Raw genomic sequence first — 72,089 nt, 5'->3', positions numbered from 1 at the left:
GCTGCTCTCGCTGTCTCGGCAGTAATAAAAAAAAGTTGTTCTTGCACCAATTTCACCTCTTCTTAATCCTAAATTTTAAAACCCCAAATATTTTTTTTTTGCTTTTTTGGTGGATTTTGTTCGAGTTGATTGTACAACGGGACAGAATTAAAATACGATATAGTTGTAATTAAATTTGTAGAATCTTGATACATAATTGCAATAAATTTCTAGAAAAAAAGGGTTAATTTTATAATATCCTATAATTTGTGAAAATGTGATTTTTTTCTAATTTTTCTTTCTTTCAATTAGTAAATTTTTCTATGTATGATGATGTATAAATATACATCAATTTTCCTTTAAAAATAAATCTATATTGCAAATAAATTAATATTTTAATATTTTTTTAAAAATAATTTAACCCTTTTATTAAAAGATATGGGTATTGGATATCCGAATCATCCTATCAAAAATTTTCAAATAAAATTTTGGATAGGATACGGATATCAATTCACTCAATTTTCAAATACGGTTATTCGATTCGAAATCCAATTTTAAATAGGATATTCGATCCATGCTCACCCCTACAACTTAGGTCTCTAAATGAAGTCGATAGCTTGGCTACCACCTGAAAAAACTAGAGAAGGAGGCAATTGATAATGTAAGTTTATCTTAGTTTGATTATTTTATTAATTAAGTTTATACATGCATGTTTTTTTATTTATTTTTAATAATTGGTATTATTCACAATATTTGTATTTTTTTGTTATTTGTAGTTTATAGAAGAAAGCACTTAAGGGGGGAAGCGTTGAACTAGAAGGATGTTGATCGAACTGTAAATTTAGGTTTAAAGGAAATAACTCTAATAGTGAATTTTTTTCTCTATGATATCCATTTTCTTGAACCAGTTCCAACCAAGATCCAAGAAATGTAAGTGTTTCATTGTAAAATTTCAGTGGTGCATAATTTGAAGTCTTGTTAATTTCTACAACGCAAATATGAGGTTACAAATTTGTAGTCTTATATAATACGGAGTTTGTTTGAATAAAATTAAAGTTGTGAATGTTTCATTCAACAAAATAAATCAATATATAAAGTTAATAATAAGAAATTTTTTTCTTTATTTCATTCGTTACTTTTGTTTTAAGATACTTTTTCTTACTTTTTATTGAGCATTGGATTAGTAGAACACGTTAATTAGTTTAAGATCTATTTAATTAATTGTTTTGAAAGATATTTATTAATTATTTAAAGGTTTACAAAAGTAATTGAAATTTTAATGATTTTACAAAAATAAGATGAATTACAATTTGATTTTACGAAAATAAGATGAATTGCAAAAACTGATGAAAAAGATGAAGAATGTATAATTGCCGGCCCACAATTTTCATCTCATCGAGCACATAAGTATTGTTTTATTTTGAACTATAAAGGTAATTGTTTTTTAGTGAAACACCATGTATTACCAATATTCAAAAGAAAAAAGTACATCAAAATTTTAACAAAAACCTAAAGCTAGCAATAGGTAGTAAAATAATTGGATATGTTCATCAATCTGACACTAGTGGAAAAAATCTCATTCATAACAGGCTATTTGTAACGGCCAAAGCTTTACCCGTTAAGATATTCGTAACGGGCAAAATAGTGTCCGTTACGAATACTTATTTATTCGTAACGGGCAAAATAGTGTCCGTTACGAATACGTATGTATTCGTAACGGACAAATTAGTGCCCGTTACGAATACTTATTTATTCGTAACGGACACTATTTTGCCCGTTACGAATACTATATTACATGTAACAGGCGTATTTTGCCCGATACAAATGCCCAAACTTGGCCCAACGATGAGAGGAGCCCATTACTTGGCTTTTTATTAGGGTTTCACCTAATGGTCGCATTCCCCTCTTTCTCTGTCATTTCACACTCACTCACTCTATCTCTCTCTCCTCTCTTTCAATCTTCTCATCTCCTTCAATCTTCCCCGTACCTCTTTCTCTCTCATACTCAGTCCCTCTCTTCTCTCCTCTCCTCCATCAATCTTCCCCTTCCATTCATGACTAAATAGAACGAGGAGAGACAATAAATGGTTAAATTGGGGGTTTCACCTCTTTCTATCTAAACCCTCGTTCTATTTTCCCCTTCATCGGAGATCTCAAATGACCTCATACTCATCTCACTCGTACTGCTTGTATTCTGCAGGTTTGTGTGGTTTCTTTATTTTTTTTTTGTTTTTGTGACGTTTTTTAGGGTTTAGATGCTCGATTTTGAGGAGATCTGTCCGAATTGTTTTCTATCTAAAAATTTAATTCTTTTTATTTTTGTGTTGTTTTTGGAATTTGATGATATATTGTGGAAATGTTTTGTCTCGAAGTTGAATTTTGTTGTAATTTGAATGATTAGGGATTGATTTTATTTGATAATGGTTGTGATTTGCATCGGATTTTGGTAGCGAATGTGCGATTATTTTGTCATGTTTTGAGTGATTTGTTTGTATAATGTAAGGTTTTTGAGTTGGTGGATCATGAAAGTGGAATTGAGATTTTGTTGAACAGAGCATAAGTGGTCATTTTTGTTGTGCTGAATCTGAGCTTTCTGAATTGCTTTTGCATAGATCTGTCCGAATTGCTTTTGATCTTAAAATTTAATTTAATTTGATTTGTATTTGTTATTTTTATTGTCTTCATTTTTTTTCTGAATGAATTGTCTTCATACCATTGGGAGAATTAACTGAAACAAAAAAAAGGTGGATACATAAACACAAAGTTGAATAAAACAAATAAGACTGGACATGAATTGATTCCTTTCTGAAACAGAAAATCAGAGTAATTTCCTTTTTTTTTATTTTATTATTATATATATAATATATATATATATATATATATATATATATATTTATTTATGACAATTTCCTTGAATTTTAATGATATGGAATGTCATAAGGTATGTGAAATACATATTACACTTATTCGAACCAGTATGAATCTATTGGCACTTCCTTATGTTTTGAGTGTTACTTATGCTTGCTACTTCCTTATGTTATGTGATTTTGATGATGTTTAGATAATACTAGTATTTTTATATTAGACCCTAAAGGTTGATGCTTCAATTCAATTGTGTATGTTTCGGAGAAGATGATGAAGCAGAGACTATCCCTCTCTGAATTTGAACAATGTTAAGCGCGAGGAAGAAAAGGATAGATGACGAAGAAAAGGATACCAAGTTGCAACTCTGATGATGGAAGATGTAAATTTTTTTTTTTGATGGCAAGATGTAAATTATTTAATACAGTACAAATTTAAAGGGAAATTACAGTAATCTTGTTTTATTATTATAACAATCAGGATTTGTTTTTGCTCTTTTTATTTTGTTTTGTTTGATTGTATAATTTATGTGTATTTAAAATGAATAAAATATGGTTTTAATAAATAAAAAAACAAAAAAAAATAAAAAAAAATAAAATTTTCTAGTTCATTGATAAAATGGTCCAGCATGTGCTGGAATTTTTTTTTTTAATTTGGATCACACACTAATCGTAACGGGCAAATATAATGCTCGTTATTCGTAACGGACAAAATAAGTGTCCGTTACAAATAACCCGTTATTCGTAACGGACAAAATAAGTGCCCGGTACAAATAACCCGTTATTCGTAACGGGCGTTTTACATGTCCGTTACAGATAACTCGTTATTCGTAACGGGCACTTATTTTGTCCGTTATGAATAACGGGTTATTTGTAACGGACACTGCTCGTTACAAATAACATAGCCTATTCGTAACGGGAGCATACGTAACGCCCACTGCCCGTTACGGATGGGCTATTTTTGCCCGTTACAGATAGCTCTTTTTCCACTAGTGTGACACCAAAAGGTATTTTTAGGTATTCTAACAAGCGATAGATGAAAAATACTGACATAAAACGTTACAAATGAAGATTGAAAACTATTTGGGTATTTTTTTATTAAAAAAAAGGGTTGATTAGTTGATCTATCTGTAAAAGAAATTAAAGTTTGATTGATTTAACGTGTAATAGGACATAGACATGTCATGACAAAAAAACACTAAGAAAAATCTGTAGAAAAATAATCAAATCGAATAGTAGATCTATCACTAGAATAATTAAATTAGAGTTTGATTGATAAAACATGTAATAGCAAATAAATCGTGACGCAAAGCATTACAAAAATTTTGATAGAAAAACATAGGATTGATTCATTGATCTATTTCCAAAAGAAAGTAAATTTTTGATTAATTTAACATGTGATATAAAAAAATAACATATATATTAAAAATGAAGTTGAAAACTCCCATTGGCACCACTCTAGAATTGACTTTTACTATTGGTACAATATTATCTTCTTGTATTCCCTAGCTTCTTAAGGTTTTGAGGGCAATTTAGTCACGGTTGGGAAAAAGACTAATTTACAAGTGTACCAATGGGAAGACAAAAAGTTAATACTATACCAATTAGAAAAGTCAAATCTAGAGTGATACTAATGGAAATTTTCCAAAAATAATTGAATTAATACAATGAGTTACCACGGGAAGTGAGTACTTAAATACTGGCATAAATCAAATCAGAGTAATTATTAAGTAAAGTAAGAAAAATGCATGAAATAGAAAAAACCTCAAACTCTTCGTGCCCTTCAAATGAACATCACTAATTTACCAACTACCTTAAAAAAAATCAAAGTTGTTTGGTTGTTACACATAAAATAAAAATGGTGGATTTGAACATTCATGTAAATTAAGGAATAAGAGATTTGTTTCATTGACCATAAAAAGTGAAAATGTTAGAAGTGCAAATTACCACAAAATATGAGAATTAAATTACCAAGCCTCACCCCCCCTGGTAACTCACAAATCCTATGATTTGTAAATGTATTCAAAACAAACAAACATCTTTAGTCATTCCCTAGAAAATTTGATGCATGGATTTAATTCAAATGACATACAAATTCCTATAGTAATTTAATTTTTATGTCAACAAAAAACACCAAGAGAGATACAATATAAATCAATAGTAAACAAAACGAATATTTGAACAATGCACGGAGATATAACATCAACCATATACACATATAATTACACAAAATTTAATCATCATTTGATTCAAACATATATAAAGAATGAGCCAAAAAATGTTAATGATCCAAAAAATGTTATGCCAAAATTTAAAATTTCATAACGATTCACCAAAATGCGAATATTGAAGGTTTTCAAATTCCAAAGAGTAAATACAATTGGCGGCGAGTTTTCGTTAGGGTTCGCCATATGCTTTAAAATTGTAGGGATGTTGTATAAAATCGAGAAGGATGTAAAATGAGGATAAAAAATATAGAATAAACAATTGGACTACTAGGACATTTCGGTAAAATGATAGATACAATAAATTGATTGAGTAATTATCATGATAAAATTATAAAATAATAAATGAAATTTAATACCATTTTGGTAATTTACTTTTGTAAAAATAATACCACTTTGGTGAAATAAACATCTAATGGTACAATATAAATCTACAATCTAACAACCACTAGCGAACTTAGGTGATATTATATAATGTTATTTATCTATTAGCTTAGAAAAAATAAATCTTACTTTTACAAGACTACGTGAGTTAATAGATGGAATCAATTGACCTTATTATCATTATGACTCCGCCTATTCTAACAACAATAGTGTAATTTTCTATTTATTAAAATAATATTTAAATAAGGTTTGACAAAAATAATTCCGAAATTTATAATTAATTAGAATTATATTAGAAGTCAAATTAGTTTATAAAAATAAATCAAAAATGTAATTTTCTTAGTCATTTTAATGGAAAACTCTTACGTACAAAAGGTTAAAGATGTGACATATATGCGACTTAATATAATATATGATAATGGTGGTGTATTCAACTTTACCAACGTGGTATTATTTTTCCTTTATTTACAAGTCAATCTTTTAATTATTTCTGAATAATACAAATTTTGAGGGTTATTATCCGCTTTAAACAAGTTTTTTTTAAAAAATAACATTAAACAAGTTATTTTAAGCACAACTTAATTTGCCGGTTAATTTTTTTATTTATCTTATAAAATTGTTTAACAATTTTAAAGAAATAATACAATGCCATGTGTTTCATACAACCTGTTTATCAAGTTACTAGCCGATTTTAAGTTGTTTAAAGCGAATACTTCTCAAAGTTTGTATTATTAAAAAATAATTAAAAGATTAAATTTTTTGGCGGACTGCTTAGAGTTTGTATTATTTTTGAATATTTTTCCTTTATTTTATATTATCATTTTCTTAAGGTAATTAAAAAATTAAATTTATTGTATTTACTGAATTATTCAACTACTCCAAACTTATCTTCTATATATATCACCTTCTCCTATATATATGAAAATTCTATCCACCTTTTAATTCCTCTTGTTCTGATATATAACATATTTACATATGTAAAACTTATAGAAAACCCTGATGAAAATGGTCACCAATTGTATTTACTCTTTCTAAATTTGAAAACTTTTAGTATTCGCATCATGGTGAACCGTTATGAAATTTTAAATTTACTTTTCAATTACCTATATGCATAACATTCTTGACTAATTCTTTATATATGTTTGAATCGAATAATGGTTTAATTTGGTGTCATTATTTGTGTATATGGTTTATTGGGTTACTTTTTAACCCACTCTTATAAAAGTGTGCAACATTATTCAATTATAATAAGAAGATAAACAATTAAATTACTTATGTTGGAGAAACAATCTGTGACTTGAATTGACAAATATAAGGTACCTAAATTTAATTAAATGAGTCAATTAATGTGTGGATGCTAAATGTGCATTATATAAACGTACTATACATGATAGATGTGTAATATATGACAAAATGTGTACATATACCAACGGAAAAAGTCAAATCTAGAGGGATACAAATTAAAATTTCCTAAAATGAAGTGTCTTGATCCATCAACCTATCACTTCAAGTGATAATTAAATACTGACATACATAAAATCAAATTAAATATCAAGGACAAATCGTGCATGAAATAGATAAAACCCAAACTTTTCGAGCCCTTCAAAAACATCACCAATTCACTAACTACCTTTTAACAAATCAAATCTGTTTGATTGCACACACACAAAAAATAAAATAAAATATTATAAACAAGGGATTTGTTTGGTTGACCATTAAAAGTGAAAAAGTTAGAAGACCAAATTCATGGGAATTTTTAATTCCCTCAAAACATAGGAATTAAATAACTTAACCCCCCTTGGTAATTTACAATTCTCATGATCTGTATATGTCTTCATAACAACCAAACAAATTTAGCCATTTCCTAGATAATTTGATGCGGAAATTCAATTCCAATGAAATACAAATGTCAATTGGAATTTAATTTATATGTCAATCAAACAACACCAAGATAAGATACAAATTAAAACCAATAATATTAAAAAAAAAAAATTTGAACAAAGCATGTAGATATAAAATATTATATGTGCAAATAGTTGATTGTATATTTACATGCTTTGTTCAAATATTTTTTTTTCTACTATTGATTTTAAATTATATCTCATTGATTTGTTCTAAGCTAATTGGTGAATTGGTGATGTTTATCTGAAGGGAAAAAAGAGTTTACGAAGTTGTCTGTTTCATGCATGTTTCTTCCTTGATAATTACTCTAATTTGATTTATGTCAGTATTTAGGTACTCAATTCTAGTGATAGCTCAATGGATTAAGGTAATTTTTTGAAAAATTTCCATTCTTATCATACTATAGTTGACTTTTCCCGGCCCATTGGTATAATATTAAATTTTTGTCTTCTCAATGGTAAACCTGTAGTTTAGGAGCAAGGCCTGGTTAATCACCTAGATAAATTAATTTCATTTATCAAAGTGGCAATTTAGTAATTATTTTGCATTGAAAATTGGGTTGGGTATTAAAACGAATTTAATTTTATTTATGTCATGTGTCTCTAATGCTCCATTTATTTTAACGTTGTTAACCACCATGGCACCATGGACTAAACTTTCAATGCTAACCTTACTCCATTCATCTTGTCTATCTCAAGCTCTCTCCTCTGCTCCCCTCCCATGGTCACGCCGATGAAGCAACCACCTTAAACGCCAACCGGTCGGCCAAAGAAACGACACTCTAGTAGCAAATTGTGTAATTTTGGGGCAATAAAAACACTTAGGGAAAGACATTTGCAACCAAAAGCGGTGACATGTCGTGACTGGTAATTTTAGAAGTGGTGGTAGTTTTTATATTTTGAGTTTAAGGGGTACGGTGCTGACTGTTGAGGTTGTTTAGTTAGAGTGGGGCAAAAGATTTTTTCTCAAGGGGTAATTAAGTAATCTCAACTAATTAATGAAGGACAAATATGTAATTTTCTTTGTACTTGAGTTAACTTCATGAAACTCTAGTTAACATTGAACAATGCCACTTGAGAAACATATTTTGTAATTACAAAAAATGCCACTTGAGATTTATATTTTGACCAAAAACATTAACACTTTTGTTTTTTGTAATTACAAAAAATGCCACTTGAGAAACATATTTTGTTTCTCATTTTGATAAACTTGAATTTTCTACTTATAGAAGACTGTGAAAAGAAAAGTGTAGCAACTTAAAAAAAAAAAACAGATGAAGTAGTACTAATAGAAAAAAGTGAATTCTAGAGTTGTACCAATTAATGGAAAATTTCCTTTTTTTTTTTTTAATAAACTTCATTTATAATATTTATGTCACATATAATATTTTAGATATCACATGTTAAATTAATCAATTTGGTTTCCTTTGGAAACAGATCAATGAAATGAATCAATCCTATTGTAAGGAGGGTGATCCCATTGTAGGGGGTTCTTCCTTAGATGCCCATGGCTATTTAAAAACCTAGGACTTTACACTTGTTAGGGTGTATTAGGACTTGAATTCCTGACTGTTTGAGAGACCTTGAATTAGAAATGATACTCTCATCACGCTTTGTTGTAAGAAACAAGTAGGAGTCGCCAATGAGTTTTAGGAAAACTCATAAATCTCGTTCATGCCTTTGTGGAGTTCATGGAATAATTATCACGAATCATAAGATTACCCATGCCCAAATTGGTCTACATAAACCTGAAATGAGTTCGGGAGCAAGGGTACTAAAATAACGTTCCTTTTAGGGAGGATTTGCTATTTTAGCCCTACTACGACCTCTACTAGCTCTTCCTTTTTTGCAATTTCATTAACAAACAATATATGCAACGCGATATCTAAAACTAAGTTAGTTATTTTTATTTACACACGTTAATTCACGTAGAAATTACATTGCAACGTCGTTATTCTTTATTTAATCAATTTCGTGAAAAGAACAAGAAAATAAACAATATTCGCCTTGGCTTAAGTGATCAACCAATAATTAAATATCCAATTATAATCTTTATTTTACGCAAGATACTATGTGAAAATAATTAATTAGTCCTTTTAAGGTGATCAAACAACACTAATTAATTAATTAAGGTTCCTTTAAACAAGAAAATAAATATGATTTATATAAGTGCTTGGGAATTTACCACTTCTCTTTGTTAGATCTCCGTTTAGAACACTTATGGACACCTTTTTGTTAGGGAACCTCCACCGTAGTAATAAAAGATCAAGGGGTGAGTGTTTAGGACAAGAGGGTTTAGGTAGCACAAGTTCACAAGTATTCCGCCAGAGTTTTAGGTTATTTTATGTGTGTTTAAGCCTCGGATTAAGCCTCTATTTATAAGGAATGGGTAAGATTAGGGTTTTGAACATTCTGTCACAGCAGGTGTCGCGCGCAACAGGATTAGTTGCGCGCGACAACCCAGCGCAAGTGATTTGGTTGCGCTGCTATGGGCAGCGCAACTAAGTGTCTTGTGCGCGGCATTATGGTAAGATTCGATTCTATATTTTCATAAAATTCTGAATCTTCCGTGAACGCATCGCTAGAGGTTGCGCAGAGTGTCGCGCGCAACTAAATTTGTTGCGCGCGCCTGCCCAGCGCGATTGATTAAGATGCGCGGGGATTTTCCTGCGGCAGCATTAAAATTTAACCTAGGCGCTCCTAAGTCCGTCATTATTGGGTTTTAAGCACGGGCTTAAGCCTAATATTGATCAAATTTAATTAATTGGACCTCGTTTAGCTTTTTTTTTTAGTTTGGGCTAGTTTTTGTGTTTTGTGGCTTAACTAATTATCCATAAGCATTCTCCACTTCAATCTAACACGAACATGGTTTTATTTATCGTCATTGCACTTCCTGTTGGGACAGGAGGCCAAAAGTAGATGTCTACACCTATGTTTTCCTATCATAGTTTTTATAACATTTTTCATCTTGATTTATCTTCTATCACATGTACTATTAATCAAACTTCAGTTTTTTTTTTTATAGTAATTGATCAAAAAATCGATCTAATTATTTATTTGCCAGCTCTTTTAAGGGGCGTTTCGCAAAGTGGTATGGGTTTGGAATCAGGAATAGGGTACAGGTAGTATCGGGTTGGAACTTGATATTTAATACCATGTGTTTGGTTCAATTCTGGAACGGAATCTCTCACTATTCCCTCTTTCTATTTGATACCTAAGGGAATGGAAACCCACCTCCCCTCCCCCCTTCCCAATTCTTTCTAAATCCCATATACCTCATGGGTTTGAGGTATGAGTTTAACTTAATACTTTTGACAACCAAACATATGGTATGGATTTTAGTCATTCTAAACTCATACCTCATACCTAAATTCCGTGAACCAAACTCCCTCATAGTGTTTTATGTCATGACATATCTATCTCCAATTGCACACTAAACCAATCAAACTTTGATTCTTGTAGAGATAGATTAACGAATCAACCCAATTATTATTATTATTATTATTATTATTATTATTATTATTATTATTATTATTATTATCTCAAAAACAAAAAGTCATACAACCAACAATAAATTAGTGGGAAGTCGAGATACAATTTGGGCTCCCACTCCTCTAGCTATAGCAAAGCCTACCCTAGTGAAGATATGAGTTGCAGCACGAGCCCCAATGTTTTGCGTCGTCGAGAACCTCTGAATCCGATTAAGCAACGCAATAGCCTCCTTCTCTAGTTCCCTAAGCGAAGAAAAGGAGAAGGGAATGAAACTATAACAAATCGCTCGACAACGAGCGTCATACTTAACCCGCTTTCGATGAGCCGCGTCAACTACAACCCGTCCAGGAAAAAAGTCAGATAGCCCTGTCTGTGTCAAAGGAGAAGACCCAGTGAAGTCGACACATACATCACGACCACGATCCCATGAATAAAGTAACACAACGGCAGGTCTGAGGGCCCCGTCATTTCCTCCAAACAACCCTATGTCAACCTCCTTTCTTGATGTAATCCCGAATCTGTAGCAAATATCAATTATTATTATTATTATTATTATTATTATTATTATTATTATTATTATTATTATTATTATTATTATTATTATTATTATTTAAAAACCCAATTATTTTCCTATTAACTTCATTTGTAAAGTTTTATTTCATGATTTTATGCTATCGCTTATTAGACCAACCAAAAAATTAATTTTGGTGTTAGAACGGTGAATCTACCCAATAATTTTACAACCTATCTCTAAATTTAATTTTTTTTTAACTTTTTTTTTTGGTATACCTTTTTCTTTTGGATTTTGGTTATACATGTTGTTTACTAAAAAATCGGTTACCTTTATAGTTCAAAATAAAACAATACTTATGTGGTCAATGTGTTGAAAATGGTGGACCAACACTTAATAATACTTTCTTCATCATTTGATCAGTTGTTACAATTTATCTTATTTTCATAACAACATATGGTAATTAAAATTAAATAAAATTTTAATTACTCTTGTATATCTTTCAAAACAATTAAATAAACCTTTACTAGTTCATGTGTGTTGTTATTACCAAGGTGACATTATTTTTCATTTTTTTAATATTATAATATTCTCATGATAATTTCCCAATCAAATTTATTGTATTTATCATTTTACTGAAATACCCTAATAGTCCAAACTTTTCTTCTATATACATATCATTTTCTACCCATACATCTTTTCTACCAACCCTTTTCATTCCTCTTGTTATTATACAACATTTCTACTTTTTAAAAATTTATGACGAACCCTAATGAAAACTTACCGCTAATTGTATCTACTCTTTATGAATTAGAAAACCTTAAATTTTTGCACCTTTGATGAACAGTTATGAAATTTTAACTTTCATTTTCAATTGCCTATATAATTAATATTTTTGGTTCGCTCTTTATACACGTTTGAATATGATTTAATTTGTTGTCATTATTTGTTTATATGGTTTATTGGATCACTTATTTACTCAATCTTACAAAAGTGTTCTACAGTATTAAATTGTTAATAAAAAGAGAGGAATTAAATAACTTATCTTGGAGAAACAATTTGTCAATTCAATTGACAAATATAAGGTACTCAACCTAATTAAATGAGTCATTAATGTGTGGATACTACATGTATGGTATATGTACACGTACTATATGTATGTACGTGGAATATATGTACAATAATAGTATAATAAATATATATTTAAACTTAATTAAAATTTAATATTAATTTTCATCAAAATAAATTAATATTAATTGATTTGAACCCACTTGAAAACATTGCTAGGTTCTCCACTAGTTGTTTGATACACTAGTAAGATTTATTCAGTACCATTAGATGTTTTTTTATTTATTTATTTATTTTTTTGAAATAATGTAGACTGGGCTTATGTTAATTCAAATCAATATTTGCCAAATTAATTATACTTTAGGGAAAGGAAAATGAAATATATTCATTATGACTACTAATGTCCCACCTAGCTACTAAGTGAGCCACTGTATAACAAAACCGTTTGACATGATAAAACTACAAAAATTAAAACACATGCTATCTTGTTGAATGTCGTCGTACACATGGTGAATTGAGGGTAGACCTTGCTTGCTCTTACTGCTCACACTATTGATCACACTTGTTACATTACATTCTATAGTAACAAAATCATAATAACCTATGTGTCGAGCCAAGAGAAGCCCAAATATGACAGTCATAACTTTAGTAACCACATGGGAAGTGCGATAAACTATTCTCTTAGCAGCTGCTAACAATTGTCCCATGTCATCACGCCACAAAAAAAAAAAAAAAAAAAAAAAAAAAAAAAAACTCCCAAACCAACACTGGTGTCATGTGTGTATCACAATTGGATTTTACAATGCCATAAGGAGGGAAAGCCCGAAACTCAATATTGTTGCACAACCTAGTGGAATAAGACCTTCTTTGAATGCGTACAATAATCTTTCACTAGTTTCAAAAACTCAGTTGTCAACATTACATAATTAGGCCTCTCCCTATCAATGACCACCTTATTTCTATATCTCCAAGTAGCCACATAAGAGCATCTAAACTTCTCAATTCATAATGGTCAGAAATTATACATCTGTAGAAACCCATTTGTGTCTCCCCAAAACCAAACCCAGTGATGAATACCTTTCACGTCGAATCATAATCGAATGAAGTGAAAGTGTGGAAACTTTAGTGTTGCGGTTAGTTTTATTCTCTCTGTTTTTGAAAACCTATTTTAAGAAAACAGTCAATCAAGTTTGGTTTGGTCCATGGAAAGGTCCAATAATGGTGTAGTTGGGTGAGCTTCGAAAAGAGCTTTCCGACGATATATTATAAGCCCAATTCCTATGAATAATGAGGAAGTTATGGCCAAATTACTAAACTGGGCCCGGTTTGATATTTATATACGGCCCAATGATCTAGAGGAGGGTCTAATATTGATTTATCATTCCTAATGCGATTAGAATTAATTATAATCTTCTAGGTTCTTCTAGAAGGTTCTTTACATTCCTAATTTAATCAGCATTGATAAATTAACTTTAGTTGACTTTTAAGAGTTTTAATCAAAATAAAAGAAGTGTTTTTAAGGAAAATACGATTTTGCCATCTCGTACGGTTAAATTTTATCAAAATAAGAAAATGCGTGGAAATTTATTTCCAGCGTTTGGCGACAGGCGCGTGTTTGGCTTTGCGATCGTGTTTTATTATTTTCGAAACTCTGATTCGTTTTTTATCATATCCGGTTGATTTTCTCTATAAATAGCCTCCTAAAACCTTCGTTCTCTATCATCAAATCTCATCAATTATCTTTATCACCCTCTTTCATCAAGAATTTCTTGATTACTCTCTCTCTCTCTCTCTCTCTTTTCTAAACTAGCTTTTCTCAAACAAGATTCCACATTCACAAGATCTAGAAACACCTAGCCAAGTTCGAAGTTGCCTTCGCCCAATACGTGAAAGGTTTTAATTTCTGAGGGTTTGGTCCCAAATCTCTCTTTCAATTATTTAATTTAATTGTTTTGTTTAATATTGTCCTTGATGTTACTAACGCATGTATTTTGTTATTAGAAAGAAGTACGAGGCATCCAAGTAAGTTCTTTAATTGATTGATATTATGATATAGAAATCATGTCTAGATTGTTATTTTGATCCCTAGCGTCATGTTAGGGTGTTTTAATCTTCCTAGTATCATGTTTAGGCTAATAACTATAATTTCTAATATCAAATATGACAATTGTGATTCTTGCGATGCTTCCTTTTCTCTTTCCTAAAATTTATGTTAGTATCATGTTAGAGTTAAGGCTTTGATTTTTATTGCTTAGTGACATGCTAGGGTTTGTTAATAATCTTGTTAGTATTATGCCTAGGATCTTGCTATTATTATGCTTTAACATGATTATTTTAATTATGATTATTATTTTTATAATTGTTATAATTATGGTTATGATTATGATTATGTTGCTTGATTATATTTATTGGTATTGCTTGATATCACCTTTTATGAAAGTTTAAAGAGAATTTATACTTGTAATCACGCTTAATAAGATAATTAATAATCTTGTTTAGGGTTAATTTGATTATAATACAAGTGATCGCCAATAATAGTATTATTTGTGCATTAATATTCAACCAACATAGATAAACAGGTTTAGGGTAAACCTATTGATTGCATGTTAGTCAGAAAGCGCATATGAATACCATCAGAATAAAGTAGAGGCCTATTATTAGGACAGGTTCGATCTCTTTTAGGTTGGATTTGTACCTTTATCCCCGAACACCAGTCATGGTTCCAGACCTATTGGAGTTGACAATCTCTTGGATCGTTTAGGGATGTAACCTTCACCCTTTGAATGGTTTACAAGTTCCTAAAACTTGTTGGCGACTCTTTTGCTCTAGCTTCCTTCCCTTTGGACGCCACCATACTTTAGTGTATGATCACAGTGGGGTTCAAGTTTGGGGTAATGCTTGAAATATTCCCTACAGTTTTTGGCGACTCAAGTGGGGAGAATTTCTATTTTAATTCCTAAAATTTATTTTGGCAATGATTTAGAATGAGTGGATGAGACTCGAAAAGTTCTAAGTATGTTCGTAATTTTGATTAACAATATTGTCATATGCATAAAAAAGATCTCATTGGAAAGACCATCCGTAATGAGTTTAAACATAGGATTTTTACACATAGGAAATTTGAGGAATATCTTTCACAACTAGGATCGAAATAATGCTGCGCGAAACTAGAAAATTTTATCGAGCACAGAAAGCTGCTGAGGCATGTAGGAACTAGCGTAAGAAAACAGAGTCTCGATCGAAGGCAGTCTCGTAGCTTATCCCAATGGGGGTGAAGTCTTTCCTTAGTTGCTTCTTAGATCCTTGGTTATCCATGGCTAAAACTTCACTGAGATCAAAGGTACTAACATTGTTACTGGAGTGGGCGTTTTCGGGAGAAGAAGGATTATCATTCTTGTTTCCTTTCCAGCCACTATGGTTACTATTGTTAGTAGTTTTTTGCTTTGCGAGGTCATCTTTGATCTCGATGCCTATGTCATAGACAGCCTTGAAAGTATTCAAGTTGTGTTGATATTTTAAGTGCTTTGAATACTTTTCTTGTAAATTCTTGATGAACATCCTCATCATAGATTATTTTTCAGAGGACACCTCAATCATTTTAGCGGAATTTTCTCTCCACTTATTGAAGAAAGAGGTAAATCCTTCATTCTCTTTTTGTCTTAGCATCTCAAGTTGTCTATAATCGGTTTCGACTTGAATATTGCATTTATACCTATCAATGAAAGCGTTTACTATCGATTCCTAGGTAGAGGTTTTCTCTTTGTCAAGTTAGAAGAACCATTGTTGGCAAACGGTTTCAAGAGACAAGGAAAACAAGGAATGAAAGACTTTCTTATTAATCCCCTTAATGTTCATTATAGTTTCAAAGGCTCTTAAGTGAAGACAAGGATTATCTGTTGCCTTGAATTTAGGGATGTCAGTGGCATTGAACTTCTGCGGAAGAAGCTCCTTGTCCACCAAGACCCCTTGTGAACTAATGCCCTGAAAATTGTAATCACTAGATAGCTTTCTCAAGCTTTCTTGCATAAGGTCCATTTGTTGTTGCTTCACAAGGTCATTAATTTGAAGGGTTAAAGTCTTCAACACTTCAGTTACGTTAGTTAATTGATTCCTAAGCTCTTTGACTTCTCCCTGAGTTGCCATTGTCTTTTTAGCTTTCCGTTTCCGACTCACTTGTTTATCAAAAAGTTGAACTTGAACAAAAGTGTTTTCTTTGATTAATCGCCCTTCTCTCCTTGACCGAGTACTGTGGAAAGGGAAATTAGGGATATTCATTGTTAATTATTTTACTCAATCTCTATTCAATCATGCCAGGATGGAAGAAGGTATGAAGAATGAATATCGTGATATGGAGAAAATATGTAGAGAATGGAAAGATGATGTAGATGGAGAAATATAAAAAAATTAGGAATAGAATGTACCCCCAACTCAAATGACGGAAAAAACTGACTCATGCATGAACCTAAGACATGGTCATGGTGACATATATAAAGTGTGTGTTAATAATAGTGAGTGTCTGGGACATGTTAAGAATCGTGTCATGACCATGTGGCTAGACTATGTGACTAGACTCAAGCAAAGAATAAGTTAAGACTTCATGCATATACATTAAACTGGACAGACTGTGATATTTTAGTCATAACTTTTGATCTGTGACTCTGATTGGGATGAAACCAACGCCAAATTAAAGATAAAACTCGGGCTATAGATCCATAGGCTGTACGACTCGTATTTGTTCCTAGAACTTCGGCTATGACCAAAACAAGTTGAAGTTTGTGCAGTATACGGGAATAACAATCCGGGTTGTCTTAAAGGAACTATGACTCGATTTTAGGTATATTTTTTAGCTCAAATTAATAAATCAATTATTTAAGAAAAGTCCTTTAGTCATTAATCAGTTTATTTAGACTTAATCACAAGTCAAACAAATGGTTAGGAAAAACACATAGAGTATGCACAAGCAAAGAAAGCACAAGTAGTCAAGTAGTCACAATATGATGCAATGAGTTTGCAACCTAACCATGGCTCTAGTTCTCTAAAGTTCGGGACATGGGTTAGTCTAAGAGGGTCCATGGTTACTTGTTCGGATGCACCGCGCGGAAGCCTTACCTTTTGAAGGGTTGGCGCGAGTGGATGGGACAACGCGAGTTAAAAACTCGCTTCCATGGTTTGGTGAATTCAACATTCTCGGATGTACCCTTTTTTGCACAGAGCGTTCAATCAGGTAGATGGAGCAGGAATTCCTAGAGGGTTATGTCCATATGTAGAACACATATGGATTTCAGAATAGTGAGAAAAACTCAATCAGGAAGTAGGATCGAGCAAACAGTGCTAAAAACTGGTCAAAATTAGAACGCATATTTCTGGCTCGGTATTGGAAGAACTTGGCGTGCCAAGGGACTCATTACTCCCATTGGACCTATTCAAGATCTCGCACCTGAAAAGAGATTGCCTAGTTGGAATCCAGATGCACATTGCAAATATCATCGAGGTAGGGGTCTGTAGGGAATATTTCAAGCATTAATCCCCTAGATTGAACCCCACTATGATCATACACTAAAGTACGGTGGCGTCCAAAAGGGAAGAAGATAGAGCAAAAGAGTCGCCAACAAGTTTTAGGAACTTGTAAACCGTTCACAAGGTGAAGGTTACACCCCTTAACGATCCAAGAGATCGTCAACTCCATAAGGTCTTGAACCAAATAAGGGTTCGGGGATGAAGGTACAAATCCAACCTCAAAGAAATTGAACCTGCCCTAATAATAGGCCTCTACTTTATTCTGATCGTATTCATGTGTGCTTCTTGACTAACATACAATCAATAGGATTAACCCTAAACATGTTTATCTATGTTGGTTGAATTTAATGCACAAATAAACCTATTATTGGCGATCACTTGAATTATAACCATATTAAACCTAACAAGATTATTAATTATCTTATTAAGCGTGATTACAAGTACAAATTCCCTTTAAACATGCATAAAAAGCGTGATCAAGCAATAACAATAAAAAATCAAGCAACATAAAAATAATTATAACAACTACAATCATAAATCATAAAAAAAATAACCATAATCATAATCATAAATCATAAAAATAATCATAATCATAATCATAAATCATATTAAAGCATAATAATAGCAAGATCCTAGGCATGATACTAACAAGATTAATAACAAACCCTAGCATGTCACTAAGCAATAAAGATCAAATCTTTAACCCTTACATGATACTAACAATCATAAAGATTAGGAAGAACATAGGAAGCATCATACTTTTAATCATACTTGATATTAAATTTACCCTAGACATGATACTAGGAATCATAATAACAATCTAAGCATGATTTCTATATCATAACATCAATAAAAACTATTAAAGTACTTAATTTGATGCCTCGTACCTCTTTCTATTAACAAAATATACACGTTAATAACTTCAAGGAAAATGATAATCAAAACAATTAAATTAAATAATGGAAATAGAGATTTGGGACCAAACCCTCAGAAATTAAACCTTTCACGTCTAGGGAGAAGGCAACTTCGAATATGGCTAGGTGTTTCTAGGTCTAATGAATGCGGAATTTTGTATTTGAGAAAAGCTAGTTTAGAAAAAGAGAGAGAGAGAGTAATCAAGAGAATCTTGATGAGAGTTAGTGAAAATAGAGAGAACTGGTTATCGAAAACGGAGTTTTTACGACGTTATTTATAAAGAAAATCAACTAAAAAGATAAAATATCAAAACAGAGTTCGGCGCACATGAAACAAGGTTGGCGCCAACGCTGGCTATTGGCGCCAGACGCTGACCCTGGAAATTCACGCGTTTTCCTAAAATCAGATAAAAATTGTCGTACAGGAGGATAAAATCGTATCTCCCTCAAAAATGCTCTTTGATTTTAATTAAAACTCTGAAAAGTCAACAAAAGTCAATTTATCAATGCTAATTGAATTAAGAATGAAAAGAACCTTCTAGAAGAATCTAGAAGACTAAAACCATTCCTAATTGCATTAGGAATGATAAATCTATATTAGGCCCCCCCTAGATCATTGGGCCGCATATAAGGCTCAAACCGGGCCCAGTTTAGTAAATTGGCCATAACTTCCTCAATATTCATCGGAATTGGGCTTATAGTATATCGTTTGAAAGCTCTTGTCAAGCCCCATCCAACTACACTATTATTGGACCCATATCATGGACCAACAAAACTGGATTGGCTGTTTTCTTAAAATAAGTTTTCAAAAATAGAGAGAATAGAAAAGAAATTAAAACTATCCGCAACACTGAACTTTCCACACTTTCACTTCATTCGATTATGATTCGACGTGAAAGGTACTCATCATTGGGTTTGGTTTTGGGGAGACACAAATGGATGTCTAAAGGGTCATACTACTGAGATTTGTTGGACGCTAAAGGAGGCTATCCAACATTTGATCAATAATAACAAGCTTCCCATGCCTCCAGCTAGCAAGAAGAGCAAGTGATGATAAAGCAAACGACACAAGACATAGGCGAACTTCAACGACAAGATTTCGTGACCTCCTTATATTTTCATTTATCCTTTCCCCAATAAGTCTAGCATAGGCACTTTCTATTTTCCTTAGATTTACTTTGTAAGACTTTTCTTTTTTCCCTTTTAATAAAAATGAGCATTTATTTCCTTACATATGATCATTTCATTACATTGCCAAAAAAAAAATTAAATTAAATCATCATTGTCGAACTAAGCACAAGTTGTACCAATGATTTTAGGCACCCCTTCTAGCCACATCATATCACCTTTCACCCTTCAAATATGCAATCCTTTTTTGGTAAACCACTTTGAGCCTCATCTAACGACATACCCTTCATTTTTCAACCCATATCTACCTAACTTTGGGATGGGATTGTGTGCAACTTATGCAATTTTCAATTTCATAAAAATCTTGAGTGACTTCAAAAGATTAAAATAGAAAAAACTAAAAAAAAAACAATAATAATAATAATAATAAAAGTGTACAAAAGGGCAAGTGTTCCAATATCTTTGATATAAAAATATCTTCGATAAGAACATGTTGAATACCAAGTGAGTGATAGACCGCATGATCGGGATTGTCTACACTTATAAAAATAAAATAAATAAAGCAAAAAAAAAGAGCTAAAAAAGAGTGAGAAACCTCAAGCATGAAAATACAAATATTCAAAAGCAAAGTAGCACACCTTGGGGGCTTATCTAGGGTCTTGAGCCTTTTGTCCCCTTCTTCTTCAACCTTTGGCCTAACCACGTTACAACCCTTAAAAGACCTTTTTGAGGTATACACATACTTGTGCGAGGTTCGGCTAGAGTTACATTCGGCCTGATTCCTAACGGATACGTAGGCAACCTCACATCGAGGTGCGGTCGTAATAAATATGCATTCATATTCACATTCACATTCACACATCATGATCATATCAAGGGATCTCCAATGCTCATCCCTGTCTACTTAGAGCTAGACTTGGGGGCTTGATCCTTACATCATTAGCTTACCTAGCCTAAAGAGTCACCATCATTCGACTCTTCTCGAAATAATATTTTCCCTCACACTTAGCTCTTGCGGCCTAACTTTAGTGTCACTTTCACACACTGCACAGATACATGACCAAATATACTTCTCGTAGGAACCCTTTGTCATGAAATCTTAATACAACGCTGAAGCATGCCTTGTCATAACAAATCACTCATCAATCATCATTGCATAACAAAAAATGAAGTACTTAGCCTCCGTGCCTAAGTTACCCAAATACTTTCATCATTGAGTTAACAATTGAGATAGCCTAGGATGAATTAATCCTTGAATCTTGAGAGATAGTATCAAACAACATTTGACTAAGCTCATTCAACATGCACCTTTAAAGACTTCACTTCGATTCTTTTTCGCGTCTTTCTTTTTCGGGATAAAGTCGGTACCCTCCACAAAAATGACGAAATTTTTTTACTTTTTTTGCATTTTCTTTTGCTTTTTTGCATTTCGAGTTGCGCGATCACATTGAGTCAACACTATGCACACACGAGTCACACGAAGTGAGTCATCATTGAGTCAAGTTTATACCTTGAGTCATGTCAAGTCAATGAGTTAAGTAACATTAAGCCTTAGGTCACCTCTAAGATAATTAAAAGAGATGAGCAAAGTCCTATAGTCAAAAATATAAATGCAGATGCATCCCAGCAAGCAAGAACGTTATCGGATTATTTCGAAAAACCGTGGATACGCCGCATGAGACTCTTCCAAGATGAAAGAAGTTTGAGCAAAATTACATGGAATAGTAAATTAGAGATGAAGAGCTTTAATTTACAAAAAATTTGAGCGGATTTGGTTGAAAAGAAATGACCAAGTTCAAAGTTCGAAGCGAAACCGAGCAACTAACAGCAGCAGCAAGGGAAAAATAGGGAAGACCCGACTCCAGTGCCAGATGACAAGGCTGTCGCCTGGCGACAGAAGCAAAGTGCGACGCCAGAGTCTTCCAGCAGGCGCTAGTGCGGCGACACAATGCGCGGTCCCCATATTGGATTTTGCGGACCTCTTACAGCAATTTCGGGTTGGTACGCCACTTATCCCCTATAAGAAATTCGACTTGATTAAGTAGTCGGTTTGATTACAATCGCAACTAAGTGATTGACCTGACAAAAGATCGTCTCACTTAGCTTAAAGCGCCTAAACATTGGCTCATAAAAAAGGCACCGACATACAGGTTCACAATTCAAAAGCACCGACATAATGGTTTACGAAGAATTCCTAGGATGGAAGATTTTCACAAATCAAGTTGAAGCCTTTAAGAATCACACATATGGTTCTTGAAAAAGATTTTCCAAAGATGGAAGGGTTGATTTGAAGATTTAAGATGACGAAGCTTTCAACAGGGGGGCTTTAAGTCTCTCGCTTGGATTTGAGAAGGACGGTTTGAGATGAAGCGACCTTCGATAGCTTTCACTATGATTGAGGAGGTTATTATGTGATTTGAGAAAAGAACAATTCAAGATGAAGCAATCTTTGATAGCTTCCGCTATGATTGTGGAAGTTATCACTCGATTTGAGAAGATAGCACGAGATGGGAGGTCTTCGACAACGTTCGCTAAGATTGTGGAAGTTGTCCCCAAATATTTGAGAAGATATCACGAGATGGGCGGTCTTCGACAGAATTCGCTAAGATTGAGGAGGTTGTCACCAAGATTTGAAAAGATAGCACGAGATGGGCGGTCTTTGTGGAGGTTGTCACCAATATTTGAGAAGATAGCACGAGATGGGCGGTCTTCGACGACATTTGCTAAGATTGTGGAGGTTGTCACTGAAATTTGAGAAGAGCGGTTCGTGATGAGGCGGTCTTCGACGACTTTTGCTATGATTGGAAAGGTTGTCTCTATGATTCAAGAAAAAGGCTCGAGATGTAGCAGTATTGATCGACGGCGTTCCCTAGCTTGTGGAGGGTTGTCACAAACAACTGGAGGTGATTTCAAGAGAAGTTATCTTTGATGGAGTTCCTTAGATTGTAGAAGGTTGTCACAACAACAGCAATGCAACGAATCGGTTACTCCCAGAGACGTGTGCTCGATGGTACAAGATACACGTTTCTTAACTCTTTTATCTATTTAACTAATGCTAGTTTGCAAGAATCGGCGTTACAAGAGTGGTTTAGGATCGTAGAACGTTCTGAATCATTCTCCGTCCCTATCGCTACTTTGACTTTTGTTTTTGAAACTCGTGTTTCTCCAAACTCAGTCAAAGTCGGGGCTACTGTAGACACCCATTTGTGTCTCCGCAAAACAAAACCCAGTGATGAATACCTCTCATGTCGAATCATAATCGAATGAAGTGAAAGTGTGGAAAGTTTAGTGTTGCGGATAGTTTTTATTCTCTCTGTTTTTGAAAACCTATTTGAAGAAAACAGCCAATCCAGTTTGGATTGGTCCATGGAAAGGGTCCAATAATGGTGTAGTTGGGTCAGGTTCGAAAAGAACTTTCCAATGATATATTTATAAGCCCAATTCCGATGAATAATGAGGAAGTTATGGCCAAATTACTAAACTGGGTCCGGTTTGATATTTATATGCGGCCCAATGATCTAGAGGAGGGCCTAATATTGATTTATCGTTCCTAATGTGATTAGAATTAATTATAGTCTTCTATATTCTTTTAGAAGGTTCTTTTCATTCCTAATTTAATTAGCATTGATAAATTGACTTTAGTTGACTTTTAAGAGTTTTATTCAAAATAAAAGAAGTGTTTTTAAGGAAAATACGATTTTTCCCTCTCATACGGTTAAATTTTATCAAAATAAGAAAAAGCGTGGAAATTTATTTCCAGCGTCTGGCGACAGACCTGGCGTTTGGCGCTGCACTCCAGCGTTTGGCGACAGGCGCGTGTTTGGCGCTGCAGTCGTGTTTTATTCTTTTCGAAACTCTTATTCTTTTTTTATCATATCCGGCTGATTTTCTCTATAAATAGCCTCCTCAAACCTCCGTTCTCTATCATCAAATTTCATTAATTCTCTTTATCACCCTCTTTCATCAAGAATCTCTTGATCACTCTCTCTCTCTCGATCTCTCTTTTTTCTAAACTAGGTTTTCTCAAACAAAATTCCGCATTCACAAGATCTAGAAACACTTATCCAAGTTCGAAGTTGCCTTCGCCATAGACGTGGAAGGTTTTAATTTCTGAGGGTTTGGTCCCAAATCTCTCTTTTCAATTATTTAATTATTGTTTTGTTTATTATTGTCCTTGAAGTTACTAAACCGTGTATTTTGTTATTAGAAAGAGGTACGAGGCATCCAAGTAAGTGCTTTAATTGATTTATTGATATTATGATATAGAAATCATGTCTAGATTGTTATTTTGATCCTTAGCGTCATGTTAAAGTGTTTTGATCTTCCTAGTATCATGTTTAGGGTAATAACTATAATTTCTAATATCACATATGACAATTGTGATTCCTGCGATGCTTCATTTTCTCTTTCCTAAAATTTATGTTAGTATCATGTTAGAGATAAAGCTTTGATTTTTATTGCTTAGTGACATTCTAGGGTTTGTTATTAATCTTGTTAGTATCATGCCTAGGATCTTGCTATTATTATACTTTAACATGATTATTTTAATTATGATTATTATTTTTATAATTGTTATAATTATGGTTATGATTATGATTATGTTGCTTGATTATATTTATTGTTATTGCTTGATCACACCTTTTATGCATGTTTAAAGGGAATTGATACTTGTAATCACGCTTTATAAGATAATTAATAATCTTGTTTAGGGTTAATTTGATTATAATTCAAGTGATCGCCAATAATAGTTTTATTTGTGCATTAATATTAAACCAACATAGATAAACAGGTTTAGGGTAAACCTATTGATTGCATGTTAGTCAGAAAGCGCACGTGAATACGATTAGAATAAAGTATTGGTCTATTATCAGGGCAGGTTCAATCTCTTTTAGGTTGGATTTGTACCTTCATCCCCGAACACCAGTCATGATTCCAGACCTATTGGAGTTGACGATCTCCTGGATCGTTAAGGGGTGTAACCTTCACCATGTGAACGGTTTACAAGTTCCTAAAACTTGTTGGCGAATCTTTTGCTCTAGCTTCCTTCCCTTTGGACGCCACCATACTTTAGTGTATGATCACAGTCGGGTTCAAGTTTGAGGTAATTCTTGAAATATTCCCTACAACATCACACCCCTGATGTTGTTTTATTAGGGGATTTTAATCAAGTAGAGTATCTTGAGGACAAAGTTGGTGGACCTTCTTTCATTACAGGTCGACTTGACTTCTAAGAATGGAAAATTTCCTCGGGTCTAGTTAACATACCTTTTTCAGGTCCCCCTTTCACTTGGACTAATGTCAGTTAAGGAACCCTACTTTTGAAAGAATTGACAAAGGTTATGCAACTAGTTCTTGGATAGATTCCCACTTTGATTCCATGATACTCCATCAACCAATTCTTTTCTCAGATCATGCTGCAATCATTTTAAAGGAAACAGTTTCTCCCTCTGTTCCTAAGCGTCCTTACCGTATAGACAATTGGTGTCTTGAAGTCAAAGAGGTGACTTCCTTGATAGATTCTTCCTGGGGTAGTTCCTTTGCAGGGTCACAAATGTAAGCGGTGTCTCGCAAATTAGTTTCTCTTAGGTCCCGTTTGCTTCGTTGGTGTGTGGAGCATAAAAGGTCCTGGGGTATAGATTGGAAGGATTTGGAAGATTTTATTACCTCTCTGGCTACGTCTTTAGATTCTGAAACTGAGGGTTCTTGATTTCTCTATACTAGAGACAAGTATATTTCACAAGCTCAAACGTTATTTTCATACTGGAAACAACGTTCTAAGGTAAGATGGGATGCCTTTGGCGAAACTAATTCTCACCTTCTCTTTATTTCGGTTCAAGAGCGTTGTCGGAGGAATAAAATTTTTAGCCTAAAAGATAAACAGGGAATTTCGATTTCAAATCCCTCGGATATTGAGAACCTTTTGGTGGATTGTTTTATGGATCTTTAAAAGTTTTAGGGTTCTTCTTATTCCTCCATTCCTGGGTTTTGGATGACCTTAATATTACTCTGCTTTCTTCTGACCAGCAACAACAACTCATGGTTCCCTTCTCGGCTAAAGAGATAAGAGACGCTAAGTTCCATATTAGTAATGATAAATCTCCTAGGCCGGATGGCTATTTGGCCGCTTTCTTTAAGTCTCACTGGTCAATTGTGGGTGCTCAAGTTACTTCAGCAATACAATATTTCTTTGCCCATGGTTATATGCTTAAAGAATGGATCACACCTTTTTTGTCTTGTTACCGAAAGTGGAACATCCTGAGTCTCCTTCCCAGTTCCGCCCGATTGGCTTATGCAATGTTTTGTACAAGTGTGTTGCTAAATGTATGACTTCTCGGCTACGTAAGTTTCTGCCTTTGTTCATTTCTGATTCTTAGTCAAGCCTTTGTTCCGGGTCTACTTATGTCGGATAATAGTCTCATTGCGCATGGGGTTCTTTCTTATATGAACACTTCCACTACTAGACTGTGCTCGACAACTTTAAAGTTGGATATGAACAAAGCCTATGATAGAATTGATTGGGAGTCCTCTGGGAAGCTCTTGGAATTTTTGGTTTTCCCCCTTACTGGATATAGATTATTAAACAGTGCATTTCAACGGTCTCTTACCAGATTCTGGTTAATGAAAGGCCGTCTTCGACTCTTCGGCCTACTTGTGGTCTAAGACAATGCGATCCTTTATCCCCCTATTTATTTATTCTCTTTATGGAAGTCTTTTCGACTATGCTTCGGAGAGTAGAGACTAATGGTTTGTTTTAGGTAATTCGCATCTCCAGGTTTGCTCCTTCGGTTTCTCACCTGTTTGTCACCGATGATGCCCTACTTTTCTTTCGGGTCTCTCCAAAATCCTACTCAATCTCTTAGAGGTCATTAACCGGTTTTGCTGCATATCTGGTCAAATGGTTAACGTACAAAAATCTTTTGTTAAATTCAGTTCCAATACTCCGAAGGATTACCGTGAGTTTCTAAGCTCTGCCTTACAAATGCATTCTAAAGATTCTCTAGGTATGTATTTGGGTCTTCCTGTGGACTTAGGTAGGGCTAAGTGCCACCAGTTCCAGCCTCTGGTTGACAAGATTTCGCAGCAGCTTTCTACTTTTAATTCGCGATAGTTGTCCACTGCAGCTAAGTTGGTTATTATCAATTCGGTGGTAGTGGCTTCGTTAAATCATGTTCTTTCGGTTTTTAAATTGCTTGTTACTATTTCTGATCGGATTGACATGCTCTTGACTCGATTCTGGTGGAAATCTAGTAAGTCTTCTAGAGGTTTGAGTTTAATCCCTTCTTCTTCGCTTCACTTACCCCGAGGTTTAGAAGAATTGGGTATTCGCAATATCCCCTCCTTTAACTCGGCGTTACTAAGAAAGCAGATATGGCGCTTTATTCATCATCCACAATGGCTAGTTTCAAGGATATATCAAGCTAGATATCCTCGGCTTTTAAACTATAAAGCTTCTATAACTGCAGTCCCTCCATCTTGAAGTTGCAGGAGTTTATTGGAAGGAGCTCGTGTTTTATCTCAAGGATTTATGTGGAAGGTAGAGTCTGGTTCTCAAATTAGTATTGTGGATTATCAATGGGTGCCTTAATGCTTAGTTTGGTTTAAGGATTCGAATTCGCCTAACGATCATCCGTCTCTTGTGTCTCATTTAATTAACACCCGTTCACATGATTGGGATAGTTCTCGTATTTGTCATCTGTTTCCTTCTTCCATGGCGGATCTTATTGTTTGTTTAGAAAGACCTAACGAGAGGATGGATGATTTTGTATACTAGAAGTTTACTCGATATGATTGTTCACTACAAAATCAGCTTTTGCTCTTCTGCTTCATCAGGACCATTCGGGTTCTACTTCTTCTCCGATTCTCCCTTGTTGGTGGAAGAAATTCTGGGGTTTCCCTATTCTTCCTAAGGTGTCGCCTGGAATGCCGGTAATAGGGAAGGAAAATTTAGTGGAGAAAAATTTCTAACATTTTTTAAGTGCCTGGATTGAAGGTAATGTTGTATAGGGGTAACACTTTCCCCTTAAAATAGGGGTAATAGTTAATCTAACCCCCCTAGGGTAACTTTTTTCCCTTGAACAAATTATCTTGTTTCCTTTTCTTTCGATAGTCGGCACGTCATTCATCTCACTTGGTCAATCCCACCACCATCACTGTCACCAGCCTATCACCGTCACCGCCATCACCTCCGTCACCGTCACTGTCACGCTATCTCCTCAACCTTTGTCTTCCTCTACCTCAATCTTTCTCCTTGTTCTCTCAATTTCCAATCAGCTTGCCGTTGGAATGAATCAATTAGGTAATATCTTAATCTATGTCTATCCAAATTGACCAAAGATTTCAGTTTAATACCTTCAATTGGAGTTGGATTTATCCCATAAAAGAATCACAATTGCAAATTTGGTATTTTTCTCTCTCTCCTTTCTATTTCCTGGTGGTTTGTGAAATTGTGATATGAAATTATTTTGGAAAGTTGTTGCGATGATTATGGCTAGTTTCACCGGTAATAATGGCTGATGGTTGCATCTGACATGTCCCTCAACTTTGTTCATTAACCCTACAATAATGTCAAGCTTGAGAAAATGAAAATATCAACCCATTAATTAATTCTCCTGTAAGATTTATCCCATTAATATTCACTACTAGAAATAGGCAAAATAACAACGGATCTCTTCCGACGGACTGGTTTTTCCGTCGCAAAATTCAAAAATTACGACGGATTTTTTTCCCTCGCAAGTTTCCGACGGATTTCAATGTTTTCGACGAATTTTCCGTAGTAATACTTGCGACGGAAAATTTTTCCGTCGTAATTTTCTTTTTACGACGGAATATTTCGTCGAAAATATTTTTGTGACGGAATATTCCGTCGGAAAAAGGAATTACGACGGAAATAATTCCGTCGAAAATTATAAGCCTTTTTTTTTAAAATACCCAAATTCCTTTAACCTAAAAAATCGAAAAATCGAATTGAAGGGGAAACGGGAAGCTACAAACAGAAGAAAGAGAAGGAGAGAGAAAGAGAGAGGGAAAGAGAAAAAGGGGCCACACACCGCTGCCGGCCGTCCCGCTTCCGGCGCCGTTCGTCACCCATCCGCCGCCGACGAAGACCAAAACGCTGCAGATGATTAACTAGAAAAAGAGGACGAAAAGGAGAAAGAGAAAGAGGACGAGAAGGAGTAAGAGAAAGACAACGTTGGTCGAAGTGCCGGCTTGTTTTCTGTTGAGCCTCCGTTGACGTTTCTGGTTGTTGCCGGCGCCGCGTCTAGGTAAGTTGTTTTTGTTTTTTGTTTTCTTTTTTTTTTATCCTTTTTTTTTAAGACATTCAAATCTGACTAGACCACCACAACCGCAGCCTCCCTTGACCACCACAACCGCAGCCTCCGGCCTCCTCCCTTCCCTCGCCGTGGCTGAAGCAGTTTTCATCTCTTTCTGGTAAGTTGTCCTTTCCCCAATTTTTTTTTAATTTTTTTTTAATAATAAACCCTTATTTATTTAATTCAATTATTTTTTTTTAATATTTTGTATGTAGGATTTGTACAATTAGATGGTTTAATTTTCAAAAAGAAGTGCAGATCTAAAGGTTAGTCACATTACAAATCCTAATATAACGTATGTATGTTAGTTTAGTTTGGTTTTGTTTAACATAACTTAGTTTCGTTAAGTTTATTCTAAAATAATGTGTTTTAGTTTAGTTTAGTTACTTTTTTTTTTTGTAAGTATGTTAGTTTAGTTTAGTTTAGTTTACTTTTTTGTAAGTATGTTAGTTTAGTTTAGTTTATTTTAATATAATGTGGTTTAATTTAGTTTAGTTTTACTTAAGTAAATTAGATTAGTTTAATATTATGAAACTTTAGTTTAGTTTATTTTAATATAATGTGGTTTAATTTAGTTTAGTTTTACTAAAGTATATTAGATTAGTTTAATATTATGAAACTTTAGGTACGTTTTGTTCGTTTTGTTTAATATGATATATGTTAGATTACTTTAGTTCATTATAATCTAGTTTAGTTTTGTTTTGTTTAATATAATGTTTCTTACTTAAGTTTAATTTTTTATAATGCATGTTACTATAATTAATATTATGATATGTTAGTTTAGTTTGGTTTTGTTTGGTTTGATTTGTTTATATTAATGTTATGGTTTTATGATATGTTTGTTTATGTTAAGTTTAATTATGATATATTTGTATAATTTTTTGTATGTTAGTTTAGTTTTAATATCTTTAAATAAATCATTTGCATAATCATATGCCTAGATACCCGTTCAAGGCATACACATTAGGAGTATGTCTTGAATAGTCCCCGGTTGGGACTGTCCTTGTACGTTTAGTCTCACTTAGGTGGTGAATGTATTCCTTTTTTTTAATTCTAAGGAAGATCCTTGCTTGTCATTTCTCTACAATGTTCTCTAGGTACATATATAGGTGTTACTAATCGCCTATATCGTGTACTTGGAGAATTGTAGGGAAATGCTGCCGGATTTTCCATAGAATTGAAATCCTGGCATACATTCACTAGTGAGATTAAACGTCCAAGGATGGGTTAGGTTGGAGTGATAAGGACCCTTGGAAATCATTTCTCTTCTCATTTGCATTTCCATAACACTTTGATCTGTTATGAATATATATTGTGCTTTGTGACTAATGTGATTAATGGCATATGTGTTAGTTGTGTAGAACTTGTAATCATGAAACGAAAAGAACGTGGTTGGATGTACAAAAGAAAGGTTGGGAATTCTATTAATCCTGAGTTCTTGAAGGGGGTAGATGAATTCCTTAAATATGTGGAAGATCATCCCGAGAGTAGCAACCCGAATGAAGTTAGGTGTCCATGTTTTAAATGCAAAAACAAACGTCTTTGGGATCCGGATACGGTTAAACTTCATTTGTATCGCAGCGGTTTTTTTACCTAATTACTATGAGTGGATGTGTCATGGGGAAGGGTTTCCAGGAACTCGTAGAAGGCAGTCAAATGAATATCGTGAAATGGTTTTGGATGCCTTTGGTCAGTCTCAAGATCAAGGCCATTCCGAAGAGGCACCTGTTTCATTAGAGGAGGAGCCTAATGCACAAGCCAAGCCATTTTTTTGATTTGTTAAGGGCTTCTGAACAACCGTTATATGAAGGGAGCTCATTGTCTGTGTTAGAGATGGCTTCTAGAATCACTAGTCTAAAGTGTGAGTATAATTTGCCGCACAGATGTGTTGATGGATTTGCTTATTTGGTTAATGAGGTCAAGAAAATTGTTAAGGGGTTAGAGTTTCCCCATGAAAAGATTCATGCATGCCCGAAAGGATGTATGTTGTTTTGGAAAGATGATGCTCAATTATCTACATGTAGGGTGTGTGGCAGCGACCGATACAAGAAGACTTCTAAAGGTAGCTTAGTGCCTTTGAATGTTCTATTTTATTTCCCTATCACACCTAGGTTGTAAAGGCTTTTTGCAACTAAAAACATTTCTGAGGAAATGACATGGCATGCTAAAAATCCTCGAGTTCAAGGCACAATGGCACACCCTAGCGATAGTGAAGCTTGGAAACACCTAGATAGTTGCTTTCCTGATTTTTCCTCTGAACCTCGTAATGTTCGACTTGGCCTATGTACGGATGGATTTGCTCCACATGGTCAGTTTGGGGGACAATATTCTTGTTGGCCTGTCATTTTGACCCCTTATAACTTGTCTTCGTCAATGTGTATGAAAAGACAGTTCATGTTTCTTTCGTTACTCGTTCCTGGTCCTAAAAACCCTAAGGGCAACTTGGATGTTTACATGCAACCGCTCATACACGAGTTGAAACAGTTGTGGGAAGTTGGGGCAAATACTTACGATATTTCGAGAAAACAAAATTTCAATCTTCGAGCAGCCATCCTATGGACCGTTAGTGACTTCCCGGCTTATGGTATGTTATCTGGTTGGACCACAGCCGGTAAGAAGGCTTGTCCATATTGCATGGAGAAAAGCAAAGCATTTTGGCTCGAAAATGGTGGTAAGGTTTCTTGGTTTGATTGCCATCGTCAATTCCTTTCGACAAATCATCCTTTTCGAAATAGTAAAAATGCATTTTGTAAAAAAAAAGTCGGAAAAGGTTCACCACCTCACATCATGTCAGGAGAGGAACTTTGGGAATGTGTGAAAAACCTCCCGAAAGCAACAGATGGCCCCGAGGCACTGAAACGTCTCAAGAATGCAAAAAAAAGTTTGTTCAAGCAAAGCACTCTATGGGACCTTCCATATTGGAAACATCTGCTTGTTCGTCACAACTTAGATGTCATGCACGTTGAAAAAAACTTTTTTGATCAGTTGATTCACACTATAATGGACGTGAAAAAGCTATCTTGTGACACGCCATCAGCTCGGAATGACATTGCTAAATACTGTAAACGGCCCCAGCTACATCTTCAAGAGGATGATAGAGGAAAAGAATTCATGCCAAAGGCTCCATTTGCTCTTGACAAGGCTCGGAGAAAGGTTTTGTGTGAGTGGGTCAAACAATTGCGGTTTCCTGATGGTTACGCTTCCAATTTGAGCCGATGCGTTGATTCGCAATCAGGTAAGTTACATGGAATGAAAAGCCATGACTGTCACGTGTTCATGGAGAGGTTGTTGCCCACTGCTTTGAGAGAATTTCTCCCTACCCATATATGGAATGCAATTACAGAGATAAGCCAATTCTTTCGCGATTTATGTTGCTACACAATTACAGTTAGCGACATGGAGCGATTGGAAAAAAACATAGCTGAGATCCTGTGCAAGCTTGAGAAGGTTTTCCCCCCATCTTTCTTCAACTCCATGGAGCATTTACCAATTCATTTGCCATAAGAGGGAAAGTTATGTGGACCTGTTCAATATCGGTGGATGTATCCTTTCGAAAGGTAAATCAAAGGCCCTTTCTCAACTCTTACTTTCATCTCTTTCATTGCTTTTCGTTACTTATACTTCTACGGCTATATAAAAATAATTACAGGTTCCTCAATCACCTGAAACGAAAAATTGGTAATAAGGCTCGTGTTGAAGGTTCCATATGCAACTCTTATCTCACTGAAGAGATATCAAACTTCTGCTCCAATTACTTTCAGCCCTCAGTTGACAAAAAAACACGAGATCTAAGTCGAAATGTGAATGCTGATGTGGAATCCCCGGCTGACAACAATGAAATCCCAGAGCTGTTCACGGTGGATAAGGGTCGTGTGTCAAATTTGGATAAAACTCGGTATTTAGATGACAAGGAACTCGAACGTGCTCATTTGTTCGTTTTAAGAAATACCGGCATTCTTGGTGAATACGAAAGGTATATATGTTTAGGATAAACTTTTCAAAATCCTTAAATTTAATATAATTGCTGCAATGATTAACCATGTGTCATTAATCTATTAGGCAGTTTGAGGACTACATTCTTAGTACTCGAACTTATTTGCGTCGAGAAGATGTCATGGAGAAATGCGAAAGTGAATTCCCTGATTGGTTTCTCACAAGGTGATAATACTTTTCGAACATTGCATATCGATTAACTTGTGATAATACAATATATTTCATTTCAATTAGTGTGACATTTGTATTCGTAACGGTTATAGGTGAGAGAACAGAAACCAAGTTCTGATGTGTTGTGAGAATTGTCTATGAGGCCTTTCAAGCGTGTTGAACTTGGAACCAGATATTTGTCGGTGGCTTTAATTTCCACACACAGTCCTATGGCAAACACAAATCTACGATGAATTATGGGGTGTGTGTCTCAAGTGAGGACGGTGGAGTGCACTTTGGCATTTTAAACGACATAATTGAACTTGTCTACACCAGTCCCGAAAAAGAGTACAAGACTATTTTGTTTAGTTGTAGTTGGATGGATTGTGGTAAAGGAATGAACATTCATGAACAATACAAGCTTGTCGAAGTAAATCATACTAAGAAGTATCCCAAGTATGATCCATTTGTTTTATCTTACCAAGTGTCCCAAGTGTATTATGCATCTTACCCTAGCCTTAAACGTGATCGGGTTCAATGGTGGGCTGTATTTAGAACTCAAGCAAGGTCGGTGATTGATGCTCCGGTGGATTTAGAGTTTTTTGCAGGGTCCTTCACCACAAGTACATGAAACGCTTTGTCCACCAACTGACATTCCAGACTATGAACTTGATAGTGATGATGATGATGACGATGGCTTTGTTATCTCAAGCGATGAAGAAGAAGAAGAAAGCATTGGCTCCAGTGATAGTGACGAAGAAGAGGACATCGATGTATTTTTAGATGACACTAGTGATAGTAATAATGATAGTGATAATGATAGTGGTAGTAGTGATAAGAGTAAAGAAGAGGAGAATATGTAGTTACTCCTTTAACTATTGTCTTCGAATGTTTTGTTTTTAATGACTACTCGGACTTCTAATATTGCATTACATTTTTGGTCTCATTTTATTTTTTTGAATGTCTTATGGATATAATTTATGAATTTACAATGTGCAATCATGGTACTAACAAATTTTTCAGGTGGTCATCATGGGAGGAGGAAATAAAGGAGAAACGTCCAAGAGGAGAAAGACTAAGGGGAAATCTCAGGTTGTACGTGTTGACGAGGATGAGTCAATTGACGAAGAGGAGGCACATGATTTGGGGGCCTCTCAAGAAATCGTCAATCGGAGACAGATTCCTAGGCATTTACAAGGGCAACAGGAGCAACAGGAACAGGAGCTACAGGACCCGCAACCTAATGACTTGTTGGAGTTGGACCATTCCACACTTTGGTGCGTATGTATTTGTAATGAAATATCCTTAAATTCGTATTTACTTTGATAAAGTGAATTTGTATTACTTTTACCATGTTTTGTTCACTTTTTGTTGATTATCTACTTACATGAATGTCTATCCTTTATTATAGGTTTGATGATAGGCCGGTGAAGAATGTGCTCTCCGACTCGCTAACCGGCTACTATGTTGAGCCTTGGAGGAATTATGGAGAGGTTGATGAAGATTCGAGAGAGCACTTTTGGAACTTGTTCAGCGTATGATAACTTTAACCTAACATAATACATGTTTTATAAAGTATATTGATGGCGTTGAATTTTGTAATAAAGACATTTTCTTGATTTGCAGAAAAAATTCAAGTGGGCACCTGAGTTAAACAACCAAGTGAAGGACACTTTCGAAGAAAAGTTTGCAAATCGCCTACATGACACGTTCTACAACATCACACACAGGCTGAATGGTGGAAGACCAAAATAGCTTAATAAAGATGTCCACGAACGCATGATGCGAATTATTGCCACCGATCCAGATTATAAGAAGCGGTCGGAACAAAACAAGAAGAACCGAAGAGGCGGATCCATGGAAAATGTCGTTGAACCGACCCACTTTCAAGGTACAATATCAGTTGTACAACATGATAAAAAGATGGTAAGGTTCCTAAAATATGTCTAGTAACAATTAAGTCATTTATCTATTAATGAATTTTGGTGGGCTAACATGTTTTCATTGATTTTCTGCATGTATACATAAAGGTTGCACAAAACCAAGGCCAATTACCAAATGCCCATGATCTTTTCTTGAAGACACACTTCAAGGAAGTGCCTGGAAAAGGCCAAGTGGCTGCCAACACCAAAGAAAAAAGGATTGCGGTAAAAACTTATTATATGAGTTGATATATGGCAAATTAGCAAAGTAGAACTCATTATATGCTTATTTGGATGATTTTGGATGAGTTAGGGTCGAAAATTGACTTATGTGCTTATTTTTCTTGGAACCATATACTTAGAAACCTAAAAGTATGTGATATTGGAATGTTAGAAGAAAGAAACCTTCCATTTGATTGAAAACATAGAAAATAGGCATGGTTTTAGCCATATAGGCCAAATTTGGATGATTTTGAATGAGTTAGGGTCGATATTTGACATATGTGCTTATTTCTCTTAATTTCTGTCCTTAGCCACCTAAAAGTATGTGATATGGAATGTTAGAAGAAAGAAACCTTCCATTCAATTGAAAACAAAGAAAATAGGCATGGTTTTAGCCATATAGCCAAATTTGGATGATTTTGGATGAGTTAAGGTCGAAAATTGACTTATGTGCTTATTTTTCTTTATTTCTAACCTTAGGCACCTACAAGTATGTGATATTGGAATCTTAGAAGAAAGAAATCTTCCATTTGATTGAAAACATAGAAAATAAGCATGGTTTTAGCCATATAAGCCAAATTGGAATGATTTTGGATGAGTTAAGGTCCAAAATTGACTTATGTGCTTATTTTTCTTTATTTATATCCTTAGGAACTTAAAAGAATTTGATATTGGAATGTTAGAAGAAAGAACGAGTCCATTTGCTTGAAAACATAGAAAATATGCATGGTTTTAGCCATATAGGCCAAATTTGGATGATTTTGGATGAGTTAGGGTCGATATTTGAAATATGTGCTTATTTCTCTTAATTTCTATCCTTAGGAACTTAAAAGAAATTTATATTGGAATGTTAGATGAAAGAACGAGACCATTTGCTTGAAAACATAGAAAATTGGCATGGTTTTAGCCATATAGGCCAAATTTGGATGATTTTGGATGAGTTAGGGTCGAAAATTGACTTATGTGCTTATTTTTATTTATTTATATCCTTAGGCACTTAAAATTAATTGATATTGGAATGTTAGAAGAAAGAACGAGTCCATTTGCTTGAAAACATAGAAAATAGGCATGGTTTTAGCCATATAGGCCAAATTGGATGATTTTGGATTAGTTAGTGTCAATATTTGACATATGTGCTTATTTCTCTTAATTTCTATCCTTAGGAACTTAAAAGCAATTGATATTGGAATTTTAGAAGAAAGAAAGAGACCATTTGCTTGAAAACATAGAAAATAGGCATGGTTTTAGCCATATAGGCCAAATTTGGATGATTTTGGATGAGTTAGGGTCGAAAATTGACATATGTGCTTATTTCTCTTAATTTCTATTCTTAGGCACTTAAAAGTATGTGATATTGGAATGTTAGAAGAAAGAACGAGTCCATTCGATTGAAAACATAGAAAATAGGCATGGTTTTAGCCATATATGCCAAATTTGGATGATTTTGGATGAGTTAGGGTCGAAAATTGACATATGTGCTTATTTCTCTTAATTTATATTCTTAGGCACTTAAAAGTATGTGATATTGGAATGTTAGAAGAAAGAACGAGTCCATTTGATTGAAAACATAGAAAATAGGCATGGTTTTAGCCATATAGGTCAAATTTGGATGATTTTGGATGAGTTAGGGTCGATATTTGACATATGTGCTTATTTCTCTTAATTTCTATCCTTAGGCAACTAAAAGTATGTGATATTGGAATTTTAGAAGAAAGAACGAGTCCATTTGCTTGAAAACATATAAAATAGGCATGGTTTTAGCCATATAGGCCAAATTTGGATGATTTTGGATGAGTTAGGGTCGAAAATTGACTTATGTGCTTATTTCTCTTTATTTCTATCCTTAGCCACCTAAAAGTATGTGATATTGGAATGTTAGAAGAAAGAAACCTTACCTTATATTGTTGGTTGTTTTTTTAACAATATTTTTTATTATCTTCAATATTTTGTAGGAGACCTACCAGAAGAAGCTCGAAGAAACAAGGAGTCAGAGGATTCAGAAGAGTCCCAATGAGTTTTACTGGGAGACGGTGGGTGGGCGCAATAAGAAGGGGCGTGTGAAGGGACTTGGCCAAAGTGCAGAGCTCTACTATGGCAAACAGATGGGTCGAGGTTCCCGTTCTTCACAGCAATACACGCCGTCTGTCATTTCTCAAATGCAAGACCAGATGGAACACAGGGTGCAAGCTCTCCAAATTCAAATGGAAGCCGAGATGGAAAGGCGAATTGACTCCCGAATGGCTGAAATGAAGAGGATATACAAGGAGAGTATGGATGAGATGATGAGTCGTTTAACCAACAACGACTCATATTCCACCATTCATCCTCAGCATCGAGACCCAAGGGACGACCCGGGTAGTGGTGGAGCAGGCCATGGTTTCCAGGCAATTGCGTAGCTTAGCTTTAGTCTAGCATAGAATCACTCTAACCTAGCTTTTGTTTGGTATATATACCAAAATGTGGACTATCTTTTGTACTAGGACATAATTATTATATATATATATGTAAATAAATATAATTTCGTAGGTCGGTAATTAATTTTTTTAAAACAACAATTTCAGGTTTTCAAATGCTTTTTTTTATGTCGATTTATCATAAAAAAAAATCAGGTTTGGAAATGCATATTTTTACAGGAATTTCTTACTGGCTGGAACTAAAAATTACGACGGAAAAAAGCGTTGCAAATAACTATTTACGACGGAATTTTTCCTCGCAAATTATATATTTACGACAGAAAATTCCGTCGTAAATAGTTATTTGCGACGCTTTTTTCCGTCGTAATTATTACTTTGCGACGCTTTTTTCCGTCGTAACTTTTAGTTTACGAAGGAATTTTCCGTCGGAAATATATAATTTGCGACGGATCTTTTTCCGTCGGATACTTGCGACAGATCATCAATTAAGGCCAAAGACAAGTCCGACGACATTATTTCCGTCGAAAGAAAGGTTTACGACGGAAATTCCGTCGTAATGTGGCCATTTTCCTACAAAGGGTTTTTCGACAACCCTTTACGACGGAATTCCGTCGGAACCCTTCTTTCCGACGAAAATGGCGTATGTTCCGACGAACTTTTTCCGTCGCAATTTTGGTGTTTTCTTGTAGTGATTATCCCCTTATTTATTCAAGGGGCTCCAGGCAAGGCCTAAGTGGAAACTCTTTATTTGGAAAATCATGCACAATGCTCTTCCCACAGTGGATGTTATGCACTTGAAAGGGATTCCGATAGATCCTACTTGTGGCTTCTGCCAACAATCTCAAGAGACAATGTCTCATTTATTCTATCAGTGTGCATTTATTCGGTCTGTTTGGCCTTTGTATCATCTGGAGGAGTTTCGATTTTTATCTTTGATTGAAAATTTTAGTGCTTGGTTGACTAATACTATTGGTCATTTTAGGGCTTCTAAAGATTGGAAACGTCTGGATGCACTAGTGGCATTCATGTGTGCTCTTCGGTTGGGATTTTGGTTGTGGCTGTGGCTTGGATTGACCGTAGCTCGAATGCCAGGGACCTCTCTTCTCTCTCTCAACCTGCTTGTCCTTTGGGTTTTGGTTTATCTTCATGTCTTCACATGCAGAACATATCGTCTGGCCTCTACGATATCTGTCTTGCGTTTGATGGGGCTTGGAATGCTACGGATCGCCGTGCAGGCATGGGTTGGTTTCTTTCTCTTGCCCTTTCTTCCCCTATAGTAGGAGGGGGCCCAAGCGGGGTTTGCTTCTTTGGCTCTTCACTCTGAATTAATGGCTTGTTTACTGGGTTTGCGTCATGTGAAGGAAAGAGGCTATTCTAGTGTTCAGATTTATACTGATTGTTGTTCGGTCCAGTATTTGCTTAAAGGTCATCTTTCGGATGCAATTTCGGTTATTTGGATTCTGAAGGAGATTCGCTAGCTTGTCCTGACCTTTAGGAGGTTTGATATTCATAAAGTGCCTCGGCATGATATAGGATATGCTCATTTTATGGCGAGCTTAGCTCGTCATAGACTTTTGCTTATCGCTTTTAGTTTTGTTAGTTTTTTGTCAAAAAAAAAAAAACAAAAACAAAAAAACAAAACCAAACAAACAAACAACAACAAAAAAAAAAAAAAAAAAAAAAAAAAAAAAAAAAAAAAAAAAAAAAAAAAAAAAACCTTCTCAATTCATAAGCATTACACCTCGCTACTAAGCATGCCCATCTCTCTGCAAATGAAAATGACAGAGCATTGATCAATTTTCCTTTAAAATTGCAATGTTGCCAATGAAAGAGCACAAAAATGTTTTTAACACTTAACAAAAACTTTTATCTTAACACCATAGAAAGTTTAAAAAATAGATTTATCACTACTTAACAGATTCACTCTACTACTAAGAAGAGTAAGAACCCTTTATAGAGCCCACAATGTATCAATGTCCCATGTCGCCATATATTGGTCGCAAAAAAAAAAAGAAAAAAAAAAGAAAAAAAAATCAAAACCCCAAAACTAACCCAGCCTCTCCGTCCCTACCAGTCTACTACCATCACCCCACCATCCTAGCCCTGCCACTGGAACTCACCCCCCTCCCTTTCTCCTACCTTAAAACCAGTATTCACCCCTTTCCCCATCCAAAATGGCTGCCTGTTTTTCTTACTCCCCAAAAATGAAACGACCACTATCGGTTGAAATCGGACCATTTAAGTAGATTTCGACCACTCATGCTCTAAACCAAGCAATTTCGGTTGCTAGTGGTCGTTTTCAATGGCCAGTTTAAGAAGTTTGAAAAACTAGGGGCAATTTTGGATGGGGAAAAGGGTGGTTGTTGGTTTTTAGGTAGGTAATAGGTGGCTGTTGATTTTTGGGCAGGGGCCGAGAATAGTTGAAGGGTGAGTTCCGGTGAAATAGGCTGGTAAGGGGGTGTGTCGGAGGTGGGACAGGGAGCGGCAGCTACACAGGTGAGGTGGGGAAGGACCGATGGTGGGGGTAGGGTGGATGGGTATAATACCATCATTCACATTTTGCACTTACGTTTCCATACGTAGTATGCCATTAATCAAGCATATTTGGTGGAGATGATGAGGAACCACATTGCACTTTGAGATCACAAGTTCAACCCCCCACCATATGCTTCTAGATTATGTTGTTGGTCTTAAAAGCCTCATAATAATTGACAAATTAAATAAATAGAATTTGGGAAAAAAAAAAAAAAAAATCTTGTTAACTCCATACTTTCATTATTGAGGATTCGAAAAAAAAAAAAAAAAAAAAAAAAAAAAAAAAAAAAAAAAAGTAATCCCTATTGAGGATTGAACCTTAACAGAGGTCTAGTGCTTGGCTAAGTGCTCCAAACTTCAACCTCAATTAATTTTCTTTGAGGGGATCTTCCTGGGTGTATCTGTTGTGTAATCTATCATATTAATGGAAAAATAGAATGATGACCACAAGTACATATTTCATAAAATAATATCACAAATCCTAAGATCTAAACATGAAATTATACAAGCATTGTTAACCTACAAATAAGGATCATGGTTATAATTCCTCAAGTTAGGTCATAAACTCATAATACAAGATGCAAAAAAAAAACAAAAAAAAAAAAAAAAAAAAAAGAGTTCTGAGAAATATGTAGTGCTCATTTAGCAGCTTAAGCTCATCAATCCACAAAATTCTTCACTAAGGCCTCATGAGTTCAACTTGGCACGCCGTTCCTCGTATGAAGCTGAAACCAATAAATAGAAGCAGTAAAAACCAAAGTTGACTGAAAAATTAAGACGTAATAAACCAATAGGAAAATTAGCAGTAAATCTGTTTAAAAGCTGTTTATTTTCGAAAATGTACAAGCAGAGTTAAATTGTTTAGAAGCTGTTTATTTTCGAAAATTTACAGCAGAGGGTCATTTTTGGAAATAAACAGCTTCCAAACAAATTCTAACGTCTTTGTAACTTTGCAAGTAAAAGAGATTGAAGATTCTCTAGTTGGTAATTTCAGAAAATATCCCCCCACCACACACCCACACCTGCCCCCAAATGCTTTTCTAAATACGATTATTATCATCAGACTCACGCTCAGTTGGCCTTGTCCTCAAGGGTATGTGCACGCATTTCTTCATCCCAGCGGCTTTTGTAAGGGAATGTCTTCCTGAAAAATAACACACATCAGGTATTCAGGTCCATGTCCAACTTTAACTTTCCTTCAGTCAGCCTCACTACTTTTCATGCTTTAAAAAACAATGGAGAACATAGTCATAGGCCACCTTCATCATCTTCTATGGACGAACAACTATCCAGAGCATTACTAAAAATAGCAAATTGCAGCATGAAATTTTGGCATTCATTTTCCAAGTGTGCGCATAATGCCTGTCTTGCATCTACACAAAACTTTTAAAGTCAAACAAGATAAAAAAGTAGCTTCTGTACCTAAAATGTTGCACAATAACTTAACCCTCATGAGAAAAGAGAGACCATGAAATTATGCACAATTATGACTTCTGAACACTTGTATTGTATCATGCATGCATCCATATTGTTAAATTTGTTTACGAGGAATTTGTAGTAGTAAATTGGCATCTAGACCAAGGGGATGGTAGTTCTACTTAAGATAGGTTAGTTTGAGGCCTTGAGCAAATAGGGGAATCAGTCTATAAATAGAGGAGCTTAGGGGAAAGAGAAGTATGATGAATATTTGTTGAGAAGTTATAATTTGGTAGCTTTGTCTTAGTGAGAGTGTCCAGCTACTTAAACTGGGATTACAAGCAATTATGCTCATTTTAAGGATTTAATCACATCAAGTACAATATACATATGCAAGGAGGTGGCAAGGCCCAATTGGTAACTTAGCCCAAGAGAGTGAGAATGCACATGAGAACATCAGCAACATCAACAAGCAGCTGGAACACAACAGGACGAATCACACTTGAAGACAAACAATCATCAGCAGCCACCAAATCAGTCTAGGGACTGGTATATATAAATGAAAGTGGGGAAAGGGTTTAGGCAGGCATTTTGTATGAGAGTTATCTCTAAGAGTTGTGGGCCAAATCCACTACTTGAGAGTTGTAGGCTAAACCTACTAATGTTGAGAGTTGTAGGTTAAACCTACTAGTTTGTGTTCTTTTCTTGCTGCCATTGTTAAATATAATCAAGCTTAAAGCTTCTTCCTTATTTGTTCTGTCTTTCTTTGTTTTGAGTTGCTGTAAATGGAGTAGTGGCCTGAGTCCATTACACTTCGATTCATCCTCGTTTCAATTGTTTTCTGTTTTTGCAATCTATTACATGTTCCTTCTATCCATTCAGTCCTTTACACAGTTCATAGTTATTTCATACGTGTTTCTGATCTCCAGAACATTCAATACACAAAGAAACATGAAACTAGATAAAAATTGTGCTTCATTATTGACATTGTTCTGGAATGCAACTTCACATGCCAACAGTGACATACCTTCCTATCCTCCACAAAAATAGAAGATTTTCATTTCACCCTCCCCAAGAATACATGATTAACCAAATATCACGAATTAATTCGTGAATTGGGATTTGCAGAACAGAACTTGGAATATTATTCTTATTGTTATTTAATTAAAGGTTCCCCAAACTTTCAGCATGGATGACATATTGACATGTACTCTGCATTTTATAGCAGATTTACATTCTAGAGAAATTTTTCTAAGCTATTTTACCCATTTTAAGGGCCGTATTGACGATAAAACTAATGAGCTCATCAGAGAGAACCCAGATATTCTTAGAAGAAAAGATCTGATATGCTTTCTTGAATGTTGATGGGCTTTCTCAATACTTGAGAGTTGAGAAATGGGAATTCAACTTATCATAAACACCAAGTCTAAGATAAAGGTAGAAAATGATAATTATATACAGTAAAAATAAAATAAAATAATAATAATAATAATAATAATAATAATAATAATAATAATAATAATAAAAAATAAATAAAAATAAAAAAATAAAAAATAAAATTATAGTTAAGGACTGGTGGCCATCATAAATATTTTTTTTAAAATTTTCAACTTGACAAAATCTCATACCAAATCAAGAATTTTACATGTCACATAGCCCACTTGAAAACAAAATCTAATAAATATATTCAATACAAACTTACCTGCTGAAGTAAAGAACTGCGGACCTTCAAATTCACAAGAGCTTAGAACCAAAGGCAATGCTGAGGCCATAGTATACTGAGGCTTCTTAGGCGTTCTCTCAATATCAAGTAAAACATCTATAATCTGAATAAGAAACAAAATGAACTCAAGAAGCCGAAAAAACTAAGCAATGCATGTAAATGTTACAAATAAAAGGGAAGTAATACATGATTCAAGCTTAGAACTGTGATTCGTTGACTAATGATGTTGAGAAAATTGAAGTTGAGGACAATAATAATTGTCTTTGATGACACTTCTATAGTTCTATACTATTCTATTAAATTGGTGCTTTAAAATATATGTTTCTATATTTTAATAAGCATATTGTCATTATATATTGATCAATGGTCAATCAGACACAAGCTAACAAGGTAGGGAAGCCTATGTACATCTAATTTCTTCTACCTCGCAATGTGCAAGAACCTCCTTAGAGGCATCGGGACAATGCTCATGTTAATAACATCAAGTTTTCATAGCTTCAAAAGTATACAGTAATTTGACTTTCTGAATTTCTTGAAACTTTAAAATAAGTATAAATGGACAGTCTTTCAAACAGTGTTAATCAACCTGAAGGTCAGTTGTGTATTGGTAGTTGAGATGCACTTCATTTAACAGACATTCCTAATTTCACCCAAGTATATGCATTCTTTTTCAAACTTAGTATTTGAAAAATTGAAAATTACAAACAACCGGCAACCATACATCTACAGAGATAGAGCATCAAATTGACTTATTTACCGAAATTTTGGTTTTAAGACTGCCCAAGTGAAGATCGGCACCTGAATGCTCAAGGAACATCTTTCAAAAGGGAAAGACACAGAGACAAAGACTTGCCATAACTTTGATTCAATCTTCAACTTTGAGGGGCTGGAAACGAAAATAACATAAAATTCTTCCATTACCTGTTTTTTTAATCAAGGGGAGATTATGGGTACCTAATTCCTTTTAAGGTATTTGGAAGATCATCTAAATCAAGGCACCTTGGTCATCACCCTTTTTTGCAGCCCTAAACACTTCCTCTTCGATCACCAATTTTGTCTTTAAATTTACTTCAACCATGCACCCTCTCTTCTTTCACCCAGCCATGTCTTCATCTAAAAGGGCCTAAACCTCAACCTTTCCAATTCAAATTGGGCCATCAATAAACAATTCAAGTACTAGAGAGAATGATTGATTGAAAAAAAAACCCAGTACATTGTAAATTATGATTCTAGCAGGTTTTTGAGATTCCAATCAGGAATAATACTATAGAATGCCACAAAGTATATCACATCCTTCGCAACCAAAACAGTTGTAACTTGAAAGTATTACACCACTTCACAACCTCGTTTTCTAGCCACAAGTATACCCGACATAAACAAAAAACGAAACATATTGAGAAGGTGAAAAAGACTAACAAGTAAAAATAATATCACTTCTTCACCCTCTTATCACCGAATTCATAGCTTCAAGCTTTAACCTCTCCTCTATGAAAATTTCTTCAATCTATATCCACACTAATTCTTCATTGAACAACCAATCTGCTACTCCAAAACCATCTGCTTTGAATTATGCTACAAAACCTACATATTTATATATGGAGAAGGGGCAAGGTCCTTCAAATATATGTGAGGACTCAAAAACAAAAAGAGAGCATCTGAAACTACCCATAGTTCCAACCATTTGTATGGAAATGATCTAACCAATCATCAGCACACACAATCTATCTAACCTTAGAGCCCCATAAGATCCACACAAGCATATAGAGAGTGGAACATCCACCGGCCCACAATCTCTAATGCATGCATTACCCTCATAATAAGAATAGTCCCACAACAACCGTTCCCACAATCGACACACAAAATTAGCTTTTACAAAAAAAAAAAAAAAAAAAAAAAAAAAAAAAAAAAAAAAAATTACAGCAACAACAACGAAAAACAATAACAAAGCCTTAGTCTCCAATAATTAAATAAATAAAAATATAAAATATGAGGATATTAAATTTTCCATGTCAGTCCGTTCTTCACCACCTCTTAAGCCTCGAATAAGAAAAAAGGGCAGAAAGAAAAGAAGAGAAGAGAGAGATAAATAGAAAGAAATCAAGGTGTTGAGACTAGTTTTCATGTCCATTTCTGATAATGAATTAACATAATCTGTTAGTCAGTTAGTAGAACATTTATTAGCTCATTTTCAGCTTCTCTCTTTTCTCAAGCAATTGACAAAAAGTGGATAACTCCCCCTGTCCCAATCCCTCAATCTGTTGTCACATCCCTAACTAATAAGCGCAAGCATAGACCAACGAACAAATAAAAGAGTTCATATAATAAAACTTTATATTTAAATATCTATTCAACAACATATTTCGTGATAAAATTTGTTTTTAATACGTTACTAAAAATCCATGGTCAAAGTTAGTATATGAGTAGTTAATTTAAGTCCAACGTGTCAATTACTTAATCTGGGACAGAGATTCCAGAATAATTGACTCTTTGAACCTTTTAAACTATTCAATTGTTTACTATAGTATTAACTTTGACTATAATTTTTTTTACTAATTTCGTAACAAATGTTGTCATGCAACTCTTTAAATAGGTAGTAATACATAGTACAAAGTTTCATAATGTTGACTTTTCAACAATTTTTACTAAGGCCCCGTTTGGTTTAACGTAAAACATTTTCAATGGAAAATTAGTTTTCATGGAAAACATATTTTCAAGGAAAAACACAATTGCAAATTAGTTTTCCATTGTTTGGTTGCATACAAGAAAAGTCCAAGAAAAATAAAAAATAAGAGTGGAAATGTAGGGATGAATGAGAGGGAAGTAAAAAAAGAGGTAAGGAAGAGAGAGGAAAATGTGGCTTCCCTTGTTTTTGGAAGGAAAATGTTTTCCATCATTAAAGATGGAATTTTCCATCCTTGAAAAATTGTTTTCCACTCCTTAACAAACCAAACTAAGGAAAATGGGAAAAAATGGAAAATTCATTTTCCATGAAAACCTTTTACATCAAACCAAACAGGGCCTAAGATTAAGTTATACATTAATGGTTAAAATAATTTGTTGGGAAGTGTGTCAAGTTTGACTATGTCAATTATTCACTAATTTTGGAACTGGTGTAGTATTTCAAAGGAAAATAATAATAAATAAATAAATAAATAAATCGCAGCCAAATATTCTAGCAACAACATCCAGATTTATTAAAAGAGATGCTTTATACTTACTTCTACTGATTCTAGGCCCCTTCCAATCATAAATAATACAGCAACCATGCATCGAACTTGGTGCCATAGGAATGCACTGCCTCTAATTATGATGGCCCATAATTCTTTGTCTTTAAACCTGAATCATAATATCCATGGCGCAATTATAGTTATTAGTTACAATAAAAAATAAAAAATAAAAGCCATATTATAGCCTTGAAACAAGGTAAAAGCAGTAAATATTTTTGTTCAAATTAGCAACAAAAACCTATAAAAATGTATCTTACTAGCAAAATAATTAGGTAGAGTATAGCTGATGTAATGTTAATAATCCAACCAAAATAAGTTTTATAGTCCATGCCATTGCTAAGCAACGATGATGACAAATTATGTTCAAATAGGTCCAAGTCATTGTCTTCATCATGAAGCATTTTGTGAAAAGTTTTAAGTGAGAGAAATCAAACACCGATCTATGGTTGTTCAATATTATATCTTTTGATAGTTAACCGCACGATTATAAATTGAAGAGAATATAAAATGGATATGCCCTTGTATCTAAAATGTAAGACAAAAAAAAAATTACGACGAACAAATACAGATACTTGTTTGTTACTACCACCGCTCCTTGTTCTTTACATTGTCCCTATAAGTCCATTCCTTTTTGTCCTTTCCACTTTTACCCAATCCCCACACAAAAAGACCTAGTTTTACCCATATGCTCTCTCTCTCTCTCTCTCTCTCTCTCTCTACACAAATTCCTATCATGGAGGATTATTCAACATTTTTGCAGCTAATAATTTAGACAGTCTACTATGTTTTACAAAATCCAAATTTTTAAACAAAAATTAAATCAATAAAAAATAGAAGTCTGAAAAGATTACTTTTCACTGCTTAAATTCCTATCATGGAGGATTATTCAACATTTTTGCAGCTAATAATTTAGACAGTCTACTATGTTTTACAAAATCCAAATTTTTAAACAAAAATTAAATCAATAAAAAATAGAAGTCTGAAAAGATTACTTTTCACTGCTTGGGGTGATATCAAATGACGTGATACATCGCTTATAGTTGTGCACATTAACCGCATCCATTTTACAGAAATTCCTGAAGTCGTGTTCACCCAGATACTTCTTAGCTGCTGTCTGCATTGCCTACAAAGCACATGAACAACACAAATATGTAATCATCCAGATTGGCATAAAGTAATGCTTGCATATCAATTTTAGCAACAGACTACAGCTAAAATTCTTTAAAAATTTCTTACTGATATGTTAAGATTTTCACTCCAGAAAAAATATTTGTATTCCCTGCTCAAACACCCAAACCTGTAATCATTGATGCACAAGAAGAGAAGTTATCAAAACTCAGAGATTGAGGCCCGAAACAATGAATGCTTAACTAGTTATATACTTCAATCTGTACTCTTTAGCAAAGAATCTAAATAAGACAAATAAAGCTCTGCCTAATTCACAATTTCCATACTGCTTTCCATCTATGATCAAACTCTTCCAATCTATTTCCATCATATAAAAGCATAAACTGCTACCCCCTACATCCCATAATAGAAATACGAGGATAGAGTACATGAAATACATGAAAAAGGAATAAAAGTACAAGACATGTAAGTGGGGCAATAAAAGAAGTACCTAAAAAAGAGAAATGTACATAGTATAGAAGTAGGTGATGGCACAAATAATAAGAAGAATTGTGAAGCTATTTTGGGTAGTGCAATGAGTAAAGACATAAATAATAAGGGAATTGTAGATACTTCATAATGTCTTGGGACACCCAAAAAGGAAAACATGAACTATATTACGGGATGTGGGAGTAATACTGCCTCCACACCCAACCTTTCAACTCCATAGCTTAATACAAAGTCTTCCAATAAGCTTTGGTGTTCAAAATCCCAGGAACCAATTAGTTAGATGGTGATTATCTAATGTCGGATTGGTAAATAATCAAAAGAAAAAAAAAATACTCATTGCTAAACATTTTAGAAGCAGCAATTTTCTCCCAGGAAGATCTTCATAACAATAATACCAACCAATACTACATTAGCTGAGCTATGGGCGCGAAGGATTCATGAACCAGGATTCATCACAGACTAAGCATTGCCACCAGAAAAGTAGTTTCAAATAGAAAATTATGATTCCCTTATGAGGAACTAGCAAGCACACCCCAAATTACAACAAATAACACAGAACATAAGGCGTGCAAATTAGTTAGCTGGTTACTACTTGAACCTGGAACAGTTACCAAAAAAAAAAAAAAAAACAACTGGTTTCATACATTATCTTCAGCAATCTATACTTGGTATTTAAAAATGCAAACCTCATCAGCCACGTGTCCTCTTCTCTTTCTACCTTTTTTCATAAATCCTTTTCTTTTATTGGCCCTATTTTATGTTTTTATCAATCATTTTGTTTTTGTAGAACTTTTCTAGCTTCCCCCTCATATTTCAGTCTCTTCAATTTTTCACTTTAATTTAAAATACTGAATTCCCTTAATTTTCTCCTTTTCTCCCTCCATCATTCAATTTCAATATAACTGAATTCGTCATCTAATCAATGACCACCACTTATTTTCTTCCCCTAGTCCCTTTTCTAACAGTATAAATTTATAATAAAGCTTATTTCAAATCGCCTAAATTCCCAGGGGAGGAAAAAAATAGACATACATATCTCTAAAAATGCTCTTGAAAAAAGAAGATGATGACTAAAATGGAGAAAATTTGAGGAGGCAAAAAAGGGAGACATAAACAACAAGAAAAAGAAGAGTTTGGTGTAAGAATATTCTACAAATTATACATACATGGTATGGCATTGCCTGCATGACATAAGCCATTATTTTCAATATATCAAGTGTGCTCTACAAGAATTAGATTTGGTGAGGAGACATTTCATGATTTCAAAATTCATAAAATGTTCCAGATGTCAAAAGACTTTAATTTATTCAAGTTGTGATTTTTTAGCACAAATAATAACATATGCGCAACCCAAGCATAGAACGGGCCAAAAAGGTAGTTTTATAAAGATATTTCAAGGAATGGTGTTAATTTGTTTTAGAGGACTCATCTGCATGACTGCAAAAGCAAACACATCCTTTCACACATATAGTTTCTGAGCACCAAAATAGTTTCTTATCCATATCATAATTTCTATGCATCAACAGAGCCCTCAAGGTCTCTATTCCATGGAAATATAATCAAATTTATCTAATCACGAATTTATTTATACATAAACAAAAGCATTGGCTTGATTCTAGTACCTCGCATGAAAATCTACAGGAGCTGGAGACCAACCAGTAATCCGAATGTCTTTTGGAAGAACTTTATTCAGTATTCTCACGTAATCAATCTCACCTTCTGTATAAAAAAAAATATAACCATAAATAACCTTTTAACAAAATGAAGATCAGAGAAATTTATGAATAAGATTAATATGGTCATATAGATATAAGAAAGCTATGTAAAGTGAGAAAAATAATTCTATTGGTGTACTTGGATAATAATCACTTATATTTAGACATGTCTGTTTTTACCAAATAACGAGTTCTCTGTAGAAAATCAACACCATATTTCTGCAATTGAATGCATCTTTGACCAACAGAGATTAAAAGTAAATTGATAGTGCAAACAACCCCATTAATGATTTACTCCTCAGTCAATTATACAGTAATGTCACTACATACAAAATACAGTCAAGATAAAGGGTTTGGATAATAATGTTCAAAAGTCCCAGAATACTAAACAAGGAGACATTGCAGACCATATTGCCCTTCACAAACGACTCTGTCAGAACTTGTCTCAGCCTTAAGATTTGACCGTAGGTATAGAGCAATCACCTGCATAAAAAAGTTTTTCATTTTCCCACACAATCCAATTTTGAGAATGCAGACAAAATCGTCAAAAGGTTCCATTGTACACATATGACCTAATTGTAGAGTAGCAAAAAGGTATATTTCTTTCCACCATGGCTTTGGTAATGGAACATCAAAACGACAGCAAATAGATACTTTTCATGCTTTTAGTAAAAGGCGTGAAGCTGTCACAGATATCACCTTCTACATAATGTATTTGTTTTTTTTTTAACCATAAATATTCCTTTTTCTTGAAATTTTTTTTAACATTGGGCCATTAATTAGATGTTAAAAGGTGACACATACAAGGAAATGAAAGGGATGTTCTTCTAGGATATCTCCCAAATCTAACCTCTGATCCTTGGCAAATCTTTCACTCAAAAGTTTGGAAAAGGAGATGAGACCTGGAAACAATTTTTGGAAAAGTCATTTGATCTTCCCTCGGTTTTTGAGGGGAACTTAATCATTGTGAGCCCATAACACAAGCAAGTATAATTTTATGATAGAAACACCTCTTCATACTCTCAAGGTAGTTCTTACAAACAGCATAGCAACTAGTGTGATTTTGTTAAGCCTACTAGTAGAGTTCTAAAGATCAGCTTTCTTTCTCGTGATAAACATTATTAATAAGTCATCCTAACATCTTCAGAACGTCCAAGAAACCCACTTTTGCTGAAGTTTCATCCATCAAGGATAAACTGTGAATAGTTCTATGTATTGATAAAGCACTTTCCACTCCATTGTATTTACATTAGCCATCTAACCCATAATTTGTTTCTCCTCTCCAGCTTCTACTCACAATCGCCACTCAATCGTTTAATTTGTGAGACTTTAGAGCATATTACTAAATTCCAACATTGTACACTAGAACAGTCTTTATTCCAAATACGAAGAAGTGAAAAGAAAATAGCAATTTCTTTTACTTTTCGAGCTCACAATTCAGAAGAAAGCCAAATTACATAGCTTAATGTTATCATTTTTTATGTTCTGGTAGTGATGCTGGTATGAATTATTATTCCTTAAATGAAATTTTTCATATTTAATTAATTATTTTTAAAATTTGCAATAATTTATTAATAATTTATAAATTACTGGTAAATTATTTCTTTTAATCTTTGTCATCTCCTTGTCCTATCCAAATCTTGAATTTTAGAAATTTTGTGATTCAAACCTCCATTCAAACTCCCATCCTTGCCTCCACGCAATTTAGCACCCTACAACTGCAAGAACCTGAACTCTGAAGAATCAAAATTCAGGATCAGGTTCATATGATTTGTCTATCAGCAAGTACTGCAAGCTTGCCTAAACATAATAATACAATAAGTTTAGGTGCCCAGAAATTATGTAATTGCATATCCAAAGAACAGATTGAATAACCTTGCAATTAAGCTACAGCCAAATTTCAAATTAGTGGAAAAGTTCTTAAGATAACCGTAATGGCAGATAAGACACAATCATATGCAAATAAACATAAAGAGTGAAAAGAATATGTTATCAAAGTACTCTCTTCATACTTTCATAATTTTCCTATAAAACATTAGGCCACTATCTCTATTTGGTAAGTTATAGCATGAACTTACCCCTATATGATTCTTGATACAATTAATTATGACCTTTAAGCATTAACTTTTTCAGATATACTAGCTTATTTTATGATTGAAAAACATAATTTTGAATTGTTAATTCCTAATTATCTAGTTTGGCTAACTATTTTGGGATGGAGGGAATGACAATATTTTTCAAAGTGAGTACAAGCTTTAACAAAGGTAACAAATTACAGGTAGAATTTCATGATGCTTACTTGCCCAACAGCTGAGACTCCCTTATCTGTTCTGCCACATCTAGAATACTGTGAACCCTTTCTATCATCAATCAATAGCCTTGTCTTCTCAAAAGCTTTGAAAAGTTCAGACTGCAAAAAACGTCCAACAGAGACACAAAGCTAAAGAACTACCTTCAATGAAATATTCAAAAAATCTCATCAAATGCAAACTACATCACAGTCATTTCACATCCCATATTTCCATACTTTGATGCTGAGATTTAGGGGGTTTGGACTCTTATAATTTAATGATGAAGCTGGTGTTACTGTAAACAAATTGTTAGTTGCTTCTTACACTATCTCAATTAGTGATGTTACTAGTCCCTACTAGGCCTTTATAAGGTATAAAGAGCTTGAGACAAGGAGAGGCAGAGAGCTACTCCATTTCTTATTTTCATGGATACCCACTGTTTGAATAGATGCTCTGACAGCTTAAAGTGGAATACTAGAACTTTCATCCTAAGTGAGGGCAAATGGGACTTTGAGAGTCGCCACATCTGTGCTTTGCTGATAAATTATTCTCAAAAGGTGATACAATAGTAATCTTTTCTTATTCTCAAGAGATGAAACGACGTCTATTAAACTCCTGGAATCTGCTTAATATGTTATACATAATGCTTCTAGGGCATCTAAGCTGATAGTCAGCTTATAAGAAATTGTGTTGATTTGGAATTTTAGATGTATTGTGGAGGCTGAATCAGTATATCTTGGAGCTTTTGGGGATAACACCAATTCAAGTAATCGGTGGATCCCCTTTCAGCCATAATAGAAGCTGTCTTGTTAGGACACTTCAACAGTTCAAGGAGTGAAAGATTGGACAAGGACTACTACAGTATAACATATACAATTGGTCCTAAATACAAACCAGCAAAAAAATTAATGTTTGTTGATTTTGATTTGGTTCAAATGTTCACTTATGGAAGCTAGAGCAGAGATAGTAAATTAAAAGCAGTTGAATCCTAGTAATAGTTCAGTTTGAATCAGAAGTATATATATATCTATATCTATATATACATATATATATATATATATATATATATATATATATATATATATTTTAAATGGCAGCTAAAAACTGAGCCTTAATATGGCAGCGCATAAACAAAACCTCTGGACCCTACTTGCTGAGGGTGTTTGGGTGAATGATGCTGCAACAGGAAAATCTGATAGAGCGTTGTGTTGATTCAAACTGTATATACAAAACAAGTCTATGCTGTGTGGAGGAAAAAAAATAAAAACATACAGCTTTACAGGGTAAAGGTTTTTCAGAGTATATCCTTGTTATAATAAATTTCCAGTATATATATATTTTTTTTAAATGGCAGCTAAAAACTGAGCCTTAATATGGCAGCGCATAAACAAAACCTCTGGACCCTACTTGCTGAGGGTGTTTGGGTGAATGATGCTGCAACAGGAAAATCTGATAGAGCGTTGTGTTGATTCAAACTGTATATACAAAACAAGTCTATGCTGTGTGGAGGAAAAAAAAAAAAAACATACAGCTTTACAGGGTAAAGGGTTTTCAGAGTATATCCTTGTTATTATAAATTTCCAGTATACATGTAGGTTATGACTTTGATCTTTCTACCAAAAATCATTATTCAAAAAAGACTTCAGGAAGGAAAAATAATCATTTCTAAATAAAACAAATGGAGAAAAGAATGTTGATTAGTGCATATAGAAAGCATGTTAAAATAATTTGATCTAATTTGCAAATTAGCGCATACAAAAAGGCATGTTCTAACTTTTTACACAAAAAGGTAGAGTCATTTCATCAAAAAATTACGAAAAACCCACTCCATATGGTAAATTGAGGTAATTTGGTAATTGATATGCCCTCATAAAAGATTTAGCATATCAAAAGATCATGAAATTTACAGTTCTCTAAAGCTTCTCCAATTGAACAAGTAAATATATACAATGACACATAAACTCACCTCAACAGTAGGTTCCATTTGCACCTCTGATGCAAAGCCATAAAACCTGTAACATAATATTCCAGTCAAGAACTTAGTGTAAACCCCTATAAAAAAAATTAAAAATTAAAAAAAGGAAAACCATGCTAGACCAGTACAAGGTATTAAAGGAATACTATGTCTCAGCATATATGCTGAAGGCATACCGTTGACCAAAATAAAATACTTTGAGGGCGACATATCTCTTGGGATGATGATGCAAGATGCTCACATTGCTATCTATAACCAACAAGTGAATGAGGTCAAATGCATATTGCAAAATCTTCACCATGCAGAAATATAATAATACAAACATTACCACAAAATCACAAATACAATATTTGACCCAAAAATATTGTCCCTAAATAGAAGCCGTGTTTCTTTTAAGCAACCAAATCCCTCTATCTTATTTTTGCATTTCGTTTGTTTTCTTTTACTTGCAAAGTTGCAAGCACCACAATCTCTAAGGCACACATTTTTAAGAGAAGATTAGAGATGGTAAACAAACGATGAATTGATAATGGTGTTGGACCTTACAGTCTAGGCTAGCTTAAATAATACTTTTATATAGCACATGATTTCTTAATTGATACTAAGCAATTAATAATTAGAATTCCATTCATTGTGTGCTAAACATACACTAGTTGACTCAACCTAATGCGCTCATCTCATGAATTAAGCTTATGATCCATACAATTCATTACCATACATGGCCTTGATCTCATATTACATTGTTCTCAATTATTTTGGGAAGTTATAATGTAAGACAATAATGACCTGCTGGAATATATATAAATATATATATATATTGTTTCTTTTTCTACATAATATTCCACATTATGCCGATCAAAGTCTTCGACTATCGACAAGTTTGGGTCTTCATATTAGTGAAATATAAACACTAGGAAAATATACAACACAATCAATATGAACTAGACCATTATAAGCTTAAAAATCATTAATTCAATCAGCAATAAAACTTAAAAACAAATATCTATACTTCTATACTTAATATTTAAAAACACAAACCACACATAGTACATATGCCACATGTCACCACAAATCACTCATATGCCACATGCCACCTTCTTTATAAAAAATAATGTTTAAGTCTTTATGCGTTCCGTAACTTGCAAATTTAGGTAAGGAAATTAAATGTTTCAACTACACCAAAATAAAGTCGTGGTCTTTTCATATCCTAACCTTAAAATAAAGTAATAGTAAAAAAAAAAAAAAAAATTGAGTTAATTAGTCCACATTATATAAACATATAAAGTACAATAAAACAATGTTGACTCATACAACACAAATAAGCAATACATTACAAGGAAAATATTGTAAGTGCAAGTTTAGCCCCAAGTCTTAAGATTTGGATGTGACATCATTTTTTGTGGTCTCCATTAAAAATGATGTCATCAAATTCTTGTTAAGACTCACTAAGACTTACATAAATTTATCACTTTAGCCCTAAGAGTTAAATATTTGACATATTATATTCTAGAAAAGTGTAAAAATAAAAAATAAAAAAAAGGACAATAAAAATAAAAGTGAGGTGGGTGAGGTGGGTCCCAATCCCAAATCTCAAGTAAATTTCAAGACTCAACTTGAGACTTGCTTGAGATTTTTGAAGAAAAATGGGAAAATTCTTAAGCATATGTCTTAAGATTTGAATTGATGATGTCACCCCACTTGGGGCTAAACTTGCTCTAAGTAATAACCCGTGCATGGTACGGATCAGAAGGCTAGTTTTTAATAATTCACCAACCTTGAGACTTTGTTTTCCTGCTCTTGCCACTCTTTTGATGCAAATTTTGAGCAATTTCAACCGAAGCTAAATCATTACTCACACTAGAATCACTAGCATTCTCAACCTAAACAAAATCATAATTAAAAAAAAAAAAAAGAAAAAAAAAAGAAATTCAAAATGGTAAATTAAAGTAGCGCAAAAATGTAAGAATTCAAAAAATTTCAAAGTGATTGATTATACTTGTAAAGCAGAACAAAAGAGATTAAATTACCTTAGAACAACGGCAATGCGAAAGTTTCGATGCCATTTCTGCATTCTCAACCTCTAAATTCTAAGTTTAATTTTAAAAAAAAATAGAAAGTCGGAATTAAAAATTATGCATTTGTATAAATACGTAGGATCAAAGAAAGATGAGGAAGAAAGTACCTTGATGCGGCAATGGAGAGAATCAATTTGGGAGCGAAGAGAAGAAATTAGGCGATCGTTCTCCATTATTCTTCAGCAACAGGGTATGCTTGCTGTCGTAGAATTTGAATACACCGGGCACCGTACCCCGAGGACCGAGGTAGAGGTGATTATTGGGCGGGCCGGGCTGAAGTTGAAACAATCCACCCATGTCTCGTCCGGGCCGGTTTGGACTAAGTTTTGGGACGAAATTTTTATGACCTAACTAGCCAAAATAGTAAGGCCGTGTGGGCTTTTCAAGTCGGGCCAAAAAAAATTAACTAAAAATACATAAAAAGGCATTTTCAAACCTGCCCAAAAAACTAAGGGCTTGTTTGGCATCATTTTTGGTTTTCAGTTTCCTGTTTTTTTTGAAAACTAAAAACCAAAAACAGGAAACAAGAAAAAGGTGTTTCCACTTTTCTGTTGTCAGTTTTCAAAATTATCATGATTTTAATAAGTCTAAATAATTTTTGATTCATTATGTGACATATATAATATACTTTTAAAAAACAAAAAACCAAAAAACAGAAAACCACAGCGATGCCAAACGAACCCTAAATTTTCATGTCGGGTTAACTTTGATCACATCTACCTCGAGGTCATTTGCTCATTTAATCAACAGCAGATAATTAAGTTTACCATTATTGCAGATCGTTTGTTTACCATTATTGCTCATTTGTTGATTAAACGAGCAAATGACCCCGGGTGTATAGAACAGGCTCTCGCCTAGTGCTATTACCCCCGTTAAATGTTAACACTAGTAGACTAACTTTATAAAGAAAAATATAATAAATTTTATAGTATAACTTATTCAAACTTAACAAAAAAAAAACAAAATTGGGTTAATTAAGTTTAGTAGTATGAAAAATTATTAAAATAATATACTTATGAAATTTAAATTATAAGAGTGTGATATTGACGTGCATGATGCATCTATAGTAAAGATATTGTGATATTAAGATAATGTATGTGTCTCATCTAATAGTAATGAATAAGCTGTGAAATCAGTGTTCTTTTCGGTCCCTTTCCTAGACCAAGGTTGCCTGGCGCACGCGAGGTAGTGTGGTGTTGCTAACTAGCACGGCTAGAAGTGTGGTTTTTTAATGCTTAATGTATAGACTTTTTTAGTGTAATTATGAATAAATGTAGATTTATGAGTGAATGTATATATTGATAAATAGAATTAAACCAAAATAAGTGATTGTACATGTTTTTACATTGAGTTAAATGTATAATATATGTATAAGAGTATTAACTAAGTCAGTTTACTTGAGTATTTATTGTGAACTACTTGTATATATATAGCTTTTCAAAAAGGATAATTAAGATCTTTTAAAAACTTATAGAATCTTCTAATTAATCCTAAATAGTTTAGGAATAGGATTAAACCTTTGGACCCTGCACATGATCATTGGGTCGTAGGTAAGATCCGGTTCGAGCCCGGTTTAGTATTTTGGCCATAACTTCCTCATTATTCATCGGAATTAGGCTTATAATATATCGTTGGAAAGGTATTTTCAAGCCCCATTCAAATACACTATTAGTGGACACATATCATGGACCAAAATAAACTGGAATGCACGTTTTTTAAAAATAGGGTAAGAAAAGAAATATTTTCAAAAACAGAAAGAAGAGATATTTTAATAAAAACATCCTCATCACTAGACTTTTCACACTTTCACTATCATTCGATAATCAAATGACATGAGAGGTATTCATCACTGGGTTTGGTTTGGGGAGACACATTTGGGTGTCTACAGAAGCCCCCACTTTGACTGAGCTTGGAGAAACGCAACTTTCTAAAACAAAAGTCAAAGTATCGATAGGGACGGAGAATGATTCAGAACGTTCTGCGATCCTAAATCACTCTTGTAACGCCAATACCTACAAACTAGCGTTAGTTAAACAGATAAAAGAGTTAAGAAACGCGTATCTTGCACCGTCGAGTACACGTCTATGAGAGTAACCGGATTGTTGCATTTTGCTGTTGTGACAACCTTCCACAATCTATGGAACGCCATCTTGCTATTTTGATGTTCACTCGTCTTTGAACAATGGAGCTTTTGAATAATATGCCCACGCGTCTTTGGAGCAAAAGAGCTTGATAATAGGATGTTTGTTGCGATAATATTCCGAAGAAAACTTCCAAAGACCAACGCCTGTCGATCTTTAAAGCTCGCTTGAACTTTGCTTCCGTTATGCCAGTACGTCGGCGCTTTTGCTGCTTGTGAACCATTATGTCGGTGCCTCTGCTGTTTATGAACCAGTATGCCGGTGTCTTGCGATGAGCCAATGTTTAGGCGCTTTAAGCTAAGTGTGACTATCTTTCGTCAGATCGATCACTTATTGCGATTGTAATCAAGCCGACTACTTAATCATGTCAAATTGCTTACAGGGGCTAACTGGCGTACCAAGGAACCCAAAATTGTTGAAAGAGGTTGAAATAACTGCTCTGAGTGGTTGAGTGTTCTGTCGCCGCTGCAATGCCTCTAGTGCTGCGATTTGGCTCTGTTGCCAGACGCTGGGATCTAGCACCAGGCGCTGAAATCTGTTGCCAGACGCTAGATGTTGTCGTCAGGCGCTGGAGTCGAGCCTTCCCTATTCTGCTCTTGCTGCCGCTGGGATGCACCTGTATTTATCTTTGACTATAGGACTTTGCTTATCTTTCTTCAGGGTTGACCTAAGACTTAGTGTTGCTTGACTCATTGACTTGACATGACTCAAGGTATAAACTTGACTCAATATGATTGACTAACTCGAGGTGAATTGACAAGTGTGACTCATGACCCGTGTGTGCATAGTGTTGACTCAATGTGATAACACAACATGACTCAATGTGTACATAACTCGTGTGTGCATTGTAATGTGATCGTGCAACTCGAAAATGCAAAAAAACAAAAAATTTCCGTCATTTTTGTGGAGGGTACCGACTTTTCCCGAAAAAGAAAAAAACGCAAAAAAGAATCAAAGTTTTTGATGGTGCATATTGAATGAGCTTAGTCATATGTTGTGCAAGGATTAATTCATCCTAAGCTATCTCAATTGTTTACTCCATGATGAAAGTATTTGGGTAACTTAGGCACGGAGGCTAAGTACTTTGTACTTTGTGATGCAATGATGAGTGATGAGTGATATGACAAGGCCTGCTTGATGAGAGTTGATGAGATTTGATAGTTGATGATGATTGAAAAAAGGGGAGATATGACCTCTATTTATAGATAACAAAGAGAGTCGAAGAATAAGAAAAGAATCTGAATTCGAATCGAAATAAAACTCGATGGACAGCAGTTTTTGTGGATTTTGTTTTTATCATATCATCTTTTGATTCAGAAGTCCAAATAAAGCATATAATATGTTTTTGGAAAGCTCTTGAAGTCTACTTTCCAACCCAATAAGAATCAGATTAAAATATTATGTAGATAAAAAGATATGGCCTAAATAGTGAAAGAGTGTCAGTTTTTGATAGAGTTTCATATCTCATTCATATCTTTTTCGTTATAACTCGGATTTAATATTATAATACATCATTGGAAAGATAATTTCAAGATCTATCCAACCATATAAAATTTGGATAAATATTATGAGGCAAAAAAATAATATATGACTGTCTTTGAATATCTTTAAATTTGAATAGAATTAGGATTTAAGAAAAAGGAAAGTTTTAAAAAAGGAAAGTTTTTATTTAACTCAAATTCTTTAATCTTATCTTTTCAAAAAAGATAATTAAGATCTTTTAAAAACTTATAGAAGCTTCTAATTAATCCTAAATAGTTTAGGAATAGGATTAAACCTTTGGACCCTCCACTTGATCATTGGGTCGTAGGTAAGATCCGGTTCGAGCCCAGTTTAGTATTTTGGTCATAACTTCCTCATTATTCATCGGAATTGGGCTTATAATATATCGTTGGAAAGGTATTTTCAAGCCTCATCCAAATACACTATTAGTGGACCCATATCATGGACCAAAATAAACTGGAATGCACGTTTTTCAAAAATAGGGTAAGAAAAAAAACTATTTTCAAAAACAGAAAGAAGAGATATTTTAATAAAAACATCCTCATCACTAGACTTTTCATACTTTCGCTATTATTCGATAATCAAATGACATGAAAGGTATTCATCACTGGGTTTGGTTTTGGGAAGACACATTTGGGTGTCTATAGGGATAAGTTTTTATTATTTATTTTGACTCATCTATTCAACATGGGAATAGATTGGACCCCCGCCACTCGAATGACGGTAAACGACTCATGCATGGACCTAAGATATGGTCATGGTGTACGTACCTATTAGTGTGTGCTTTATTTGTGAGTACAAGTGACATGCTTTGACTCTTGTGTATGACCATGGGACTAAGTGTTTAGACTCAATTAAGGACCAAATAAGGCTATTGCCATTAACAAATTGGTCAAACTGATTAATAAATTGTTTAATTAGACTCGTCGTGGTGACTCAAGCAAAAAACTGAACTGTCACCAAAGCAACAAGACTGTCGCCGCTCCCTGCAGTGCAGCGCCATACGACAAAGTTGTCGCATGGCATTTCACAACAGCATTTGGCGCTGCAGCCCAGATTTTTGCTCCATTACTGAAACATTAATCTGGGACTGCTTTCAGTATTTTTACTCTACAAGGACTAGCCTAAAGTCTTACTAAGTCAGTATTGATTAATTTATTAAACTTTAATTAGTTAAATTAATTAATTAGGCAAAGTCCTTTTAGTCATTAATCAGCTTATTTATACTTAATCACAAGTCAAACAAATGGTTAGGAAAAACACATAGAATATGCACAACAAATAATGCACAAATAGTCAAGTAGGCACAATATGATGCAATGAGTTTGCAGCCTAACCATGGCTCTAGTTCTCTAAAGTTTGGGATATGGGTTAGTCAAAGAGGGTCCATGGTTATGAGTCCGGATGCACCGTGCGGAAGCCTTACCTTTGGAAGGGTTGGCGCGTGTGGATGGGGCCCCGCGAGTTAAACTCGCTTCCATGGTTTGGTGAATTCAACATTCTCGAATGTACCCTTTGTTGCTCAGAGCGTTCAATCAGGTAGATGGAGAATGAATTCCCAGAGGGTTATGTCCATATGTAGAACACATATGGGTTTTAGAAAAGAGAGAAAAACTCAATCAGGAAGTAGAATCGAGCCAACAGTGCTAGAACTAGTCGAAACAAGAAGGAAGATTTCTGGCTCGGTATTGGAAGAACACGGCGCCAGACAATAGAGTCCGTCGCTAGAAAATGGCTCTGTCGCCAGACAACAAAATTGTCGCCAGGCGACAAGGCCATTTTTTAGGCAACAATCGTTGTTTTCTAAACGCTAGTTCCTACATGCCTCGACAGCTTTCTGTGTTATTAGAATTTTCCAGTTTTCGCAGTATTATTTCGATTTTAGTTGTGAAAGATATTTATCAAATTTCCTATGTGTAAAAATCCTATTTTTTTTACTCATTACGGATGGTCTTTCCAATGAGAATCTTTATTATGCATATGATAATAATGTTAATCAAAATTACGCACATGAAATACTTAGAAATTTTCGAGTCTCATCCACTCATTCTAAATAATTGCCAAAATAAATTTCAGGAATTAAAATAGAAATCCTCCCCAGTGGAGTCGCCAAAAACTGTAGGGAATATTTCAAGCATTACCCCAAACTTGAACCCCATTGTGATCATACACTTAAGCATGGTGACGTCCAAAGGGAAGGAAGCTAGAGTAAAAGAGCTGCCAACAAGTTTTAGGAACTTGTAAACCGTTCACAGGGTGAAGGTTACACCCCTTAATGATCAAGAATATCATCAACTCCAATAGGTCTGGAATCAAGATTGGAAGTTCGGGGATGAAGGTACAAATCCAATCTAAAAGAGAAAGAATCTGCCTTAATAATAGGCCTATACTTTATTCTACTCGTATTCATGTGCGCTTTCTGACTAACATGCAATCAATAGGATTACCCTAAACCTGTTTAATCTATATTGGTTGAATATTAATGCACAAATAAATATATTATTGGCGATCGCTTGAATTATAATATAATTAACCCTAAACAAGATTATTAATTATAGTATTAAGCGTGATTACAAGTACAAATTCCCTTTAAACATGCATAAAAGGCGTGATCAAGCAATAACAATAATATATATCAAGCAACATAATAATCATCAATCATATATGCATAATCATAAGCATAAGCATAATAATCATGAAAATCATAACTAAAATAATCATGTTAAAAATAAAGCATAATAATAGCAAGATCCTAGGCATGATACTAATAACATTAATAACTAACCCTAGCATGTCACTAAACAGTAAAGATCAAAACTTTAAACCTAACATGATACTAACATGATATTAAGAAAGAAAATAGGAAGCATCATAGAAATCATAGTTGATATAAGAAACTTATTCATTACCCTAAAACATGATACTAGGAAAAGCATCCTAACATGATACTAGGAATCAAAATAATAACCTAAACATGATTTCTATATCAAAAGATCAATTAAACAATTAAAGTACTTACTTGGATGCCTCGTATTTCTTTCTAATAACAAAATACACATGTTAGTAACTTCAAGGAAAATATAAAATCAAAACAATTAAATTAAATAATTGAAATAGGGATTTGGGACCAAACCCTCAGAAATATCAAACCATTCACGTCTAGGGCGAAGGCAACTTTGAACTTGGCTAGGTGTGTCTAGTGCTAATGTATGAGGAATTGTGTTTGTAAAAGGCTAGGCTAGAAAGAGAGAGAGAGAGAATAAGCTTTAGCTTAGAGAGAGAAAAGAATTAGAGAATTATGGTTGAGAGTTGGTGATTTTGGTTATTGAAAAACGGAGGTCCAGGGACCCCATTTATAAGAAAATATTCCAAAATCGATCGAAACGAATCAGAGTTCGAAAAGGAATAAAACACGCCTCTGTCTCCAATGACAAAGCTTGTCGCCAGGTGACAAACCTCTCGTTTGGCGATGCAGAAGGTTTTCCACGTGTTTTCGACGCGGAATAAAATCAAGTCGTAAAATCTATACGAAGGGTAAAATTGTAATTTCATTCAAAACACTTCTTTTATTCCAAATAAAACTCATAAAACATAGTTATCAACCCTAATCCCATTAGGAATCAAAAGAACCTTCTAGAAGATTCTAGAAGACTATAATCAATCTTATTTGCATTAGGAATGATAATTCATAATAGGCCCTCCTCTAGATCATTGGGCTGCATATAAGAACCAAACTGGGCTCAGTTTAGTGTTTTGACCATAACTTCCTCATTATTCATTGGAATTGGGCTTATAATATATCGTCGGAAAGATCTTTTTGTGCCCAATCCAACTACACTATTATTGGACTCTTGTTATGGACCAAACTAAACTGGATTGACTATTTTCATAAAATAGAGCAGATTTTCGAAAACAGAAAGAAAGATTTTAAAACTAACCACATGATTAGATTTTCCACACTTTCACTTCATTCGATTATGATTCGACGCAAAAGTTATTCATCACCAGGTTTGGTTTTGGGGAGACACAAATGAGTGTCTACACTATGTCATGTTTTATTTACGCATTAGTAAATTATGCATATTAGATATTATTGATTTTTGTGATGATGCGCTAGAGTTCACTAAATAATCACAACATAATAAATCTAGGTCCCGATAATATTGAGGTTGCTTTTCCAATTAAAAACCCAATAAACCTTCTATATTTATGGTAGGGCATGCCAAAGCTGGGTGTCATTTTATATCTTGGGAGAGTTAGGGTAAATCAAGTTTTATAATTTTAATTGGCTACACTCAACACGTTTACCTAAAGAGTTTAGAACCTTGAAGCAAAAGGTAATAATTAAACATGTGATGATTAATTATTCAACCAAGAGTTACAAGAGTTGTAATCAGTAAAGAGTTTACTCACCTTGAAAATGTAATGGTTGATGATGTTAGGGACAAAATTCGGTCAATTATTGCACAAATAAAGGGTCTTGGAATAATTTAATTCAATTAGGATCAATTAATATTGAATAAAATGTTTTAAAGTTTCCTATATTAATACGCTAAAGTTGCTTCAAATTTTATTAATCATAATATTTGAACTTTGCCTCGTTTTGATTTTGTAGATGAATAGCTTTAACGACAACACTAATTTGCCAACCAAACTGAAAACAAGGTTTGATCTCAGAAACTTCAGGGATCAGGAAAAAGAGCTAAGAAATGTTCTTAGGAGCCACAGACTTGAGGCTCGACTCTATTTTCCCATTGAGAGCAGATTTACAGTCGGTTTCACTCCTGATAGGCATTCAAAAGATGTTTTGGATGCAGAGAAAATCAAGGAACTCATATTGGAATCTATTCCAACTTGTTGGGAAAGAAGGTTCAAGGACTATGAGTTGACCAATCTGCACAATTGTCTTCGTGCCATCTATCCAGGTGACATTAGGGCATTAAGAAGTGGAGGCATCAATGATGAGAATGTTAGAGAGATCGTTAACTCGATCCCTCCAATGTACTACTCCTGGACTATAGTGTAAGGTATGAGACTTACAATATTCATTGTAAGATAATGGATAAGAAACTCATTCCTGGTTAGTTAGTTAGAGACCATGTAAAGGAACTGATTGATTCATTCAATCAGATGGATATCTTAGGGAGACCATTTGATGATGACTTTGCTCATTAAACTATTTTGTTCTCACTCCATGATGGATTTGATCTCGTCAAGCTTATTCATGATGATGAAGGATCGACAGTGACACTAGTCAACCTTTTAATCAACTATACAGAGGAGTACTTGAAGGAGGGAAACCAATGCTTTTATTGAGGTAGGTGGTCTTGCCACGCACTAGGGTGTCCCCATTACACACCAGTGAAAACTGAAGGTAAGGAGTTACCTAATGTTTTTGTTGTTGAAATCAATCTTACCTCTTCTAAGATCGGGTATTCAATACCGGTTGTGGTGCTCACATTGTTAATAGCATGTAGGGCTTGACAGAGTGTGGAAGTTAGGTAAAAGGGGAAGTCACACTTCGAGTAGGAAATGGAGCAAAAGTTGCTGCACTTGCTATTAGAAAGTATCATTTGAGACTTCCGTCTGGTCTTATTTTGGTGCTTAATAACTGTTATTATGTCCCTAATATTACCAAGAACAGTATTTCAGTTCCTATTTTAGATACTTGTAGACACCCATTTGTGTCTCCCCAAAACCAAAACCAGTGATGAGTACTTTTCACGTCAAATCATAATCGAATGAAACGAAAGTGTGGAAAGGTCTAGTGTTGCGGAAAGTTTTATTTTATTTTCTCTTCTCTCTGTTTTTTAAAAACTTATTTTAAGAAAACAGCCAATCCAGTTTTTTTGGTCCATGATATGGGTCCAATAGTAGTGTAGTTGGATGGGGCTTGCAAAGACCTTTCCAACGATATATTATAAGCCCAATTCCGATGAATATTGAGGAAGTTATGGCCAATTTACTAAACTGGGCCTGGTTTGAGCTTTATGTACGGCCCAATGATCTAGGGGAGGGCCTAATATGATTATCATTCCTAATGCAATTAGGAATGGTTTTAGTCTTCTAGAAGGTTCTTTTCATTCCTAATTCAATTAGCATTGATAAATTGACTTTTGTTGACTTTTCAGAGTTTTAATCAAAATCAAATAGCATTTTCGGGGAAATTATATTATTTTATCCTCCAGTACGGTAAACTTATTGGATTTTCGAAAACGCGTTAGAATCAGGCTTGGCGCCTAACCCCAGGCCTGGCGCTAGTGCTGGTGCCTGGCGCCAGCTAGCCAGGGTTGGCGCCAGCCTAGTTTTCTGAGCGTCAGACTCTGTTTTGTGAATTCATCTTTTTTGGCTGATTTTCTCTATAAATATCGTATTTAAAACTCCGTTTTCATTCACGAATTGATTTGATTCATTCACCAATTGATTTCAATCATTCACTAATTCTCACCAATTCTCCTCATTCGCAAGTTTTCATCAACAATCATTAATTCTTTAGCATTCTCTAAATCATTCATCTCTCTTCAACATTCTTTCTTCTTACTTTGCTTTTACATACAAAATTCCGCATTCATAAGATCTAGAAACACCTAGCCATATTCGAAGTTGCCTTCGCCCTAGACGTGAAAGGTTTTAATTTCTGAGGGTTTGGTCCCAAATCTCTATTTCAATTATTTAATTTAATTGTTTGTTTTATTATTTTCCTTGAAGTTACTAACGTGTGTATTTTGTTATTAGAAAGAGGTACGAAGCATCAAAGTAAGTGCTTTAATTGTTTTATTGATATTATGATGTAGAAATCATGTTTAGATTGTTATTACGATATTCCTAGTATCATGTCTAGGGTATTTTTTAATATTAAATATGATTGTTGCGATGGTTCCTATGCTCTTCCTGACATTTATGGTTGTTAGTATCATGTTAGGGCTAAAGACTTGATTTTTATTGCTTAGTGACATGCTAGGGTTTGTTATTAATCTTGTTAGTATCATGCCTAGGATCTTGCTATTATTATTATGCTTTAATGTTAACATGAACATGATTATGATTATAATTGTTATAATGATTATGAATATTATTATTATTATTTTGATGATGATTTTATTTATGATGATTATTATTATGATTATTATTTTTATGATTATTATTATCTTGATGATGATTATTATTTTATTATTGTGATGTTGATTATTATTATGTTGCTTGATTATATTTATTTTTGTTTCTTGATCACGCCTTTATTGCATGTTTAAAGGGAATTTGTTCTTGTAATCACGCTTAATAAGATACTTAATAATCTTGTTAGGGTTAATTCGATTATAATTCAAGTGATCGCCAATAATAGTTAATTTGTGCATTAATATTCAACCAACATAAATTAAACATGTTTAGGGTTAATCCTATTGATTGCATGTTAATTAGAAAGCGCACATGAATACAATCAGAATAAAGTAGAGGCCTATTATTAGGGCAGGTTCAATCTCTTTTAGGTTGGATTTGTACCTTCATCCCCAAACCCTTATTTGGTTCATGACCTTATGGAGTTGACGATCTCTTGGATCGTTAAGGGGTGTAACCTTCACCTCGTGAACGGTTTACAAGTTCCTTAAAAACTTGTTGGCGACTCTTTTGCTCTATCTTCTTCCCTTTTGGATGCCACCGTACTTTAGTGTATGATCACAGTGGGGTTCAAGCTAGTGGGATTTAAAGGCTTTAAATTATTCCCTACAATACTGAAGGTTTTTCTTTTGAAATAAGAGATAAGAGCTGTTTTATTTCCAAAGAAAATATGTTATATGCTAATGTAAAATTGATTAATGGTTTGTTTGTCTTAGATTATACAACTCATGTTTACAACATAGATCAAAAAAGCGCAAAACAGATGAATCAAACCAAACCTATTTATGGCACTGTAGGTTAGGTCATATAAACCAATCGCGCATCTAGAAATTACAAAAGGATGGACTCCTAAAATCATTTGATTATGAATCATTTGAGAACCGTGAGTCATACTTGTTAGGTAAAATGACTAGGTTACCTTTTATTGGAAAGGGTGAAAGAGCTAGTGACCTTTTGGGCCTCATACATACTGATATGTCTATTTTATATACTACCTCCATTTCATAAAATCTGCAATAATTACCTAAAACGGAAGCTACACATTATGTGCAACAAAAAAAAAACTTTCCTAATATAGTATTTTTTGTGTAAATTTACAGTTATACCCTTACTAAATTTTACTTAACTTCAATAAACATCATATTAACTTTATAACCCAAATCAATTTATCTATAATTAAACCACTACCCACATTCTCTCTCCTCCTCACAACCACATCCACCACCAACATCACCAATTTTTTTCTCTCTCCTCCCTCTCAATCAACCACGACCACCACCACCCCATCACCACCAGCCCTATTCTTCCCTTACTCACAACCATTGAACTACCACCACCACTCAGATCGAGTCACCGATCATTTCCCCTCTTAAGTTTGCCGCCACCGCCCCTCTCTTCCCCTTTCCAAAGTCGTCGCCGGCTTCTTTTTCGCTTTTCAAAGTTTACTCCTTTTCAAATCTGAAATTGAATGGTGGTAAGTTATGGTTTTAGATCTAAGTAGTGGTTTGTTGGGGTTTTAGATCTGCATTATTGGTGGTTTTTTGGGGTTTCGGTTTGTTGGAGGTGGTAAGGTGGTCGACTAATCAGGTTGATTGGGTGGGTTTGTTGGTGGTCGACTAATCGGGTTATTGGGTGGGTTTGTTGGGTGGTGGTGCGAGTTGATTAGGTGGCTTCGTTGGGTGGTCGCTGGTCGGGTTGGATGGTTTGGTGGGTTCGTTGTCGGCTGGTCAGGTGGATTCGTTGGGTGGTGGTGCGAGTTGATAATTAGTGGCTGGTCAAGTTGGCTGGTGGTGCGAGTTGGTTGGGTGGGTTTTGGGTGGTGGTGGGAGCTGATTGGTGGTGGTGTGAGTTGGTTAGGTGGGTTTGGGTGGTGGTGGTGAGGTTTCAAATCTTAGTGGTGGTGAGAAGGTGGGTTAGAAGGTGGGTGTTGGTGGTGATTACTTTCTCTCTCATCCAATTAATCACATGCCCTTTTTTTTACTAATCTTTGCTTAAGAAATTTTTCCTTGGTAAATGTGCAACCAAGTTTGTTGCAGATTTTATGAAACGGAGGTAGTCGTATTTTACCCCCGTCCTTTGGTCATAATTGGTAGTGTTTTTGGCTCTTTAGAGCCACTTTTATTACTAATTTGTGTTTTCTAGTGTTTTCGTAGTTTGGTTGAGTTTTGTAGGGAATTGCACTTTTGGAGCATTTTCCTGGGATTTTATGGAACGACTACGAGCATTGGAGGAGCACGCCCACTTTTCATAGCCCAAGGCCGGTTAGAGTCATCGAGCCGATGATTAAGGGCTCGACATGTGAAATACCGAGCATTGGACACCTAGTAATCAAGCCCCAAAGTGAGAATTCGGAATGGGCTAAGAAGTGAAATCTAATCCAAGTCCAAGCATAGCCGGGCCCGATTGGGCAATCTTTGGCTCGATTGGGCGGCTGCCTAGAACAAGGAGACAAAGAAAAAGGCGGGCCCGATCAGGCGGCCCTTCGCCCGATTGGGCGCGTGTTTCTGATGGGATGATTTCGGCGATTTACTTAGTTTTAATTAGGATTGGTTAGGAGTTTGATATAAGTACACTTTCGTGTTATTAGTATTACTTACTTCTTCTCTAAGACTTTCTCTCTCTACTTAGCTTTATTTTCTCTCTCTACAACTCTATACTTTGTTCTTGATTCAACTTATTGTTTCCATTAACTTTGGTAATGATTTCTTCTCTATTAATTTCAGTAATTTTATTTCTTTATTTCATCATGACTTATTTAATTGATTTGATTAGTTTAGATTTAATTATGTGTGAGTAGTTTCCTTTCTAGGGTTTGTGGGGATCCATAAATAATATGAAGGGGTAAATTATTAATGTTAATTGTCAATGCTTGATTAATTTCCTATTGATTGATTTAATGCTATGCAATTAGATTAGGCCTGGTTTAATTGTACGAGTTATGCAATATTGATTCGAGATTCGAGAGATGAGAATTGATGTTTAGGCTTAGTTTCAATAGGCAGACTAATTTTTAAATGGTTAAGTCGAGATTCGAGAGATGAGATTTAATACAATTAACTCTGTGATTGTAATACGTAGCGAAAGCCCTTTATGATCTGATTAACTGATGCATTGATGATTGATTGTTATGTTTTACCCTGAAATATTATTTATTAGTGAACCTATGCCCTAGGTCTTTTATTCATTGAATTTCCTCCTACTTTTATTTCTCCCTACCTTTATTCCTAATAGTTTATTTCTCTTTTATAACAACAAATTGGTTACATGATAATTTAGATTACTCTTTATTAATTAGAAATAAAATGACTTGTTTCCCTTTGGTTCGACCCTTCTTCCCTATATGCATAGTTAGTGGACTTAGGAATTATTTTTTATTAGGTGATTAGGACTTTAGCCTGTCAAAATTTGGCGCTGTTGTCGGGGAAACAATTTTATTTTTATTTCTGATTGTTTTTTGTAGTCTAAATTATTCCCTCTTGTCTCAGAGAACGTTAGTTCTTTGAGGCAATTCTCATATTTGTCTTTTAGTTCTTTTTTAATGCCCAGGTGTTCCAGATCAGATTACATTCTATTCGATCCTGAGATCGAGCGCTCTTTCCATAGACAAAAGAATCTTTACAAATAAATCTTGTTAAGGGTTGGGGATAACGATAATCACATAGACCCTCCAACTAATTCTAGTGATTCAGAAGTTCCTTCAGATTCAGAATCAGAGATGACAACACCTAAGAAGCTCATCAATTATTCGCAGCCATCCCTGACAGATTTTCCACACCTTACTCCTACTCCGTCCCTTGATGGAGTGCAATTTGAAATCAAACCCCAATTTATCACGATGATAGAGAGGAAGCAATTCAGTGGAGCTAAGGGTGAAGATCCTAATCTTCACATTGCAGATTTCTGCCAATATTGCAACACCATTAGACAAGCTGGGGTCACGCAAGACCAAATCAGGGAGATTCTTTTTCCCTTTTCTTTATGCCAATCAGGTCAGGTTATCGAAGACATGGCAATTCAAAATTTCCAATATGGGAATCCAAGAGGGTTTGCTAACAAAGGAAAACATAATGTCGACTCTGTATCCTTTTTGCAAGCTCAGTTAACATCTATTTGTCAGAAACTAGATAATCTTACTGTTGTTCCTAACTCTGTAGCTAATGGTTTTGCTATTGCTAACAATAGAGAATTTTGTAAAAATTGTGGAATTGTAGGACATTGGGAGCAAGATTGTAAGAGTTTCATAGAGCAAATTAATTCCTTCCAATCCTACAGGCAAAATAACCCATACTCCAACTCTTATAATCCTGGCCTCCGGAACCACCCATATTTTTCCTACCGGAGTACCAATATACAAAACCCTCCACCTCCACAACAAACACAACAAAAACCACCACCACAGCAAAAATATTATCATCCTAATTCTGGCCAGAAAAACCAGTCACAATCCTCCTCATCTTCTAATCCTGCTATTGTAGGAGTTTATAGGTACGAATGCGGAAAACATGAATCATATTCATCTAGCACCTAATTCCAAGATCATGCATAACACATAAAGAATTAGAATTAATACCTTTGAAGTGTGATTCCAAGTGTGATCGAACAAGAACAAGGGAGACAAATAACCTCAAACGTGATTCCTCTACTTGGTCCATAGGCACGGATTAAGACCTCCACTAATGCTAGTTAGTTGCAATTGAACCCTTCAATTGGAGGAGAAGAACGAGCAACGAACCAATCACGAACCACCACACGTACCACTAGGG

The 72,089-nt window shown here is 34.4% G+C and overlaps 2 protein-coding genes and 1 long non-coding RNA gene across 4 annotated transcripts; 2 read left to right on the top strand and 1 right to left on the bottom strand.

Moving 5' to 3' along the window:
• Window positions 1-1,755: 1,755 nt before the first annotated feature.
• Window positions 1,756-3,311, top strand: LOC110704089. The gene is made up of 2 exons (XR_002507860.1): window positions 1,756-2,179; window positions 3,112-3,311. It is a non-coding gene; the product is annotated as an uncharacterized LOC110704089 (long non-coding RNA).
• Window positions 3,312-35,213: 31,902 nt separating this feature from the next.
• Window positions 35,214-37,974, top strand: LOC110704073. Its single transcript, XM_021881857.1, has 3 exons — window positions 35,214-35,360; window positions 35,465-35,581; window positions 37,531-37,974. The coding sequence occupies exons 1-3, from the start codon at window positions 35,214-35,216 to the stop codon at window positions 37,972-37,974; spliced, it is 708 nt and encodes a 235-aa protein (XP_021737549.1).
• A 2,813-nt stretch (window positions 37,975-40,787) lies between these two features.
• Window positions 40,788-56,951, bottom strand: LOC110704188 (tRNA pseudouridine(38/39) synthase-like). 2 transcript variants are annotated; one of them, XM_021881979.1, is made up of 15 exons: window positions 56,674-56,951; window positions 56,519-56,578; window positions 56,266-56,371; window positions 54,668-54,740; window positions 54,483-54,528; window positions 52,525-52,635; window positions 50,633-50,708; window positions 50,133-50,229; window positions 48,130-48,190; window positions 47,886-48,016; window positions 46,885-47,002; window positions 43,646-43,769; window positions 41,787-41,900; window positions 41,597-41,671; window positions 40,788-41,252 (listed from the first exon to the last, which is right to left on the bottom strand). In XM_021881979.1, the coding sequence occupies exons 1-15, from the start codon at window positions 56,737-56,739 to the stop codon at window positions 41,215-41,217; spliced, it is 1,296 nt and encodes a 431-aa protein (XP_021737671.1). In that variant the 5' UTR covers window positions 56,740-56,951; the 3' UTR covers window positions 40,788-41,214. The 2 variants fall into 2 exon arrangements, with proteins under 2 accessions (XP_021737671.1, XP_021737672.1); XM_021881980.1 differs by lacking the exon at window positions 41,787-41,900.
• Window positions 56,952-72,089: the final 15,138 nt, after the last annotated feature.

This window comes from Chenopodium quinoa, unplaced genomic scaffold (assembly GCF_001683475.1).
Source record: "Chenopodium quinoa cultivar QQ74 unplaced genomic scaffold, ASM168347v1, whole genome shotgun sequence".
NCBI classification, from domain to species: domain Eukaryota; kingdom Viridiplantae; phylum Streptophyta; class Magnoliopsida; order Caryophyllales; family Amaranthaceae; genus Chenopodium; species Chenopodium quinoa.
Note: the sequence above shows the minus strand (reverse complement) of the source record. Positions and strands in the feature narration are given on the sequence as shown.

Bases quoted from the DNA above. Each gene is read 5' to 3' on its own strand.
- LOC110704073 (XM_021881857.1), top strand. From the start codon at position 35,214: ATGATGCGAATTATTGCCACCGATCCAGATTATAAGAAGCGGTCGGAA. The intron at 35,361-35,464 runs GTAAGGTTCCTA...GTATACATAAAG, and splicing joins TACAACATGATAAAAAGATG to GTTGCACAAAACCAAGGCCA. The intron at 35,582-37,530 runs GTAAAAACTTAT...AATATTTTGTAG, and splicing joins CCAAAGAAAAAAGGATTGCG to GAGACCTACCAGAAGAAGCT.
- LOC110704188 (XM_021881979.1), bottom strand. From the start codon at position 56,739: ATGGAGAACGATCGCCTAATTTCTTCTCTTCGCTCCCAAATTGATTCT. The intron at 54,741-56,265 runs GTTGGTGAATTA...TGTTGGTTATAG, and splicing joins CAGGAAAACAAAGTCTCAAG to ATAGCAATGTGAGCATCTTG. The intron at 47,003-47,885 runs GTAATCTTTTCA...ATTATGATTCAG, and splicing joins ATCACCCCAAGCAGTGAAAA to GTTTAAAGACAAAGAATTAT.